Consider the following 60,948-nt stretch of genomic DNA (forward strand, 5'->3'; position numbering starts at 1 on the left):
TTCTCCTCTAATTTTGGGGTTATTCTGAGAAGCAATAGATGAGATAGGGCATGACACCCCTGGCACAGGGCCTGGGGCACAGCGATCTCTGAACAAATGTGGGTCCTTGTCGTTGTAAGGGATCACTTTAGGATCACTGTGAGATCTTGCAGAAAAGGGCCATCGGGGTTGAAGGGGCACCCTGAGCTTGACTGCAGTGTGGCACCTGGTCCCTGACCTTGAGGGGCCCCGCAGTGTGGAGGCGGGCAGGCCTAGAGCTGGAGAAATAGAGAGGGCCTCCAGGTGTGTTTGCCAGGGGTGGGGGTGCTGAAATGATCTTGAAATCGTGGTCACCCCAAATGGACCAACATGCAGACTCCCAAAGTCCAGAGTCTATCAGCCGGACCCACAAAGATCCAAGAGAGGGGGACATAGAGACATCCCTGAAGGTCAGGCACACAACTTTTCCCATTTCAGAGGGACAGAAGTCTCCACCGCCCCAAGCTCAGACACTGGATTGTTCCCCTCTACAGAGGGCCCAATGCTCTCAGAGGGACGGACACGTCCTCCACTGTGTCCCACCACCGACCCCCTCCCCTTTACCCCATCCTTCTGCCCCTAGGGAGGAAGCAAACAGGGCGGCTTGCAGGTCCCGCTCCCCTTGCTGAGTCAGGTTGTTCCAGATTAGCGGGCGGGTCCTGGGTGGAAGCAGTTGGGCTCTTGGGTGGAAGCAGTTTGGCGCTTGTCCAGCTCCAGGGTGGGGAGGAGGGTGAGTCACCCCGCTGGGCTGGAGCCGCCTGGAGGCCGTGGGAGCTCGGGGGGCCAGCCAATCGGCGGCTGCCACCCGGCCTGCCACTCTGGCCCCGCCCCTGCCGCCGGCCGCCGGCCTCCCGGTTCCCAGGGTCCCTCGCAGCTGGGTCGACCCCTGACCCAGCACCCAGCACACAGCCAGATGCCATAGTTGGTGTCTCCGGAGGGAGGCTGTAGCAGACAGAACACAGGGCTCACAGGGACGAGAGCTCCCAGCCAAGGAGTCAGTCAGCTCCTCTCCCAGGGCGCCCCTCCTTGCCCTCCCACCTGCCAGTTAGGGGCAGGGGTGGCCCTGCTGGTGACAGGGGGGATTGCCTCCCTCTTGCTGCCCTCTGAGCTCTTCCCAGATTCTCTCTCCTCTTTAGCCTCTGTCCCCTTTCTCTGTCCAGAGTTAGCCACACTACACTCTATTTTCTGCTTTAGAAAATAGTCGCTTTTTTGGGGGGGAGGGTCATTGTTTCCAAGGCTCTGGGGACCCCAGCTACTGAGCCTGGGCTGGCCAGGGCTTGGGCCTTGACACAGACACACAAGCAGATATGCACAGACTCCCCAGAGCAGGTAGAGACCTTGCTCACACACAGACACACACACAGGGGTGCAGAGATGAAGTCCAGATTCTCATGTCTATGAGAAGACACACACAAGCATTTTCAGCAAGTGCCCCAGCCCTGTCCCTTACTAGTCATCTGACTTTGGGTGGATTTTTGAATCTCTCTATTTCTCTGTCTAAAATGCAGAGAGCTAGAATACCTTCCTTATAGGGTTGGGGATTAAAGGAAACAACTGGGAAGTGCCTGTTAAATTGTAATAACTCAATAAACAGTGGCTATGACGATCTATGTCTCAGACCCACAGGGATGGCTAAACTCACACAAACACACTCATGGGCACACATCCGACCCGCACAGACACACACTGACACACACCAAACATCAGACATCAATACATATGCAAGGACCAGGTGTGTTTGCATGTGGATACACAGACACAAACAGCAACCCCCAAGGAAAACAGCAACCCCCGCAACTATCATAAAAGCGAGTTTTACTGCCCAGGGTGTGATGGGAACAGCTGGCCCAGTTGGGTGGGGGGGCGGAGGCCTCCGCGTCGGGCGGTGCCCGCTCTGCTCTGGCTCCCACTCAGCCCCAGGGAGAGGACGCTTTCATTCTTTCAACACGCCCCTCTGTTCCCCGAGAGCAGTCACCCCATGCTTTCTCCGCTGTCACCTAAAATCAGGCCCACCCTCTCCCCAAAAGCTGAGCCCCAGAAAATGTGGGCCCCATGTGGTTGGTGGGGGGGGGCATGATGGTCTGGCTTTCTGGGTAGGGTTTGGGGGTCAGCAGGGGTGGCCTTGTCCCCACCCCTTCTCTGGGCTGTTGGACTCTGGAGGTCAGTGTTGTAGGATTTGGCTGCTGGGCCCTGGAAGCAGCCACAGGAGGGCCACCTGCAGCTGGAGATGCGCCCCTGGGCTCAGATCCCAGTGGGCTCTGGGCAGGATTCAGATAGCTTCTCTCTGCTTTTTGTTTTGTTTTTACTGTGCTAAGAATACCTAGTATGAGATCTATCCTCCTAGCAAATGACGTGTACACTGCAGTATTTTTAACTAGGGAGAGTGTTGTGAAGCGGCTCTCTAGAACTCAGCTGGCTTACCTTGCCTGGCCCCTGCCCCTACCCGACCTGGGACATTTGAAAATGGTTCTCTAGTCTCAGGGAAAGCTGGACGGAATCCCTGCCCCCAGCTCTGGGCATGACAGTCCTTTCCTGTGCAACCATGGCCACACCAGCCTGGCCTTCCACTTAACACTCCCATTGCCTTGGATACTGGATCATTTTGGTAGAAGAGGCTGTCAGAGCTGGAAGGGGCTCCCAAGGTTACTGAGTCAAAACCCGAGATGGAGGTTCCGTGTCTGAGGTCACACAGTGATTTGGTGGAAGCAGCCATGGGATGGAACCTGGGGCTCCTGCCTCCTCATCCTGCAAAGCTCTGGGTCTCAGGGCCCCCACCCACCCCTTCTCCCATGTCCTTTTTCATAGTGAGCAGCCCACGCCCCTCCAGTGGCTCTCTGGGCCTAAGAGCTGGCATTGAAGACAAGCAAGGAGAGGACTCAGACCTGGTGCCCTGGAACTCCAGCCTGATGGGGGAGGAAGGGTCAGATCCAGACAACAGAGATGCGTGCTGTACGTGGGGCCTGAACACACCACACTGGAAGGGTCTCCTGGGCTCCCGGAGGCCTACTAGGCAGTTACCTGGAGAAGGGTTTTGAAGGAGAGGAAGAACATGGGCGAGACTAAGAAGTGGCCTCTGGACTGTGGGGGCGTACAGGTCTTGAGGGAAGAGGCCTGAAGGTTGCTCTGTTCCCGTCGTGGAGGAAGCTTATGGATTCCCACCATGGGGACTAGATTCCATGAAGTGACTCTTTGTTTGAATGCTGGTTACAACTGGAATGGCCAGAGGGAGAGGCTCACATGTCTTCCCCTGGCCCAGATCTAAGTGTAGTGTCCTATAGGGTATCCTCCAGGGCTGGACCACGGGACACTTTCAGGGGCTGGCCTTCCTGGGGCAACTGGGGGCGCCAGTGCCTTGTCCACCTTTATTCTCTTGCTCCAGAAAAAGCAAATCTGGGTTCCCCAGAGGCCAGCTGACCCTGTCATTGTGCCCTCTCAGGACTGGGAAAGCTGCTCCAATACCCAGGCCTTCAACAGACCCCGTCCTTCCCTGCTCTCAGTTTTCCTGCCCCCTTCAGCCCCAAGGGCCTGCATGAGCCAGAAGGGTGGGGTTCCCAGTTGGCAAGACCCACTTTTGCTGGCTGGGAGTTTTTTAGGGTGTTAATTAAAAGGAGCCACCCAGAGAGGATGACTTCACTTGTTCACACACACGCCCTTCTGCCCTGCCCTCTCCTCTGCCCCCATTCACACGCCCAACCAAGGCAGGGGCGGCGGGTGGAGGGAGCTCAACAGGGAAGATTGGGTTGTGAGCACCTGTAGACGTCAACAAGAAAACTGCAGGATCAGAGCATTTTTGACATTTTTCCTCCTAGTCAAACGTTGCCATTGCTGTATTTTCCCTGTTGTTTCCTTCTTAGCTAAACTGGACAGGCAGAACTAATGAATGGGAAGGGAGCTGGGGGTTTCTAAGGGGCCCCCAAATAGCTCCACTACTGTGGGGAAGTCCTACCCTGGCCTGACCTCAATCCAGCCAGCTGTAGCCCTGCCGGGAGAGGCCCCAGCTGGAGAGGCTGTCATTGGTTCACTTTCACTACAGGCTGTATGAGGTTCTCTCTGCTTTTTCACACTTCTCTCTGTCCCCCAAATTCTTTCAGAAGTAAAACTTTGACCCCTTCCATTGCGGGGCTGCGGGAGGGGGGGTGTGGTGCCAGACGTGGGCACGGGTGCAGATCTGACGGTGTCTAGGGGGGCGCTGCTCCACAGCCCAGAGCTCCCCGGTGCTGCAGCTTTGGTGTTTGCGACGACTCACGTTGACCCCCTTGGCTAATTGGTTTCTGGATTCTATCAGGATCTGCAGATGGGCTGCTTCCAGACTTCTTGCTGCAGTCAGCAGGGGGCATTGGAGGCAAAGGGGCTGGGCGGCTGGACCCACGTGGATGGGGAGGAGCCAGTGCTTGCCTGTCCCTCCCTGTCTGTTCTCGGAGTGCCCTGTAGGGGTCGCCCGAAGCCAGGCTGCCTGCCGGCGTCTGCAGGACAAGTCTTGGGCAGACGCTGGGTCCCATTTTAGAACCTCTGCCCCAACCCGGGCTCTCTTCTCTCTCGGGGCCCTCCAGCCCTCAGGGGTCCAGGAAGGGCCTTGGGGAAGGGACGGGGCAATGAGGGACCCAGAGGCTCTGAAGTGACAGGAGTGACAAGTGCCAGTGGCAAGACAGAACACATGCAAATGACATGCAAAAGAGCCCAGCTCTCCTTCCCTCACCAGAGCCAGAGGGTGTTTGGGCCCTTTGGTGGCTCTGGGGTGCCGAGAGACTTTGTCTGCCAGTTTTGTGTGTGTCCATGGTTGTTAGGATCCCATCTTTGCTGCTCCCTTGCTCCTAGTAACAAACTGCCAGGTGTGTGATAAATGCTTTCTGGGATGTTCAACCTCTGGGCATCTCTGGGCGTCTCTGGGCCACACTAGAAGAAGAAGACTTGTCTTGGGCCACACATTCAATACATTGCGACACATACTCACACACAAAAAAAACTCATAATGTTTTAAGTGAATTTACAGTTTTGTGTTGGGCCGCGTTCATAGCCATCCCGGGCTGCATGTGGCCCGTGGGCCACAGGTTGGACACCCCCGCATAGATCTCACGTAATTGTCCCAGTAGCCAACCGGCAGGGACCATCATCTTCATGTATAGATGGTTCCCCCCGGGTTGCATTAATGTTTTCCAGTCTCTCCCTTTTTTCCTCACAAATCAGTGTCCAATGGGTTTCAACAGAATGAGACAGGACCTCCTGCCCCATTCTCTGGGCAGAATCCTCTTGAGAGGATCCGGAGATGGGGGCTCAGATCTGCCCTGTGGTATCCTGGGGGTCCGGCGTAGGGGAGGCCTCTTAAGAAGCATTTTGAGCGTTTCCCCGCCTCTGTGCGGCAGCCTCTCTCTGTCTGGCTTGGGACTCCTGCACCCAGTCCCACTGCTCGTTTACTTTGTCCTTTCCTCAATAGTGTCCGGGGTCTGACTTCGGTCCCCTTTGCGCAGCACCGGCCCATTACCCTGATGGTGGGCCAGGCTCCCCAGGGAAGTTTAAAAGGGGCTTTGATGCAGTTTCTGTACCTTTCTCTTGCGAAGGGTCTTTAAGGAACCTGGGAACAGCAGTTGACACTTGTCACTTTCCTGGAGTTGAGTCCCAGAGAGAGAGGGCCGCATGGAAGTGATGCTCACCGTCTCCTGGGTTTTTGACACAGGTTCTCCCTGGCATTTGGCTGGGCCTGGGGAAGCTGGGGGGGGGGGGGGCTGGGCGTGGCACCAGGTGAGGTTTGCACATCCTCCTCCTCCAAGTGCTCTGCCCCAACCTCTGCAAAGACCACCCCCTGCCCCCACGGCGCCCTTAATCCCAGTGTCTCTCCCTACTGCTTTCTCCTTCATTCACCCTGCCCTGCTGTCTTTCCCACTTTCCGCACCCTCCCTGGCCCCTGTCTGTTTTCTCTCTCCTGAATCTTCAGCTGGGAGCCGCCTTCTCTGTGTCTGGCCCTTGGGGCACCTTGGCTGGTCACTTTGGAGTCCCACTGAGTTTCTCTTCCCCACAGGCCCAGGGATTTGAGTGCTCCTCCATGGTGCTGGGGATGAGGTAGCTGGAGGAATGAGGCCCTGGCACATTCCAGAGTTTGGAGGTGCTCAGCTGCCCAGCACCTGGGCTCCTTGAGGTCGGGGGCTCCTTGAGGTCGGAGTCTCCTGGCCCCGCAGGGACCATGAGGCAGATAGCCCAGGCCTCCTTAGGGCAGGGATGGCACAGCAGACAGGTATTTTGGGGACTCAGCCACCAGGCCTCAACTTCTATCATCTACACTCCTCGCTCTTCTGCCACACTGCATGCAACAAAGCACCTGCCCTTCCTGGCCAGGTGTCGCAGAGGCATGGGTCTCCTTCTTCACCACTTTCAATCCCTTCCACTCAGCAGTCTATCCCCCTTGCTTCCTGAGGCTTCTCCGTGCTCCTCTCCTCTGGACTGACAACCACCCCAGCCCATGATCCCCTTGGTTGTCCTGAGCATGTGTCTGTGGTTCTTCGGGTTCCCCCACCTCCTAGTGGAGGGGGAAGAGCAGAGGTGCCTGTGCCAGCTGGGAACAGACAGGCAGGTGCAGGCGCAGGTCTGAGAAAGGGTCCAGGCTTCATAGGCAGGCCAGGGTTCAAATCCTGGCTCTGCCACCACTCATTGTGTGACCTAAGACATGTTGTTTAACCTTCATGAGCCTCAGTTTCCCCATCTATAAATGGGTTAATTAGAGGTACGATATGTAAAGCACCTGGGATGCAGCAGTTATGCATTAAGTGATAATTATTCTTAGTGCATGTAATAGTATTAACAGTTGAGACAACTGCCTGGAAGAGAGGTCTTCTCCAGAGCCCCTAAATGAAAGGAAGGCCCCTTTTCGTGTCCAGTTCCTGCCTCCAGTGGCCTCTCTCTCTGAGACATCGTCCTCTATCAGGATTTTGCCTTCTTAGGGGATGCAGAGTGGGGTGGGGTGCCTGCCTCCTGAGAGGAGGTTGGCTGGGGGCCTTGAAGCTGGCCCTCACACCCCCGCCGCAGCCACAGTTCCTCTCTGACAGGGAGTTGCCGCTGCCCCGATAGGGCCTGCCTGAACAGGTAGGCAAAGTGCTCTCAAGCCTGGAGAGAGGCTTAAGCTTTCTGTTGGGGGCTGGAAGCTGCCCCGGAGCCCTCCAAGGGGCTGGGGAGAGCAGGGGGAGGGTGTGGGCTTCCGCAGGGCAGCGAGTGGGAGGTGGGGAGAGAGATGTGGGTGCGTTCCCAGGCGGGGGCAGGCGGAGGTGTAGGGCGGGGAAGTCTGGCCCTTGTTTCCTTTCCTGAGTTTCGATCCGTGGGGCGGGTTTAAGGCTGGGCTCTGTTGAGGCTTTTCTCCAGTAAACTCGAAAGCTTACTGGAGAGAAAAACATCGAGGCTCTTCCCTGTCAAGTCACAAACAGTGTCTCCTACAGGATGGGGAATTTTTGTCTCCGATGAATCCTCTTCTCCAAGAGATATGTGCCTGGGGTGAGGCTGGGGAATGTGGACATTCACGTGCAACCTTCATACACACATGTACCCTTACACGTTCATAACACACCAGCCCACTACACACTCACACCCTTATACCTTCTCTCTCTCACACACATTCACACTCCCACTCTTGTACTATACAACTAGTATACACAACTAGCTTGCACCTTCACATGCAAACTATACTTTCATAGCCACTACACTTTTACTGGTACGTGCACATATGGTCCTACGTGAGCCCCTATCATCCTGCATTGCACATTCACACTCATTCCCCCGCATTCATTTACAAGCTCCATTCAATAGACTCTTCACAAGCATTCACATACATGTTCACACACATGTCCTTACTCTCTCTTCGTCCCAGGAGGTCAGAAGGGATGATTGACCTCTGATGACAGTGATAGCAAGAAGAGTCCCAGCAAAGCCACCATTTAGAAGGCCAGGCCTGGTTGTCGAAGGTGGGCTCAGAAGATAATAATAATAAAAGCTATTTGTTGGTGGACACTACCCTGTGCTAAGCACTGTTCTGAGCACTCTACTTGTTTCATCTTGTTTGACATTCACAGCAATGCTATAAAACAGGAGTTATTATTTGCGAAATTATGTTCAGCAACGTGGAGGCACAGAGTGGTTGAAGCAGTTGCTGGAGGCCACACAGTAGTCAGTAGTAGAGACAGCATCTAAGCCCTGGCCAGTCTGACCCCTGTTCTCAACCACTGGCTCGATTTCAGCCTCACACTTGTGCTCTGCCCAAGGCACCTGCAGGATCCCAGGAACAAGCTCGCAGGATGTCCACTTACTGTGGATTTCCCAGCTAGGCCCTGGGCCAGCTGGGACTTCTTAAAGTCCAGAAAAACTCCCAGGGATCACTGGTGATTTAGGTCCCCACTTGGGGGCCTTATGCCTCCTCCAGGCACCATGGAGGCGCGGCCGAGAAGGTACTTCAGAGAGACCATGATCAGCCCCTGCTTCCCGTCCAAATGTTGCTAACAGGGCTGGCTCCCCCTGTGCAGCTCCCAGGCCCCATTCCAGTTGCGAGAGCCCTAGCCGCCTGCAGAGGGAGTCAAGAGTGGGAGAAGCCAGGCTCCTGCTCCTTCCTGCCTTGGAGGGAATGAAGGGAATGGGTCTGTGGCCTGGAAAATTCTGGAAAGATGTGTCGGACCAGGAATAGATTAGGCTGCACTAGCAGCGGCTGGCTCCCACAGGCTACAGTGTGTGCATGCACACCTGTGTGTGTGTGTACGTGTGTGTGTACGTGTGTGTGATATACATGCATATTCAGAGGGGGCTCCTGGAGCAAGTTTCATGTCTCCTATGGGAAAGAAATCAGACACTGGACTTGGCAAAAAGCCCTGAGAAACCACACAAAAGAATATTCTGAATCATTCACAATAATCTGAGAGTATGTTTACTGACACAGACCTAGAAAAACTGGCTATAAATCTGTATGTGTAATATGATTCCAGTTCTGGGAAATACACATTTGTATGAATAAATGGTGCTTACACTACTGTAGACTATACTAGGCATATGAATATACAGCTGCCTCTTGGTGTCTGCAGAGGGGATTGGTTCCAGGACGACCACCCTGCCCAAGATACCAAAACTCATGGATGCTCAAGCCCCTTATTTAAAATGGCATAGTATTTGCATGTAACCTGCACACATCCTTCCATAAACTTTGTTATCTCTAGATTACTTATAATACCTAATACAATGTAAATGCTATGTGAATAGTTGCCATATTGTATTGTTTAGGGAACAATGACAAGAAAAATGTCTACGTGTTCAGCACAGATGCAATCATCATAGGCCTGATTACATACATAATACACACCAGCAACAGTTTAACATTTTTTTCCCTTGAATATTTTCAGTTCGAGGTTGGTTTAATCTTTGGATGCAGAACCATGAATATGGAGGATTTGACTGCATATACACATAGATACACACATAGTCACGAAGTACAAACTTCATAAGGGCATGGATTTTTATCTGTTTTGTTTAGTGCTTTTTTTCTAGAATTAGAGATACCTGGCACATTGAAACTATCTTATGAATATGGGTTGAATGAATATTGAAAGATACAGGGTCTGGCACAAATAAAACCCCTTTTTATTACAAAATCTTAAGCATGTAATTCTGTAACATAGCAATATCACACTTAAGCACACCATATGACATTTTAGGTGAAATATTCAAATTAAAACTATAAATTATTACACCCATATTATTACCCTACCAGCCACACTGAAGCAGGGTTCTGCTGAGCCCTGTATTTACATACAAAAAAGTCTGTAAAATTATGCACCAAAATCTAAATAATTACCACTACTAAGTGGTAGTATTTTGAAGGAGTTTTATTTTTTCTAATTTTATTTTCTTACCTGTTGTTTTAAAATTTTCAACAGGGAATTTGTATTATTTGTATAAAAAAGGAAATGTCATGAACTTTAGGATGTTCTTCCTTCATATCTTTAAAACAGCAGCATAGGCTTTAAGAAGCTGGGCAGCCCTGACTGGTGTGGTTCAGTGGGTTGGGCATTGTCCTGTAAATCAAAAGGTCACCAGTTCGATTCCTGGTCAGGGCAAAAGGCTGGGCTGTGGGTCACGTTCCCGGTTGAAAGTGTAAGAGAGGCAACTGATCGATGTTTCTCTCATGCATTGATGTTTCTTTTCCTCTCTTTCTACCTCCCTTCCCCACTCTCTAAAAATGAATGAATAAAACCTTAAAAAAAAGAAGCTGGGCAGTGGGTAATTTTCTTCCCCCTTCGCTCCCATCTAACATCTCCCTGCAGGTCCCCTTCTCTCTCTCCCCCACCCCCGTTCCACCTACAAGCTCTGCTGCCACAGCTCTCAGGACTTTCGTGCCACCTGGGCAGGCAGTCGTCAGAGCAAGGGACAGGCTGACTCAGGAGCCAGAGAGAGCCCTGGGGAGCCTAGGCACCCTCCCTACCTGCCAGGCCAGGACCTCCTGCCTTGTCCTGCCTCTGGAGCCAAGAGAAACTGAGCTGATGTTGCAGCAAGAAGGAGTGAGGTTGGACCTGAGAACTTCCTGATAGTAATAAGTGTCTGGAGCAAGCCAGGGAGGTCATAGAGCTAGTCTCCTTTCCTGGGGGGCGGGGGCAGCAGGTACAGATGCACTCCATTCTTACCTGGAGGGGATTATGCGTTGTTTCTGAGGCACCCAACACAGTGTTTGGCACTGGGAAGTGTCTAGTAAATGTTATGGGTAGAGGATAGCATTCATGCACCTGTTGGGACTGTGAGGGTAGGTAGGTGGGTCTCCATCCTAGCCTCCTGGCTCTTTGGCTCGCAGTAGTGGAGGGTGAAATGAGTTCTGGCTTGGTGGATTTTTGTCCCATCCTTGCTGTGTGCTCTGCTTTCCCTCCCCGGGCCTCAGTTTCTGGTCCTGTGCAACAAGGGTGCTGAACAAGATGACCTCTTAGGTCTCTCTGCTCTGACATTCTACAACAACTGGCAGGCTCTGCGCATGTGGGGTGTTTTTGCTGTTGAGTCACTCTCTGGTTGTGTGTTTCTGTGGCCTGCTTTACTAAAATCTATATTCCCCAAGGGCAGGCACACTGTCTGACCTGGTCTCTGTCACCATGGCACACACAGGCTGGCCCACAGCAGGCCCACAGTCAGGACCCCCTGCCTTGTCTGAACTCAGCTTGATGCTGCTGCTTTCCCTGGCCCAGCTGACCTTAACGCTGCCTGGACTCAACCAGTGGTTCCTGTCCTAGTTGCTGTCATGACTGACTCAGTGGTGACATGGAGAAGGGGTCATGGTTTTCCCCGTGAGGGGGTGGGTGTGCTGCAGGGCAGAGCACACATCCATGGGTTTAGGGATTAGATTAGATATTAGGAGAATTTCCTAACTCTTGAGGTACATTGAGAGAGGTCCTCACTCTCTGCTTTCCCCCTTCACAACCTTACTTTCCTATCTTTTCTCTTCTGGAAAAGCTTCCCATCTCCAGCTGCTCCTGATTCTGGTCTTTTTGTCTTGGGTTTGTGCGTGTTCGGGTGTGGGACTACCTCCTCTATCAGAGAGTTTTTCAAACTTTTTTGGACAATGATATCTAGTAAGAAGTTCACTTTATATTATAGATCTGTACACACTTAGTGGATATGTACAAACAGGTGAAACAAAATTTCTTGGTGCCATATTATCCTTACTTGGGATGCACTCTGATATGCTGGTCGAGACCCATCATAGCCTACTACTGGGTCGTGACTTGCAGTTTTGGAAATGTCCTCTCAGACTGAAGTTTGTTGGGGATGGGGACAGAGGAGTAATTTCCAACCCCTTCCCATATGCCATGCCCAGGCCACAGCTCTGCAGAAGGCCATGGGCAGGACGATGGCGAGAGGGGCTGAGGAGCGAGACTGGTCCTGGCGATCCCTTACCCTATCACCCTGTCCAGGAGTTCCTGTTGGGGCCTTGTCCTCACTTTCCCAGGGTTGTAAGAATCTTCAGAACTTTGCCCTAGAACTTGCTCCATGAGCCTTCACCCTCTGGGGTGTTGGGAGGCTGTCCTTAGTAACATGCCTCATAAATATTTGTCAGACCAAGAGCAGTTACTAGCAGCAGGGCACCCAACTGGCTGAACCTGATCGGGGCAGAGTGGCAGTGGCTGTGTGTGCTGAGCCCTGGATGGGCAAGTCTGGACTCTCAACTCAAGCTTTCTGGTCTGAACACTTCCATCTTCCCTCTCAGTCCAGCCCCCTTCCCTCTCCCAGACACCACCAGTTTGCTCCCAGATGTGTGCTCCTGACTCCCCAGTCGGGGACAACTTCCTCCCTGACCCCCTCTCTGCCCCTCCAAACTCAGGATTGCTGACTGCCTTTGCCTCATCCCAACAGTGTAGTCTGTGACATCACTGTAGTCAATGACAGTCACTATAGTTGGTGACATCACACCGAGAGCTTGAAATTAGCTATGGCAGGGGTGTTTACACCCAAGAAAATGGCAAACACTCCAAAACAGAGATAAGTTCTCCCAACCCCTCAGAAAGCCAGTTGTTACATAATAGCATATCCTGCCCAGCCCCGAAAACCAGTGAGTCCCCTCCCTGCACCCAGCATGGAGGAAGCTTCCGGTTCTCTGTTGAATAAGGGAACATGGACATATACATGTTGCACAAAAGAGTCTCAGGGGTGCTGTGGAGTTCTCGTAGGACTACAGGGTGAGTTAGAAGATCTAGGTTCTCACCCTGACTTGTCCACTTTCTGTCTTTGAGATCTTGGACAATTGCTTTTGTTTCTGTGTCTGGAGCATGAAAATAATAATATTCACATCCCATCATGTTGTATCTGTAAATGGGTTATTACAGTCATGGGTCATGTAATAATATTGTAGTAAAAAAAAGACTATATATACAAATAGGTCCCATAATGTAATGGAGCTGAAAAATTCCTATAGCCTAGTGATGTAGCTTTCATAACGTTGTAGTGCAATGTTATGCCATTTAAAAAATAAACTTAATGTAGCCTAAGTATACAGTATTTATAAAGCATAAGTAGTATACACTAATGTCCTAGGCCCTCACATTTACTCACCACTCACTGACTCACCCAATCCTGCATGGTAAGTTCCCTATATGGGTCTACCATCTGTATTAAAAAAAAAATCTTCACCCAAGCTCCCTTCATGGTAAGTGCCCTATATGGGTCTACCATCTGTATTAAAAAAAAAAATCTTCACCCAAGGACATTTTTTCATTGATTTTAGAGGGAGAGAATGGGAGAGAGAGAGAGAAACGTCGGTGGGTTGCTTCCCGTATGTGCCTCGCCCGAGGGCTGTTCACTCCCGGACCTGGAACTGAACCCGAAACCTAGGCATGTGCCCTGACCCAGAATTGAACCCGAAACCTTTCAGACAATGCTCCAACCAACTGAGCTGCACTGGCCAGGGCCATTTGTATCATTTAAAAAAAAAAAAAAAGATTTTATTTATTTATTTATTTATTTTGAGAGAGGGGAATGGATGGAGAAAGAGAGGGAGAGAAACATCAATTGCTTGGTTGCCTCTTGTACGTGCTCTGACTGGGGACTAAACCTGCAACCCAGCCATGTGCCCAGACTGGGGATGGAACTGGCGACCTTGAGGTCCGCCGCCCAACCAGCTGAGCCACACCAGTTAGGGCCATTTGTGTCTTTTGTACAGTACTTTTAAGTACTTTTTATATGTTTAGATATATGTAGATACACAAATACTTACACTGTGTTACAATTGTCCACAGTACTTGGTAAAGCGATGTGCTGTACAAGCCTGAAGCCCAGGAGCAATAGGTTGCACCATATGGTCTGTGTGTGTAGTAGGCTAGACCATATAGGTTTGCATAAGCACACACTATGATGCTCACACAATGACAAAGCTGCCTAATGATGCATTTCTCAGAAAGAATCCCTGTTGTTAAGCAGGGTATGACTGTATTGCAAAGTTAGAGTTTGGCATTGTCCCTCTCTTCTGCCCTCAGAGTGTGAAGATACACATTTACATTCTGAACTCCCAGGTGGAACTTTGAAAACTCCTCTTCTCCAGGGCCTCTGTCTTGGGAATGTGCTCCCTGTGAGTGTTGGGGTCTCATTGCCTGGGCGTGGAGGGGCTGTGGAGGCAGCCGCTGGCTCACCTGCGGGCATCCCTTTCCTGTTCCGACAAGCCCGTTCTCTGGACTGTGTCACCAAACTCCATCGTCAGCGCAGTGAGGAGGGCGGGGCGACCCGCCCCCAGCCCAGCAGGCAGGAGGGTGCCAGGCAGAGGGTGCCCGGGTGAGTGTGCTCTCCTCACCTGGACGGAGTGGGGGGCTCTTCTCCCTCCTCCCTCCTGCCCCTGCAGGCCAAGAGAGATGTAATTGTGAAGAGGATAGAAATTGGCCCGGTTGGAAGGGGGTTGCTCTATTCTTGCTCTTTGAGCCTTCCAGCTTTGGGTTGGACTGAGCTGCGTTTCCTAGAGAGTGCTGCGTAAGCCATTGGCACAGGGGTGAACAGCTTACATTTTAATAGCTATGTTTTATTTGAATATGAATTAGAATTAGCACACAAATGTCACAATTCTTATTACTCAGAATAAGATTTGATTTAAAGAAAAATATTCAGTACATAATAGTTCTCATGGGATGATATATGGCACGATGGCGAAGGTTGAATGAGAATGACTGAATTTTGTGATATTTGAAATAGGCTGGGTTAGATCTGGCATGTATTTCTCAGCTGCAATGGCCAAACTGAGGGGAGGTTCCATGGCGCCCAGATTAGGGGGAGTCGTTGGGGTGGCTGCGGTCGGAGAGGGGAGGCTGGCCAAAGGCAGGCGGCACACACTCACACACATGCAGACGCGACCGTACTTCTTAAATGCATGCATCTCCCATGCTTGGGTGGTAGGTGCGTGGGGAGTTTGGGAGCGACTAATGCTTTGGAGAACAGAATTAACAGTCACAAGGGTCTCTTAGAGGTTGACAGGTGGGAGGCAAACAAGATGAAATTGGGAATTCATTCACGTAAGAAATGCCTGTTGAGCCCCCACTTGCCAGGCACCTTGCTAAGTGCAGGGGATACAGAAATGAGGAAAGAGACAAAATCCCTTCCTCATGGAGCTCACATTCTAGTGCTGGGAGACTGACAAACGAAACGCGTAAGTAAAACACATGGTATGTTAGGAAGCGATAGGTGCTTAAGTGGAAGCAAGCAAGCAAGCAGAGGAGGGGTTAAGTGTCCGAGCAGGGATGGCCTCGGTGTTGCAGTTCTGGTGTCGGGCAGCTGGGGAGGGTGACTTTTAGCAACGTGGGTCACCAGGGAGGAGCATTCCTGGAAGAGGGAACAACCAGTGCAAAGGCCCTGAGGCAGGAGTGTTCCTGGCATGTTTGAGAATAAATTAGGGGGTAAACTAGTTTAGGTGTCTTTCATGCCCTATAATATTTTTCATTATCATAATTGCAATTAAATACTTGTCCAATTACCTTTTCAATGTCTGTTTCTCTACTCGACTCTAAGCTTTCTTGGTGTTGGGGTGGGGCCTTGCTCTCTGCTAAATTCTTAACTCTCAGCACAAGCCCAGGCATACAGATGCTTCAACCACATTTTGTTGAATAAATAAGTAAATGTGAATAAATGGCTTTTGGGTCAAAAAATTCACTGCACAAACAGAACAGGCTTGAGAGTGATCAGAGAGAAAAGAGGCTGGGAAGTTGTAGCTACGCAGGGGGACGGAGGGGCACGCGGTGAGAGAAGGGGGCTCCGGGGAGCTACCAGGAGCTGGGCTGGTGAGGGGCTTTCTCGAAGGCAGGACCGGGGGGCCAGGAGCTGCAGAGCATGAGGTGTGGGTGAGGATGGTTAATCTGGAGCAAAAATATAACCGAATATGTATAACCCCTTAGAGCGCTTGCATTGCCAAGTGCAGTGTTAAGCTTAGCGTTCGAACCATTTACACCTTTGCTGCTGCACACATTGGGGCCGCTTTGTGGACTTTGGTGTGCAGGGACAAATTACTTAGGCTGTGAGGGACCGAGCATTCAAATCTCTAAATGATTTTGTTGTTCTCTCTCCATCATTGCATGATTTTTTTTTTCTTCTAGGGGAAAACATATGTGTTACAGCAGCATTTGAGAACCTGGGGATTCAAGAAAGCCCCTGCCATGAATGGGAATTCTTTAAAACAACTGCTCTTTGGTGCCCAGTGTAAGCCAGACCCTGAGCTGGGTAGAATGGTGGACAAGACAGACATGGTGGAGTACTGGGCAAAGGGTTAGTGGGCTGCTCCCTGGAGCGTGGTCTGAGCTCACTTGGGGGTCCTGGCTCCAGCCTGATCAGCCGTGTTGCGTGCCCTTGAGCCGATCACTCAGACCACAGAGCAATGGGTCAAAGCAGGCTTAGAGGTCATCTGGTGCAATCTCTTAGGTTACTCAAGGCTGCGCAGTTTCTGCACCCCGCCCTGCACCCTACAGGGCCTCAGAGTCTTTAAGAGTAAATTGAGGGCATTGGACCTTGAAGCTCACTTGGGCTATAATATTTGGTAACATTACAAATATGGGGAAGTTCCAAGGAGGTGAATTTGGCCCTGTCCAAACGTGAGTGGGGAGGTGTGGTAGAGTCCAGTCTATGCAGATCTTCCCCAAGCCTATTTGTGGGACCCAGAAGAAAAGCACCTGGCTCTCTTTGCCTCTTCAAAGCAGTTCCAGGGGTTAGGGTTTGGAGATGGGTCCTCAGTCAGGAGCGGTGGAGTATCTCTGGGGCTCGGCCAGGACTGATTTCCTCATGTTTTGGGCGTTTACTATGCTGAGTCTCTGCTTGTCCTTGCTTTGAGTTACATTGTGAGAGGCCCCAGTGTCATAGCTTCAAGGTGCCTCAGCTCTAGGAAAGGGGGCGGGTGCAGGAAAAAATAACTCTCTGGCCACGTAAAGAAGACATTTTGGAAATTTCTAAAAACCAGAGCTTCCCTATGCTGCTTGCCAGCTGCAGAGGCGCCTCAGTGGGGGTGACGAGATGCCTCCTTCCGGGGTCCTGCGCCAGGGGGAGGCTCCCTCAATGCTAGGCACACCTGGGGCTCCTCCGCCCAGCGGGCTCTTGGGGCAGAGACAGTATCTCTCTCTGGGGAACCCCAAAGCTCCTGTTTTTGCTCCAGCCCCACAAGGGAGTATGTTTCTAAATGGACATTTTATTTCATAGCCTAGGTGCCTCTGGTTTGTAACCTGACAGACAACGCAGTGCTTGACTCGAGGGGGTGGGCCTGGCAATGGGTGATTGTGGAGGGGCACAGGCTGGGCTCAGAAATGCTCCACTGGCCAGGATTCTGGATGGAAATGCCTGTTTTGAGTGGGGTGGCGCCTCATGGATGATTGCTGGGTTGGGCAAGAGGAGGGACTTGGACACCCTGTTTTTCTGTTTCATCACCAAATCCTGGACTATCTTTTAGCCAACCCTGACAGTAACGCCTTTATTAACCTCCTGGTTTCTCAGTGCTGCAAAGTGCCTTCCTTTGCCATCTCTTGTTGGTAGATTTTTCCTTGAGAAGCTTCGCTCACCTCTGTCCAGCACGTCCAAGGCACTCGGATCCTCTCTCTGACCCCCTTCCATCCTTTTTTCCCCTTGAATGCCTCTTTCTTCTCCTCTATCTTCTCCAGGAAGCCTTCCTTGAGTGACCCTCAGTGATGTCACTCAGGGCCATCACACCATCCACACCACTGAAGTGAGACCTCTGGCCACTTCCTTGTCTCAGACACGTGGCCAGCTCTCCCGCAGCCTGGGAGCTCTGAGGGCAGGGTCTGGGTCTCCTTCTTCCTTGGGCTCGGCATGTGCTGGGTGCCGCATGTGCTGGGTGCTTATTCTCCAGGTGTGTCAGAATAGGTCAGCTGGAGCGAGTGACAAACACAGTCAGGCCAAGAGCATCTTGCTCTCCAAGGCCCAGCCCAGGCAAGGGAGGGGATAAAAGTCTTGTGCCGGGGCCTCAGGGCAGGAACTCGCACACCTCTGTCTGTCTGCAGCTTGTGCCTTTGGGTTCCTGCCATGTCTCTTTCTCCCTGCCGGGCCCAGAGGGGCTTCAGTGCTCGCTCAGCCTGTTCTGCTCGCTCCAGGGGCAGAAGCAGGGGTAGCTTCAGCAGCAGGAGCCTCATCTCCTTCGGGAGATGCCGAGGAAGCTCTCGTGGGGTGGCCTGGGGGTCAGGAGGAAGTCTGGGCGTGTGGTTTGGGCAGGGGAGCGGTGGGCCTGGGCTTTCCCTGTGCCCTCCGGGGGGCATCCAGGAAGTGACCATCAACCAGGCTCTTCTGACCCCATTGAAGATTGAGATTGACCCCAAGTTCCAGGTGGTGAGGACTCAGGAGACCCAAGAGATCAGAACTCTTAACAACCAGTTTGCTTCCTTCATTGACAAGGTGAGGGTCAACTCAGCTAAACCCCTACCTCAGTGCATCCCTCGGAGGAACTGCTCTTGATGGACTTGGGAGTGGGGAAGTCTGGTCTATCACTTCTAATTTGCTTCTGCAGCAAAGAGGTCCTTCTTTGACCTAACTGGAGTCTCTCTTGTTATGCCGAGGCTCTGTGGTTCCATGGTTGGGGCTCAGGAGCAAAAAACTGTCAGCCAGCAGTGGGGAGGCATTGTTATTCTTTCTGATGATTTTGATGTGCTCAGAGTCTTGCGGAAGGCATGGGCCTGTGCCCAGGCTGGGTTGGGAGGCAGGGGAAAGGTGGACTTCCTACAGGGTCCCTGAGGCTTTACTTCCGAGAGGCTGTGCCCAGGGAGTTCCACAGGGGCCTCAGAGACCCTCTGCTCATGCTGCAGGTGCGGTTCCTAGAGCAGCAGAACAAGGTCCTGGAGACCAAGTGGCACCTGCTGCAGCAGCTGGGGGTGAGTGACAGCCCTCGGGGCCTGGAGTCTTGCTTTGAGGACTTCCTGGCCCAGCTCAGAAGGCAGCTGGAGGAGCTCCAGAGACAACGAGGGGCTCTGGAGGCTGAGCTGAAGTTCTGCCATGACCAGGAGGAGGAGTATAAGGCCAAGTAAGTAGACTGAAGCTCCCCATGGGGCCTGGGCGGGGTCCAGGAGGGCTGGACCGGGGCTGTCAGCTGAGATTCTCCCCTCCCCGTCAGACTGGGCTTCCTTTTAGCCCCTCTCCATCTCATTCTCTCTGACTCTCAGAATGCCCCACCTGCTGCAGATAAGGAGGCCCCACTGCCCCTGATGCCCAGATCTGGGGAGCCAACAGGCCCCAGCTCCCAGGTCTATGTTTCTGGTCAGTGGTGGGAGGGGCTCATTTAAACAATGTTTCAGTGGGTTTTTTTCTTGAGAAATTCCTGTTGAGCAGGCTGTGGACTAAAGTGACTCAGATGTTCTTTGGTCTCAGGGGTGGAAGGGAATTTATCTCTTGGGACCATCCCCAGGCCTGTGGCATGATTCACAGCTAGGCTGTGGTTCTCGGTACCCGACCTAAGTCACCTGGTGGTGTGGAGAGAGCCTTGGACTAACAGGAGGCTTGGGTTCAGTGACTGTGAGCAAAGCGTAGCTGTGTGGCCTTGAGCAAGGCATTTCCCAGCCTCAGTTTCTATATCTGAAAACTAGGAAGATGTCACCTGCTCTTCTTACCTCCAAGGGGTGTCGGGAGGGTGGGGTATGAGATGGAGTGGGCCCCAGGAGGCGCCGGGGATGGGGGCCAGGAGACATAGGCTTTAGGTCTGCTTGGCCACCTAATCACCTATGACTTGGGCAAGTTGTATAATCTTTCTGACAAAATCAAAACTGCGTACTTTACCTGATGATTGTGAGTCCTGACTTAGAAAAGGTGTTTGAATGTGACTTGCGAATGTGCAGTAAAATTGCCTTATGTCCATTAAGGGGACATGATCTGAAGGAGTAGAGAGGTACATAGCTAGGATGTGACAAAAGTTTCCTGACAGGAAATGTAGAGACACAGGCTGGTTGTGTGCCTGGCCTTGGAGCATCTAAAGCACGTGTGGCCTTTTCAGGAAGGCTGTGCTTGGAGGAGGGACATTGGCTCTGATCCCCGCACCTTAGACAGCGTCTCTCTGTTTTTACTTGGCAGGTATGAACAGGAGGCCCACAAGCGGGCCACCGTCGAGAATGACTTTGTGGTTCTCAAAAAGGTGAGGGTGGAGGTCAGCTGCTGCACTTGGACCCTGGGCAGCCCCAGTGCACAGAGCCTGGCTCTGGGTTGTGAGGGCAGGGGGTGCAAAGACCCTCATGAGGGATCTGCAGGGGTCCCCCAGGGAAATGGGACATCTACCTCGACACAGGGACCCCAGGACAAGATCCAGTTGAGGGACCATGTGATAAGTTTTGGGTGTCATTGCAGAAGAGGGTGGGGAGGGAGTAGAAGAAGCAGAACAGGTTGGGATTAATCAGGGAAGACTTCCTGAAGGCAGTGTGGGTCAATGTTAGGCAAAAGTGAGAGCAGAGCAGGGTGGGTCTGGAGGAGAAGGAAGCGGGTCTCTGGAGATGACTGTGGGTGGGTGTTGGGCAGTGTGTGAACAGAATTCCTGAGCCAGAGTGGGGCCCACAAGAGGAAGTGGGAGATACATGGTTTCTGTCTCCCTGCCCCCAGGATGTGGATGAGGTGTTCCTGAGCAAGATGGAGTTGGACGGCAAGCTGGAGTCTCTGAGACAGTACATCTGCTTCTTGAGACATCTGTATGAAGAAGTGAGGACTTGCCAAGGGCAGAAGTGGTGGTCTCCAAGGGCAGGTGGTAGTGAGGGGAAGGGACAGGGTGGGCAGGCTCCCTGTGGCTACTGTGGGAGTGGCCAGGAGGCGAGGCCTGGTTAGGGTGACTTAGAGTCTGGTCATTCGGTCATTTGACAAACAATTACTGAGAATTTACTATGTGGATTGTTAGGTTCTGGGGACATACCAGTGAATAACCTGATGAAAGTCACAAAGCTTTCTACTGGGTGATGAACAGCAAATAACAAACTTAGGATATAAGTGAATTATATAGTAGGTTAGGGGGTGATAAATGCTATGAAAAAAAGAGAATTAAAACGGGGGAAGGAGGGTTAGGAATATGGGCTACTAGTAGGGCAGATGGCAATTTCAAGTAGGGTGGTCAACATAGCCTTATTTAGAAGATAAAATTTGAGCAAAGGTTTGAAAGAAGTGAGGGAATTAGCCACGCAGGTGGGAATCAGGGATTCCAGGCCATGGGAGTGGTCCACTGCCCTGTGCACTGGTTTCTGAGGAAATGCAAGGAGGCCAGGGGGCTGGAGCAGCAGGAGCCAGAGGGAGGGCAGGGTGATAAGAGGTCAGAGCAGTGACAGGACTGGGTAATTCCAGGCTTTGCAGGATGTTTTCCTTTACATTCCAAGCTGCAAAAGTCATTGGAGACCACCTCCTACGGAGGCAGCTCCACAGAAGGCAGGGAGCATTCAGTGCCCCCCAGCGTGAATGGGGGCTGCACCCTGATAGAGTGCGGACAGAGAGCCAGGCCTCCCGCCCCCCTGCCCTGGGGCTCCAAGGGGAAAAGGAGCTGCAGGGCGGTGGACACTGAGCCAGTCTTCCCTGTAGGAGCTGGGTCAGCTCCAGACCCAGGCCGGCGACATGTCCGTGGTGCTGTCCATGGATAACAACCGCTGTCTGGACTTCAGTGACATCATTGCCGAGGTCCGTGCCCGGTATGAGGAGATCACCCAGACCAGCAAAGCCGAGGCCGAGATGCTGTACCAGACCAAGGTGCCAGGGCCACGGGGCAGCGCCAGACTGGAAAGATTGGGTCTTTGTGCTCACACCCAAGGGTAGTTGTCCACCTTGGTCCCATTTGGTAGTTCTGATAACCTTCCTAAAGCTCCAGGGCTGGGTGGGCACAGCTATTCCCCTTCTCCAGGAGGGAGGCCATGCAGGAAAACCGTGGGCCATGAGCTTGGACACCTGCAAGCACATTCCACTGTGTCCTGGTCTCAGTGTTTAACCCACATTCCAAATGAGGATGCGAGGAGGCAAAGAATGGGGGACATGGATCTTGGCGTCAACTGTGAGGGTCTGCTTAGCTAATGGTGTCACCTCTGTCCCCCGTCAGTACCAGGAACTTCAGGCGACTGCCCAGCTGCATGGGGACAGCATTCAGGAAACCAAAGTCCAGATCTCTCAACTGCAGCAGAGCATTCAGAGACTGCGAAGTCAGGTTGAGAACCTCAAGGAGCAGGTGAGGGTCCCAGAGCTCCCCGAGCCCTGCCTCTTACTGCCTTTGCGCCGGGGCTGTCCCTGAGTTTGTGTGAACCTTGACAACTGGCTGGACTTTGGATAATTTGGGGTAGAGAGAACCTCAAGCCCCATCTGAGAGGACTTCAGCCTTCCTCCTGTGAATTCTCGCTGCATGGGCTCTGCTCGTGCTGCGCTCCATGTCCAGCTGCACACGTTGCTTTTGGCTACTTGGGGGGGGAGGTTAATTTGTCTCTTTTCTTACCTCTTCTTTTGACTTGGACTCCTCAAGCCCAGCAGGCACTCTAAGGCCAGGCACTGAATTTCCTGGTCGCCTGCTGGGGAGGGCGAGAGCCAGGACCTCAGGGAGCAGGTGACTCGGACAGTGGAGTCGGGGGCTGAGCCCTCCTTAGGAGGTGGTGCTGTTGGTGCCTGGCCTGGGAAGGAGCAGGAGAGACGGAGGGAGTGGATGGCAGGGGCAGGGAGGTGGTTTCCTGTTCCTCCTGGAGTCGTCATGTCTAGGTGTGAAGGATTTCAGATTCCTAAATTTTAAAGTGTCCTTGTGTTCACTTTCTCCAAGTCTGAAGAATCGGTTTTAGAATACACAGAGAGCGTGGAGAGCTGACATCCCAGAGTCAGGCATTTTCCTCAAGTCCTCCTGCTTGACCTCCACATCCCACACGACCCCTCCACTGCCAGCAGGGCCCTTCTGGGAACGTTCTTAGAGCGCAGACCGTTCAGAGCCCAGATGCAGACTCCTGCTGTCCTTACTTGTTCTTCTGTGGAGTGTGAAGCAGTATCCATTATTAATTTGCTGCTAGTGTTTTGCCCATAAGTTTGGACTCCTTGCTTTGGAATTCTCTGGGTTTTCTATTAAGATAGATTCCCAGGCCTCCTGCCAGACTGAGGGAATCAGGGTCTGTAAGCGTGGAGCCCAGAAACCCGCTTTCTAAACTAAGTTCACCCAGGTGACTTGAACGCCTGGAGTCTCAAAGCCCAGCTGCCAGGACTGAGGAGTGGTACTATGTCCCCGGGTCTGGGAACCACAGCTTCGCCCATAAAGGCCTCCTGTGAGAACCCCTCTTGGGGATACAACCCCCCATTAATCCTCCTCTTCATGTACAAGCCTGATGAACTGGGCTCCCCTGCACCTGGCCCCGGGCTGAGCCCTGTGGATTACAGTTAGAGTGGCAGACTGGGCCTCAGCTGTCGTGGGTTAGTTAGGATCCCCGTTCTGCCTTTCTGAGACTCAGTTTCCTCATCTGTAGAATGGAGATGATGTTTCCCATCCACGGGGTGCTTGTATGGGAATAGGATAAGGAGAACTTTTAGGGAATGCTTTCTTTTCCAAACCAAACATGAGGGTCCAGCACCTAGATGGCCAGTTAGACAGGGATCTCATCCTTCATCTATGAGTTTTCTGTAGGGTCGGAGAGGTAAGGGCGGAGAGTAGATTTTTCAAACCAAAGATGGAGGCACATGCTGAAAACAGGACAAAATATTTGAAATGGGGCTGTTCCAAAAAAAAAAAAAAAAAAAAAAAAAAAATTGAGGGCCGTGGTGGCCCTTACGGTGAGACTCATAGACAATGAACTGAACAGGACAGGCAGAGCTTTAAGTAACCTAGGAGAGATTCCAGGGTGGTGCTGAGGGTTGGGGTGGGAAGAAATAGGAGAGATCACTTGAAGACGTGGCAAAGGGGTGGGTTAGTTTCTTGTGGTTGCTGTGGCAAGGTGCCATGAGCTTGGTGGCTTGAAACAACAGAAATTTACTCTCTCAGACTGGAGGTTAGATGTCTGAAATCAGGTGTCAGTGGGGCCATACTTCCTCTGAAGGAGCGAGCAAGGAATTCTTCCTCTTCCTGTCTTCTGGTGGCTTCAGCAGTTCCTTGGTGTTCCTTGTTTTGTTGCTGCGTCACTCCAGTCTGACTGCATGTGGCGTCTTCTCTCTGCCTCTGTGTCCTCTCGTTTCTTTCTAGGGACACCAGTCATTACATTTAGGGTTCACCTTAAATACAATATGATATCATCTTGAGATCCTTAATTAATTACAACTGCCTAACCCTCCCATTTCCAAATAAGAGAACATTCTGAAGTTCTAGGTGGACATGACATTTTTGGGGATATTATTCAACTCCTTATGGGAGTTACAGAAGCAGAAGAGGCAATACTCTCTCTGAGACTGAGAGACGCTGGGAGTGGTCAAGAGTAATTTGGAGCTCATGTGATTATGGTGCACCCCAGCCTTCAGGTTTTATCCACAGTAGGTGCTTTGGGGGGCTATGTTGTGCTCGCAGCTACTTTCGCCCTCATTTCTGCACCTCTTCCTAGAATGCCAGCCTGGAGGCCAAAGTGGCAGGTGCTGAGCAGCGTGGGGAGCTGGCTCTCCAGGATGCTCAGACCAAGCTGGCCGAGCTGGAAGCTGCTCTGAGAACCGCCAAGCAGAACATGGCCCGGCTGCTGCGCGAGTACCAGGAGCTGATGAGCACAAAGCTGGCCCTGGACGTGGAGATCGCCACCTACCGCAGGCTGTTGGAGGGCGAGGAGTGCAGGTGAGCCAGTCAGAGGATCTGGGAATATGTGCCTGGGGGGTGGGGTGGTGGAGGATGGAATGCCAATAAGGAGCTTTCCTTGTTAAGGGGAATTCTAAGAGATTTCCTGACATTCTAAGTCCCTGAGGGGCAACCCATTCTGCTGGGAGGGGTTTTAAATTGCAGGCTGTTGATTTTATCTGCTGGGAGGGTAGGTAAGCTGCTCCAAGAGGCACCAGGGTGCACTCTTGCAGTCTTTCTCAGCAGTCCCTCCTCGTGTCCTTTCTCCCCTAGGATGTCTGGGGCATGCACCAGCCAGGTTACTATCTGTGAGTATCAGGGGATGTTCGGAGAGAGGTCCCCATGGGGAGCTGAGGACCCTGCTGTGACCCTGGTGCATTTCTTGGCAGCCATGGGGGGAGGCAGCACCATCCTGCCTGGAAGACCTTGTGAAAACACTTGTGGACTTGGCGGCGGAAAAGGCACTTTTGGGTCCAGCTGCTCCAGCGTCGTGACCGGAGGCTCCAATGTCATCCTGGGCTCAGGGCAGGGCCCTGTTATGGGTTCCTGCTCTGTGTCCGGCTCCGGCTCGGGCTCCAGCTGCCACACCATCTTGAAGAAAACAGTCGAGTCAAGTCTCAAGACATCTGTCATATACTGAGTCCCTGGCAGCAACTCGCTCCCCTGCCTTCCTGAACTTTCTCAGTTCCGTTCCCACCCCATCATCCCCATCCCTGCATGTCCATTTCTGTGTCCACTGCCCACAGGGGATGCTGTAAAAATCAATAAAGTCATGCCTACCTGCTCTTCTGAGTGCTTGCCCAGTCTGGCCGTGCCCGTCGTAGTGATTTGTCTAATTTGGGAGGCTGCTGCTTGCCCCAAGCCAAGGTGTCACAGTGCCCCGTCCTCCAGCTAGCCAGCCTCTTCTTCTTCTCCCTCCACAGCCTATGAGCTGAGCTGGGAAAACTCTGGGTTGGACTCCATCAGACTGCTTCCCATGCCAAGTGTTTTCCTTTGGGAGTAGGGGAGAGGTCTGAGTCCCACTGACCAGAGCCTGGAGGCAAGCACCAAGGGACCTTGTCCTTGCCCTATTTGCCTGCCTCTGGGCCTCCATTTCTCTAGCTTTCCTGTGAAATGAAGTAGCCCTCAGTTCTCCCTGGGGATGAGTCTTCCTTCCTCTCTTTCTCTCCCTATTCCCTCCCTCCCGCAAATTATATTGAGTGCAGACAGCACTAGAGGCACTGTTACAGGACGGGGCTACTCTGGCAAGCAAGACGAAACCCTTCCTGTCCTGCTAATGGGTTTAATGCTTCTGGTTTCTCCAGCATAACCCCTCCCACTCATGAGGACGAGATCTTCCTCCTCAGAGCTCTTGGCCTCCGGGGCCGGAGGCCAGCCTCCTATGGCTAATTTAGACACTATGAGTTGAGAGGTGAGGACCCTTTGTGTCCTGGCCTTTCTTCTAGTCCCCTCTTCCTGGTGCCCCAGCTGCAGCTCTAGCCAGGGTGGCAAGGCTGGGTCTAGTCACCTCACCCCCACCTTTCATCTCTGAGCTTTAATCTGGCTCTTCTCTTAGACAGGGGTGCTCCAGGCAGGTTAATAATTCAGCACTAATGCTGAGCAATAGCCTCAAATATGTGTTCCAAAGGCATTTTGAAGAGATGCTGCAGGGCCGGGGACAAATGTTCCCTGTGACAACATGCAGCATCTCTGCCACTCCTTCCAGCAACTCAGTTTGGCCCCCAGGCTTGCACACCTCACCCAGCAAAACAGAAGATGTGCTACTGCCCAGCCCACTCTCCACAGAAGGCCATCTGTCGAACAGTTAGGGTTGTTTGGGCTATATCTCACGGGCGTTTCACATCTCACCATGATCAGTTTATCAAGAGCTTTCTCCCAGCCCCCGAGAATACTCCCCGGGGTGCCTTGCATCTCCTCCATTTCCACTGATATTTTAGTATTCCTTGTAGCTTGTTCCCTGGTTGATCACCCAGAACAGGCTCTAGTTCTGACTCAGGACAGCTCCCACCATCCTTGCTCCTCCTTCTTCCTAAGTCTGCACCAGATTTTGCACACCCTGGAAACCTTCCCAATTCCCCATGTCTGTCCCCAGCACAGCCTGGCTGCACCCATTGCTGTCCTGGGCTCTGTTTCTGTCTGTTCTAGTCTAAGACCCAGTTTCTCTTAATCTGGGACCCCTGGGCAGGTTCATCTCCTGCTCCCAGGATAAGGATCAGCAGCTCAGCCTGTGCTGGTGGCTCTGATGGGGACTTGGGACTGGAACTATGTCCCATCCCCCTTACCCCTTCGCTCAATTCCACCCATGGCCCTACCTGAACATGAGACTGGATGTTTCTCCTCCTTCCCTCTTTTGCAGGAAGCCAGGAGAGTGGGCATCAGGGCCAGGTGCTAGCCCTGCAGTGGCATTGCTCTCACATTGCTTCTCCCATCTTCCCCCTCTCCGTCCGGGTTACCTCCAGACTCCATGGCCCAGGCCGTGGGAGGTCACATCAGTCCCCTGATTTAGAGGGAGGCCAGCTTTTTTCTCAGATCCATGGGTCTCTTCATCACAAGTATCCAAGAAGGAGGTCTGTCAGCCCTCTCTGAGAGAGACATGATTAGGTGAGCACGAGGCCCCGGAGCTAGAATTCCTGGGCTTGAATCTTAGCCCTGACATTTACTGGTGGTGTGACTTTGACCAAGTTACTTAACCTCTCTCTGTGCTTCAGTTTCCCCACATGTGAAAATACATTAATAATAATATTAACAGGGCCATGGTATCATTATACCATGGTATCATTATACCAGGGCCAATAATATTAACAGGGTGGGGATGGTATCATTCAGGATCCCAGAAAGAAACAAATTCACACAAGGTAGTTCAGTAAAATGGACTTTAACGAAAGGATTATTTATAGAGGTGTGGGCGTGGCTAAAGGAACAAACACAGGATGCAGAGGCCAGAGCCTGGCAGCACTGGGAAACCATTGCCACCCGGAGCTGGGGAAGCTGCCATCTCGTTTGTCCAGGCCGAGGGTTTTCTGAGATGTGGGACTTTCAGTGCCAAACTGGGACTCCTGGGAAAATCAGGACTGGGAGGACACCCTGTGTAGAGCTGGAGACACCGGAGGAAGAAGTGGAGTGACCAGGGGATAGAGGGGGGCAACCGGGGAGGGGATGGTCTGGAAGGAGGAGGCAGCCAGCGCTGAAGCAGGGAGGGAGTGGGAAGGAATACCGGCCTCTCCCTGCCAGATCTCCTGCCGGGGTCTCCCTTTGCCAACCCAGCTGGAAGCCAAAGAACAAGGGAGCAGTGTGCCAGGGACAAGAAGGTTGGTGAATGATCTGGGGTGGGAAGGAGGCAAAGGGAGCATGCCCAGGGTGGAGGCTAAAGGTGTTATTACAGAGAAAATGTGTAGGCCCCAGTCTACCCTGTAGTAAGGGCTCAATAAGCCCTGGCTCTGATAATCATGACTATTAGGTTAGAAAGCCCTACCCTGTACAGGGGCTTCTCAAGGGCAGTGACTGTGTTCTCTTCACCCCTATCTTTTTTCTATTGCTCAGCACCCAGCCTTGTCCATGTTGGGTGTTCAGTTGTCTCACTTTATCTGTCATTCCATCGCCTCGCCTCTCATCCTGCTGCAGGAAGGGACCGTGGGCAGGTGATAGTTTACAGAGATGGAGGCTCTTAGACTGAGAAACAGCAGGGGACAGGAAACTGTTCCTTTTAGGGCTGCAGAAGGAAGGCCTGAGTTTGAGAGTCCTGTAAGAAAGTCGAGTGGAGGGTCAGGATAGGAGGAGCACAGTGGCTCCCACGTCTGTCTGGGCTGGGACTGGTGCGATGTCCTGCCTGGGTAGGAGGGAGGCTGTCTCTAGGAAGTAATTGTGGGAGCGGGCCCAGGTTGCCTGTGTGTCTGTCGTCAGCTCCCAGCCACAAAGGCTGGCACAGAGAGCCAGGTAAATATGTGTGGCTGTCAGTCTCCGGGAGGGGTGGAATGTGTTTGCAGCCCACTCTACTCCTACCACCTTGGCTGTTCCTGACTCAGACAGCTGACATCACTCCTTTCCCCAGGGAGGGGACCCCACTCACAACTGTCTTTCCCTCCCACACCCCCATTTGGGGAGAGATAAGGGAGGCTGAGAAAGTGGTAACAGCTTGGGGGCAGGAGACCAAGGTTACGGAAGTGGCTCAGTCCTGCAATCACAGGCAGGCAGGTGCTTTGGGAAAGGATTTCTCTGGCAGGCCCTGCCTGCAGGTGGAGGCAAGGAGGACCAGAGAGGTTGAGAGTCGCCAGAAAACACACAGCTCAGTGGGGATTCATCCCCCAAACCCCCCAGATGCCTGGTATCTAGCTCCAAGCAGGCAGGAAAATCTCCTCTTGGACATTAGGGGACAAGTTCTGCAAGCGTCCCTCACCCTATGCCTCATGGGAATATGTTCAACATCTTCAAACTGGGAGCTACTTACAGCCTCCCAGAGGCCTTAGGAAGGAATCCCACAGCCTCCTCTAGGCCTGAAGGGGGACTGTTCTCTGCCTGCTTTCCTTGGGCTGTGCGTAGCCCCATGTCCTCTGCTTTGGGATCATGAGAACACTAGCAGGTGACAGTCCCAGCTCTAGCCTTGGTGGCTGTGTGAGGAGCACAGCCGGTGTTATCTCCATGCCGTCCTTCAGGCAAGTCTCTCTCCTCTCTGGGCCCATTTTTTCTCCCCTGGAGCTGACGTGGGTGAGGAGGGACAATCTCTTAAGTTACCTCCTCAGCACTCCCTTGGTTCTAACATTTAACTAACATTTCCAAATCTTCCCTTGTTTAGTCCCAGTAGTCTGAGGTGGTTGGGGTGAGAGGGGAACTGTGTGAAGTGATTTGAAGACCCTCGTCCAGCTCTTTCTGAATCAAGCAGAGGTCCCCTTATGGGAGGATGGGAATGTTGGGGTGCTCCATGGGCCTTGTGGGGCTTTCGTTGAACACATGCTTCTTGGATTTGTACCTACATCCAGCCAGGATGGGAGGTGTCCTCCACCCACCTCCGACCCCCTCCAAAGTGGCTGGGCCCTCCTGGGGAGGCTCCGCTCTGATGCAGAGGGTCGGGTGGGGGTGTCTCCGGTGATGGTCGAAGCCCCCTGTTTCTCTTTAGCTCCCAGAAGAGTGTGCTTTGCCTCCCCTCTCCGTGTCACCGCCTGGCCCCTGGGCACTGCCTGAGGAGCCCAGGCCTTTCTGTTTCCTCATCCAGGGCTCAGGCACCTTCTTTCTGTCCTTGCACCCACTTTGCCCAGCAGAGAATCTCCACCCAGTGGACAACCTGCCAGCGTAGGACAAAAAGATTGCCCCCACCTTCACTCTGTCACCTGTGTCCCCCACCCAGACCTGCTAGGGGGCAATGAGGTTGTGGGCTGGTAGCTGGGACCACAGCAGGCCTGGGCACTCTCTCTACACACATTGCCCAATGCTCCCTCCCTCACCACCTGCACAGCTCAGGCCCTGGGGCCTTGGCTTACAACAGGGGCCTGGGATGAACCTCGCAGAACAGAGCCCCCATTGATGGCGGCCACCAGGGCTGGGTGGGAGGAGACCAGTGGTGGTGGTGGAGGTGGCTGTGGGAGCTCCTATCATCCTGTTCCAAGGCAGGAAAGCCCCAGGGGGGAGAAGGTGGCACCCTGCCCTAGACAGGCTCAGCCCCATGTCCGGAGCACAGGTGATAACTGGGAACAGCCTCTCCCTCCTGCTGGGAGAGAGGTACCTCTCCACGCCCCCTGGCCCACGGGGCCCCTCCCTTCTTCTCCTCCCTCCCTCTCCTCCGGGCGATGGGGCAGGAGTGTCTGTGGAGGTGGGGAGCCAGCCCAGCTGGGAAAAGATAAAAAGCGCATTAGAGGCCCAGAAGCATACTGTGCTCCCTTTCAGCTCTTGGCCTGTGTGCTAGTCCCTCTGACAGCCATGAGGTCCTCTGTGTCTCGGCGGATGTACTCCACCAAAGGGGGCTTCAGCTCCAACTCCGCCACCGGAGGGGGTGGGTCCAGGGCCCACACCAGCTTCAGCTCTGTGATGATGTCCCGGAGCAGTGGCAGTGGTGGTGGGGCACGCTCTGGTCCTAGCATGGGCGGCTTTGGCAGCCGGAGCCTCTATAACTTGGGGGGCAGCAAGAGCATCTCTGTCAGCGTGGCTGGAGGGGCCTCCTCCGGGCGGACCCTAGGAGGCTTCGGCCATGGCGGCGGGGCCTACATGGGCCTGGGCGCTGGAAGGCAGACATTCGGGCCTGTCTGTCCCCCTGGAGGCATCCAGGAGGTCACTGTCAACCAGAGTCTGCTGACCCCTCTCAACGTGGAGATCGACCCAGAGATCCAGCGGGTGCGCACCCAGGAGCGGGAGCAGATCAAGACCCTCAACAACAAGTTTGCTTCATTCATTGACAAGGTGGGCCAAGAGGGAAGAAGGCAGGGAGGGCCCCTGGAGTAGAAGCAGGGCCTATAAGAGGGGGTGGACTGGGTAGAGGCTGCTGCAGCCCATGCACCCTTGGGTGAGGGTTGATGGGATGACTTTGGAGCTCTTCTGGCCTGAGCCTGTGATGCCCGGATGTGCATGGCTGGAGACAATCTTCAAGTCTTTACTGTAACTGCTCAGGCAAATCCAGGGTCTATTCATGGGGCCTGCTGGCCAAGCCCACCCTGACCACGCTGCAGCCTTTCCTGTGGTCGCCACTAATGCCATGACACAGCAGCCTTAGCTCACAATCACTTAACAGATTGCTCCTCTTAGCAGGGTGACCCTTATTGCCTTTTGTCACTTGACAGCTGGGAAATGGGCTCAAGTGCTACATTACTCAAGGTAGCTCTGCCTGATCCCTATTCTCTCAGTCTTGGTGGAGGCCTAAGGACAAAGCTGTGATCAGACACAATGGGGAAGGGGTTGTCCTGGAGGAAGTCTCCTTTTTGCTTCTCATTTCTTCTTGCTGTTCCAGCCAAGAGGCTTCGTTTGGGGTGGACAAAGAGGAGGATGGTCACCATGACCTGGGGTCTGTAGTTTGATCTTGTTCCAGGAGTGTCTTGACTCCCTCCCTGGCATGCAGGCGCACTGGGGAGGCTCTTGCACTGTTCCCTGGCAGCTCCAGGTCCTTGTACTGTTCTCTGTTGTTGGCCTTGTCTATCTCCACCTTGAGCCTCCAGGACCAAGATGGGGAAAACCCTGGTGGATGACTGTACCTTGGTTCAGTGATTTGTGGGTTCCCAAAGGACATTCATGTCCCCCTTCTCATGTGTTACTCACAGCATCCCATGAGGAGTGACAATAGGTAACACTGTGCCCATTTTTAAGAAGAGAAAATTGAGGTTCAGAGAAGTCACGTGGTTTGCCCAGGATCATACAGGTACTTGGAGGCAGAGGTGGGCCTGGACCCAGGGTCATGGACCTCATGGTTGTTGGCATTAAGAGGGTTCATTACTGTTCATGGCAGGTGCAGCTGCTGTGTGGTGTCCCTGGGCCACATGACTGTGGGCCTGGGGTGCTGTGGGGGTGGAACCTGGAGAGACTGGCTAGCAAAGGGTGAAGCAAGCTGTCCCACCCACCTTCCTCACCTTCTCCTCTAGTGACTTTTGTTCTTCTGCGGGACTGTCCCAGAGGTTAAACAAGCAAAATCCTCTCTCAGGTTCTCAGAATCATGATCTGGGAACTGGGGGTCTGAAAGCTTGTCTGTGTCTGGGGAATCCCAAGTAGGCGGAGAACCCCCAAGGGGCCTGTTAAACCCTTGCCATGGGCCCCCTTGTGAGTCTGTAGAGATAGGGCTGGGCATTAGTCTCTAAAAAAAAACAACTTAAGAAAGTCAGATTTACAGAAAAGTTGCAAGAATAGTACAGTACACTTCCACAAACTCTCACCTAGATTCACCAATTTAAAATATTATGTCACATTTGTCTTCTCTCTTTTTGTGTGTCTACCATATTTTGCTGTGTATAATGCACACCCACATTTTTGGCCCAAACTTTCAGGAAAAAAAATCTTTTTAATTTTTTAATTCAATTTTTTATTAATTTATATTTAGATACTTGTTTTTTTAAATTATAAAGGAATTTTAGCATTTATTTTTGAACATACTAAGGTACAAGAAATTTTATGTAACAAATAACTATAAAACACAAGAACAGATACAGGGTATTTCAGGTACTACCCGTGAATAATGCATACCCTTATTCTTCCCTAAAAAATTTGGACAAAAAAGTGCACATAATACATGGCACATAATCACGAATATAAATGTATGTAGTTGTATATATATTATACACACACACACACACACATATACATTTGCATTTTTAACAGTTGATTTTGACGTAGAATTAGGGTTCGGAAACACTGATCCAGTCCAGTTCACTCAGGACAAATGAGAAAAGGAAAACCAGAGAGAGGTGACATGATTTTCACTAACTAGTAAATGACTAAACTGAGGCTTTTATGTTTATTAACACTTTAGAGTCCTTGTCAACAGAGTAGACTGTCTTTTCCCCCAAAGATTGTTCCCACCCGAACTCCTCCCTTCAGCAAGGCGTAGGCCCACACTGCCCCTGTGATGTCCTGGTTGGGGACAGATGGGGTCCCATTCTCGGTCCCTCCTGGGGAAGGGGATAGTGCCAGCCCACCACCCTTCTTGCTCTGGCTCAGGTGCGGTTCCTGGAGCAGCAGAATAAGGTGTTGGAGACCAAGTGGGCGCTGCTGCAGGAGCAGGGCCAGAACTCAGGCACCACCAGCAACAACCTGGAGCCCCTGTTTGAGACCTACATGAGCAGCCTGCGCAGGCAGCTGGACAACCTCCAGGGCGAACGCGGGAGGCTGGACTCAGAGCTGAGGAACATGCAAGATCTTGTCGAGGACTTCAAGAACAAGTGAGGAGGGCTGGGGAGGCTGGGGCTGTATGGGAATGCAGAGAGGACATTGTGGAAATCTCCCCAGAGAGGGCCATCTCATTTGCAGGGTCCTGGGACCCACCTGGGGGATGCACAGGCAGAGCTGCTTCCCTCCTGTGCTCAGGCACTGGACCCATCACACTTGTCAATAATTTTGAAAACTCTTTATTATAAGGTGGGGAGAATAGTATCGGGAACTCACACATTCCCATTACCCAGCTTTAATAATGATCAGCATAGCCAGTGTTGTTTCATCTGTATTCCTGCTCACTTTCTCTCCTTCCTTATTGTCTTGAAGCAAACCCCAGCCGTCATGTAATTTAAGTCACAGGAATTTTACTGGATATGTTCATATAATTCATCTATATAATTTGACTTAGCAAACATAGACATAATGTCATAATCACACCTTTTTAAAATAATAATTCCTCAGTATCATCAAATAGCCAGTCACTTTTGAGTTTCCAATTGTCCCATTGATGTAATAAATAAATAAAAAAATACAGTTTGTTGACTCAAGATCCAAATAAGTTTCATATATTATGATTGGTTGATAAGTGTATTTATAATTTTAAGGCATAATTGTTCATAACTTTTCCAACATTTTGACGTGAACAATTTCTAAACCTTAAAGTCTCAGCAGAAGAAGTTGGTGAGAAAGTTAGTTGTTTGAAATGCCATCCTGTTGCTGAAAGTGGAGACAAAGGTTAACTGCTGTTGACACATCTCCACATGTTCCTATAAAGCCTAAGGGCTCTGATCCAAAGAGATGGCTCCTCCCGACTGCCATAGTATTGCACAACTCTGTGTCCATTTCCTCAAAAAAGGCAGGGAAGAATATGTAAAGACTGCACCCCAAGTTTCTTCACTGGTTGGATGCATTACAGCACTGCTTCCCCAAGGTGTTCTTGGTCAATAGAGGACCCATCAGAGCTTCCTTAAAGCCAGGAAGGTCCAGTGCCTTAAAAGGCAGAAATTGACTGAGCCTGGCCTGAATCATCTCTGTGTGACAGGTACGAGGATGAAATCAACAAGCGCACTGCCGCCGAGAACGAGTTTGTGGTGCTCAAGAAGGTGAGCGGGGTGACAAGGAGTGAGGGCAGGTGGTCCTTTGGCTGCCAGAGTGCTGGGCTGGCTCTGAGAGAGGCAAGAGCCCTGGGGGCTGAGCATCTGTCCTGCTCTCTCCCTTGCCTCAGGATGTGGATGCTGCATACATGGGCCGAACGGATCTGCATGGCAAAGTGGGCACCTTGACAGAGGAGCTGGACTTCCTGAATCATCTCTATGAAATGGTGAGATGGCCAGTGGACAGGGACCATGACATACAGCATTGGGGATTCCCACAGAGGTCTGATTTGAATTCATCAGTGCAATTATTTGAGAGAAGACAAACCTGGACCTTTAATTAATACTAGCTCCCATTTATTAAGTGCTTAAGTGGGCCAGGCACTGGGCTAAGCTCTCAAGAACTCCATAACATAAGCACTATTTATTGTCTCCATTGTATAGTCAAGGGCACTGAGGCTCAGTGCAATTTGCTCATGGTCGCATAGCTAGTTAATGGCAATGTTGGAGTTAAAAATCTCATTCTTGAACTTCAAACTCTGACTCTTACCACTGTGTTATACTGTGTTCCCCTTTTTGCTCAGTTTGTAAGGGATGGAGGAGCAAAGATGGGCAGGGGTGAGATGGGGACTGAGGTTCCAGGTTGGAGCAGGAGGTGAGGTGTGGGTAGTGGGCAGATCAAAGAATCCAGGAGGGGTCTCAGGAAACAAGGGGGCTCTGAAGACTAGGGTGAGATGGTTGAACTTAACATGAGTTGATCCTAGAATCTTAGACTCTATGTATAGGTAAGGACCTTGGGAAAAGCCTTCCACTCAGTTCAAAACCCTTTCTCTAGTCTCCATGATAGGCAAATCATGTAGCATCTACTTGAGTACTTCTATTTTTTTTGCAAGGGGGCAGGTGTTTCCATTGTTGGACAAATTTATTAGAAAGCTTGACTTGACTCTTTTTCGTATGGCTTCTGCTCTTGATTGATTCTGATTCTGCCCTCTGGGCTGCACATACTCAATTATCTTCCATGTGACATATGTCTTTCATGTGACAACCCTTTGAGGTCAGGATGATTAGTGTATTGAAATTTGTGGTATGTGAAGAGGTTTAGGAAACAGTGTTGTGAGTCCAGAATTCAGAAAATAGAGGGATGGAGAGAGGGGTTACAGGTACAGACTTTTCTTCATGCAGCCTAATATTGCACTAGTTTGTGTGTTGTTTTTAGAAACTATTTCACCAATTTGTTCCTTAAAATCCCCTTGGATTTTTCACATGAATGCTTTCAAGTGAGAGAGGTATCCATCCACTGTCCTCCAACTTCCTGTATTTAAGAAGTTGAATTTTTGAAACTGATATTACCAATTGTCCTCCTTCCCCATCTCCTCTGGTCACTTTCAGGCTGCTCCATGTTTCCGTGTCTGTGGTTTATTTTGTTAGTTTATTTTATTGAATAGATTCCACTTATAGGTGAGATCATATGGTATTTGTCTTTCACCGACTAGCTTATTTCACTTAGCATAATATTCTCCAGTTCTATCTATGTTGTCACAAAAGGTAGGAGTTCCTTCTTTCTTTCTTTTTTTTTTAAAAAATGCATATTGATTTTATTTATTTTTTTAAGTGCCAAAATCCATTATAAAATCTTAAAAAATTTAAATCCATTATAAAGTCTCAGCAATTAAAACAACATGACACCAGTGCAGAAATAATTAAGTAGATCAATGGAATAAAATGAGCATTTTAGAAACAAATGTATATATATACCTAACAATGTATTATGATTAAATTGATATTTCAAATCAATGGGGAAAATAAGGCTTATTCAACAAATAAGGTGCATGGACCACTGTTACTTGAAATAAAACAAATAGAGAACCCTATTTCACACAAAAAATATTTTGTGCAAAAAAATATTTATACAAAAAATATACGTATAAAAAATGTTAAAGGACAAGGAATAGTAAAGTATTTGCAACACATCTAAAAAGGGGTTAATAGTTTTTTTTAGGGAAAAAATTCTACAAACATTTAATCAAAAAATGGATAAAGAATACCAAAGAGTCATTTAAAGCTTTTTAAAAAATAATAGAAATAGGCAAGAAATATACAAAAACAGGTTTAGTTTCAACAAATAATAAAGTAACAAAATAACATCATTGTCACAGATTAATAAGTATTATAAATATTGGTAATATCAAGTATTGGTGACTGTGAAAGGAACTGGGTATTCATAGACTCTTTATCTTCTTAAAGCAGTCCCTTTAGCATATTTTGTAATGCTGGTTTGGTGGAGATGCATTCTTTTAGCCTTTTTTTTGTCTGGGAAACTCTTTATTTCTCCTTCCATTTTGACTGAGAACCTTGCTGGGTAGAGCAGTCTTGATTTCAGGCCTTTGCTTTTCATGACTTGGAATATTTCTTGCTATTCCCTTCTGGCTTGTAGTGTTTCTGTTGAGAAGTCAGCTGCTAGCCCCATGCCAGGGCTCCCTTATATGTTACTACTACCTCTTTCTCCCTTGCTGCCTTTAGGATTCTCTGTCTTTGATATTTGCCGTTTTAATGATGATGTGTTCAGGAGTGAACCTCATTGGGTTCCTCTTGAATGGGACCCTCTGTGTTTCCTGGACTTGTGTGACTTTTTCTCTCCTCCAATTCGGGAAGTTTTCCATCATTACTTTTTCAAACAGGTTCTCTATCCCTTCCTCATCCTCTTCTCCTTCTGGTATCCCTATTATATGGATATTATTACATTTCAGATTGTCCTGCATTTCCCTAAATGCCTCTTCATTCTTTTTCAGTCTTTTTTCATTTTCTTGTTCTTTCTGGGAGCTTTTTTCTACCTTATCCTCCAGCTTGCTGATTCATTCCTCTGCTTCATCTAGCCTGCTTTTGATTCCTTTTACTGTGTTCTTCAACTAAGAAATCGTATTCTTCATTTCCTCTTGTCTCTTATCGATAGTTTCTATGTCATTTTTCACTGAGCTCATCGAGCTTCCTTAGAACTGTTGTTTGGAACTCAATATCTGATAGTTTACTTGCCTCTATTTCATTTAGTTCTCTTTCTGGGGATTTCTCCTTTCCCTTCAACTGGGGGGTCCTTCTTTGTCTTCCCATTTTTTGTGAAACTCTTTTTTTTTGCTTTTGTTTCTTAAATTGATCTGTCTTGATTTCCTGACTTTGTGGTGTGAACTTCTATGGTAGAAGACTGCTGCTTTTTCTTTCTGGATCCGCCTCTGATGATGTTAGATGTTGACCCTGTCTGACCTTAGGCAGTCTGTTTGAGACTTCCAGGAATCTACTGTCTGTGGCTCTCTCCTTTAGCTGTTAATCTAGTCACTCTGCACTCAGCAGGCCGGCTTAGGCACCACAGGGCAGGGCAGACCCTCCTGGGGGCAGAGTTATTGGGTCCTCTCACGTTGCTACCACTTAGGGGAGTGGTCTGCCTGAGTCAGATGGCTGCTGCTGTATGAGGGAGGAATCAGCACCAGGATCCTGCTAGCTACTCTCTCTGTTCTATCCCTAAAGCCTCCATCTCCAGTCTCTCCTCAAGTGTCTCTAGACCACTCTGTGCCCCTTTAGCCATGGATCTACTATCTATGGCTGCTACTCTGTACTCAGCAGTCAGGCTTTAGCACTACCTGGCCAGGGCCAAGTCCCTCCTGGGGCGGGGCTATTGTGTCCTCTCATGCTGTTGCCACTCAGGGGAGTGGTCTGCCTGAGCAAGATGGCTGCTGCCCCATGTGGGATGAGTCAGCACCGAGATCCCACCAGCTACTCTCTCAGTTCTCTCCCCAAAGCCTCCTTCCCCAGTCTCTCCTCAGGTGTCTCTAGCCCACTCTGCCCTTAGCCTTTGCTGGAGCCCAGGGTAAGTGGCCACAAGTAAAAATTTATGTGTTGGCCCTTTAAACGGCTCTTTGCGTCTCCAGCTGCCTGTCTCTGGCAGAGAGCAACCCTGCCGCTTTTCCCAGCTGGCTGTTATCTGTGTACTTTTTGGGTCCTGGTGCTGTAGGCTGGAGATCCCTGCTTATGGTTTAGACCCTGCTAATCTCAGGGGGATCGAACTGGCCATTTCAATATCCTTCCAGTGCTGCCTCCTGTGGGCACCCTGCCTGCCTTCTCGAGTCTCTCCTGCACTCCTTATCAGTTATCTTGTGCTAAAGCTGATTCTTCTGTCTGTCTGAAGTTATAAGGCTCCTGTCTTGCTATTGTTCAGTTGTTTGTTCCAGGTGGTTTCTCCACAATTTAGTTGTAATTCCAGGTTGGTGCTGGGAGGAGGCCAGTGTGACTTACATTCATTCCTCTGCCATCTTGATTCTTCTCTCTTATTTCTAAGAATGCAAAAAAAAAAAAAAAAAAAAAAAAATCCAAAGAGAGGGAAACGGCTTGGTCAAACAATATCCATGACAGTCATTTAGTAACTTAATGAATCAACCATGGAGAAAAAATCCATTTGATTTGACTTTTCCTGTTGCTGGCTCCAAGCCTCTCACACATTTTATAATTCTCGTTATAGGTTCACAAGAGATTGACATCAAGTTTAACTTGGAGAAGTCAAAATTTCTCCCCTTTGAATATGAGGACATTTGCTGTGTCTGTGGTTCTGGATTCTGGAATCTGTCCTACTCTCCATAGTTCTCAAGGACACTGGCATACTCATCCTCTTAGCAGCCCCTAGCCCTCCTAGGATATGCTCTTTTGGCCTGGACCCCTGTGATCCCTAGCAAGTCCAAGGCATCTCGTACTCTCTGCATCTGTCTTGGGTTTCTATTTCTTCTATAGCACACTGCCTTTTCCAGTTTGATGACTGTTCCTTTTTATGGAAAAAGACAAAAAAGTTGAGTTGTTGGCTTTGTCTGGATTTTCTGACTCCCTTGTTTTTCTTGCCTAGAGCTTATCTAACATCCCCATCCACTGGTTGTAACAGTTTCCTGGCTCATCTTTGGCTGTGCTGCTTTTTCTCCTTTCAACATTTCTATGTGACTGGTCTAGACGGAGCTTGCTGGGGAGTGTTCTGTGCCCTCAGGCTGGTTTCTTAGGTGCCTCCCCAGTTTCTTCCTTACTGGGTTATTGATGGTCATTTGTTGTTTGGGGTTTCCTCATTTCTTTTCTTAGGTTCTTATCTCTTCAGGTCAATGTTTCCTATGTTCCTCTTCTCTGATGTGTAATTGAGCAATTGGCTTTCCTACACTCTAAGGCACACATCTGGCATACCTAGCATCCTTTCCTTTGCTATTCCTTGTCCATTGACACATATTTACTGAGTATCTCCCAGAGGACAACAGAAGGACAAAATTCCTGTCTTTGAGGGGCCTGGGTTACCATGTGATGAGAGCCATCACAGTGACAGGGTCAAGGTGCATGGAGCAAGCTGTGGCTGACACTTCCAGGGGAAGGGGGGTTAGGGGAGTTTCAGAGGAGATGGCATTTGAATTGGATTTTGAAGGAAAGGTGGGACTTCTAAAGGAGGAGCAGGGAGAACTACCAGCCAGGATGCCAGCCAAAGATCACAGTGTGTTTGAGGAGAAGCAGGTGGGCTGGGCATGGAGTGTGTTGGAGGTTAAGGTGAAGAGATGAATAGGGAAGGTGAGCTAGGGACCAAGCTAGGAACCAGGCCAGGGTCACTTCCTGTCAAATTTCCTCATTTTTTTTTTTAAAGATTTTATTTATTTTTAGAGAGAGGGAAAAGGAAGGAGAAAGAAAGGAAGAGAAACATCAATGTGTGGTTGCCTCTCACAGAGCCCCTATTGGGAACCTGGCTGGCAATCCAGGCATGTGCCCTGACTGGAAATCAAACCAGCAACACTTTGGTTTGCACCTGGGGCTCAGTCCACCGAGCTACTCCAGCCAGGGCTCTTAACTGTTTTTCTGTAGTGCCCTGAGGGAAAGAATGAAGGCCAGACCAGTCATTCCCTTTTTCCCACATGAGTGAGTCCACTGAGATTGTCACTGTGGCACTTGACAATGGATTTCACAATCTGACTTTGGTTAAGCCAGATCTTAAGGAAATCTGGAGGTCCATCCAGCAATTCCTGGCATGTTTTACAGGGCAGGAAAGGAGCTTCATGGACTCCCTCGGCCTGGAGGGTCCCTGTGGATCCAGTGCCAGCTCCAGTGCAATCAGTTTGACCTCATCTTGCTCAGATCCTTCTCACCCATTCTTCCCTTCAGCATCCCTGGTGCCTAAGGAGGCACTGGCCTTTTAATCCACAAAGCCCTTTCCTCTCCGCTTACATTGGCTCTGTTTCTTTGGAAAACCTAGACTTTCTGTCCCCTGGTTCTAACAAAACCACCCTTATCCTCTCTTGGTGGTGTCTGGTAGACAATTTTTGCCTCCATGTCTTAAAAATTCTAAGTTGATTATCCTCAGGACCACGCTCTGGCATGGGACTGCAGAGGGTCCCTGAGGTGGGGGGGTGAGGGGGTGATCCTGCAAATGATGCCAACATGTCATCATGGGGAGAAAGAAAACTGTGACAAGGTGATGCCATCTGTGATAAAAAGGCCTTGTGGGCATCTTGACTGATCTTCAGAGAAATCTGGACAAATAAAGCATTTACTGAGCACTCACCACGGGCCATATGGGTCTGAATCCTCACAGTGATTGCACGAGGAAGGCGTTATATCGTGTCCATTTTATAGAAAAGGGGACTGAGGCTTTGTGAGGCTTAGTGACAACCCTGGTCACACAGCAGGTGAATGTTAGGCTGGGGACTTGACTTGACTTTGTCTCTCTGCAGAGCTCATGTCTTTTCACTAAACCATGAATATTTCAGTGACTGGATTTCTGTCCCCTTCCCCGCAACCCATTCCATCTTTTAAAAGGTAATTTTAATTTTCTAAATCTATGTTAGTATGGATAATAGTTTTAGCTTGTGTAGTTCTCTCTTTATTTCTGTCTCTACTTTATAGTGTAGGTTATCTCAGTTCTGTGGCAGACTCCCTTGGTTTGAGACTGGGCTCCTCACGTACTAGTTTGTGATTTTGGGCAAGTTGCTCTTTGTGCTATTGGAAATGAACTAGTGCCTGTCAAGTACCTAACACTGGCCTGACAACAGGAATTGTTTACTAAATGAGAGCTGTTATTATTTTATCTTTGTCTATTACAATCCCATTGGCTGCAATGAAGGGCCAATGTATGAGAAAAGACGGAGACAATACCAGAATATGTTGGAAGGTGTTGACCTTTAGAGGGAAGATGCTCTCCTTGTTGGGAGTCACTCAGGAGCACTGAGTGGATGAGTGATTTGATCAGCTGGAGTCTGGGGGCAGGAAGGAGCATGGGAAAGATAGAGGCATAACCCAACTGGGAACCAACACCATGATGACCTAGAGATAGAGCTGATCTCAAAGCCAGAACACGGGAACCAAACCTGCCCTTTGTGTCATCTTTAAATGCTGTTTATGCGTGAAAGCTATTGGTCCTAGAAATACAGGGAGGGTCCAAGAGCATCACTCTGGTCTATAAATGAATGACAGTGTATTCTAGAGGAAATCACTCGGGCTTTGTCACTCAAATGACTCATTTCAGTTTGGGCCCCACTCAGACTGGATGACTTTGGATCTGGTGAACTTGGATATGTCACTTCTTTTCTCCAAGCCTCTTTCCTTACTATCAGGACCACCAATGGTGGTGCAGGTTGTTAACTGGCTGAATGGATAGTGGGGTTCAAATCATGCTCATGCTCAGCGCCCCAGGTACTGGTATGGGAGAACCTGCCCGGAGGGGAAGCTTTTCCTAATTTGCACAAATGCCCCCTGAGGGCCAGTTGTGGCCCTACCTGTCTCAGAAGGGGTTCTGCGATGAAAGGGGAGAGTGAATATGCTGGCTTGGGGCCTGGCACCAACTTGAGTGCAGTAAGTACGCATTCCCTTTCCCCTTCTTTAATCTTCTGGAAGACTGCAAATCCATAAAAATAAATACTGTTTATTAAAATGGGAGCCCATTTCACAGCTGAAGATACTGAGGCCTTTCTTGTAGGGTGTAGCCTGGAGAAGAGCACAGACCTCCTGATGCCACCTGAACCCCATCCTTCATCCTTTGGCTGCTTCCTGGGGGCCTGATGGCATCTATTTCTGTTTCTGCAGGAGCTGAGCCAAGTGCAGACACACGTGTCTGACACCAATGTTATCCTCTCTATGGACAATAACCGCAACCTCGATTTGGACAGCATCATTGCTGAGGTGAAGGCCCAGTATGAGCTGATTGCACAGAGGAGCAGGGCTGAGGCTGAGGCCTGGTACCAGACCAAGGTGAGAAGAATGGCTGGCTTAGGTATATGAGCTGGGACTGGATCTTCCCCACCTGTGAGAGGCCTGGTCCACTGGACTCCTTGCAGGCCCAGGGCCAGATACACCGAGCTTACATAGGGACCTCCAGCTGTGAGAGTGGACTTGGGGACCAGTGGTTACCCATGTGGGCCAGGAACTATTTGACAGCTCACTGCCACTTCTTTGACTTCTAGTATGAGGAGCTGCAGGTGACCGCTGGGAAGCATGGGGACAACCTGCGGGACACCAAGAATGAGATTGCTGAACTCACCCGCACTGTCCAGAGGCTGCAGGGTGAGGTGGATGCAGCCAAGAAGCAGGTGAACCTCTGGTTGGAGGCCCAGGTGTTGGTGGAGATGGGGGGAGGGCCTTCTAATTGTCATTCTCAGGGGTCATAGCTGCTCTTCCCCTGGTGGACAGGACACACTCAAACACTGGACCATCAAGATCAACATGCTCCTTTTACAGGAGAGGAAACTGAGGCCCAGAGAAAGAAAGGGATTGCCCAAGGTCATACAGCATATTAGTGATAGAGCAGGTGGGATGACCTCCTCTAAGGAGATTGATCCCTTCTCTAGAAGATCAGAGAAGAGGATAAGGGTTCAAGGGTCCAGGTCATAGCTGCTGACTCCATTTAGGGTATGGCTGAAAAGTGGGGACTCATCCTCAGATCAGAATGAAGCACTGGTTATTGGTAAGGTTGTATTACTTTTTCTTTTTTAATCTCTTTTGAGGCACTAGGCTGAGTTGCAGCAAGAGAGACCAAGGTTAGATGTCAGTAAGGACTTCCCTATCAGTGTTACATGATCTTCCCTGTGTAATAGCATCTCCTCCTTCAGATGAATATTTCTGATTTCCTTCTCTCCTAGTTGGTTGTGGTGGGGGCAGATGGGGGATGGTGATGCCTGGCTTAAGAACAGAGAGATGGGTGTGATGACCTTGGAGGGTGTTCATAACACCTCTTATCCCCTGGGCAGTGCCAGCAGCTACAGGCTGCCATCGCAGATGCAGAACAGCGTGGGGATTTGGCATTAAAGGATGCTCAGAAGAAGCTTGGGGACCTGGATGCAGCCCTGCTCCAGGCCAAGGAGGACTTGGCCCGACTGCTGCGTGACTACCAGGCCCTAATGAATGTCAAACTGGCACTGGACGTGGAGATCGCCACCTACAGGAAGCTGCTGGAGAGCGAGGAGAGCAGGTGAGGGGCCCTCCTGCCTGATTTTGAGGGCTTCCTACCATTACCCAGTGGGAGAGCCTGTGTAGTTGGCTCTGGTGTCAGGGACAGGGTAGTAAGGGAGGAACCAGGGAGCTGGGCCCCTAACTCCTCACCTGAGGGAGATGCCCCACTTGTGTTTATTGCATCTGCTGCACATCTCCTTGGTTGGCACAACCCTCGGTAATCCTGATGGTCGTTGGTAGACCAAGAGGAGTGAGGCTGCTTCTTCCAACACCAGATTCATCATCTCTGTCCTTGGGGAAAGCATGAGATGTAGAGAAAGTCACCTTAGCCAGAAACTGGGCAGCTCTCTTTTGGCATGGGCTTTGTTTCCCTCCCTCAGCAGGGATGCTGCTTATGGCCTGCATGAGGATGGAAAGGTGGGCGCGGTGGTGGCCTGCTGGGGCTCTTCTCTGCTGCTCTGGCTTTAGGGCTTGCTGGAAGGGGACCCAGGCCCAGCATGACCACAAGTGCATTCTTCTCGTGTCTCCTGGTCTTGGTTCTCAAGAGATGACCAACTGAATTGATCCACTGTAAAGGCAGAGAGAGGGAGGGAGAGACTTTTTGCTCAGGTTCTTGGAACCACTGACCCTTGTCCTGGCCTTTCTGTTTTCCCCAGGATGTCTGGAGAATGCCCCAGTGCTGTCAGCATTTGTGAGTATTTTGCTGCCCTGCCCCAGACCGGGCCCCTGTCTTCTGCTCAGTCCACTCAATTTGTCCTTGGCCAAAAGCATACATTCCCTACATTTGAGCCCCTGGAGACAGGTTCAGGGGGTCCCAAAAGAATGAGCTTTCTGTCCCGACCTCTCCATCCATTTCCTATGACCCCACTGCCTGACTATGTTCCTGCCCCTCCCTGATTTCTGAAAGTCCCCGGCCCTCTCTCAGCATGGCTTCCCCATCATACCTACATCCTTTTTTTCTTTTTTGCAGCGGTGACTGGCAACTCTACCACTGTGTGCGGAGGCGGCGCAGCTGGCTTTGGGGGTGGCGTCTCCCTGGGTGGGAGTGGGGGTGCCAGTAAGGGCAGCTTCAGCACCAATGTGGGCTACAGCAATGTCAAGGGTGGACCCGTTTCTGGGGGCACCTCCATCCTGCGGAAGACCACCACAGTCAAGACGTCCAGCCGGAGGTATTAGCTGCTGATCCTAGCAAGCTGGGGCCCTTGTAGTCCTCTCCCCACCCCACCACCCACCTCTGTTGCCTTCCCTACCCACCTTCTCAGGAGCAGGAATTGCTCCAAGACCACAGATATGGTGTATTTGCATGCCAGACTCTTTGCATGTAATCTGCATTTTGGGAAGAGCTCACTTCTACCCAGCTTTCTCCTTGGTTCTGTGATGGGGATGGGTGGAGAAGTTAAGGCCACCAGCTTGAGTGATGTGTTTAGGGGATTTGGGATGACCATGTGTCCACTGAGAGGAGGCTGGATTTCTCAGACCATCTTGGTTTTCCACACCTCTGGTTTGAACTCAGGGAAGGCTAGGGGAGGAGGAAGGGAAGCCAAGAGTGGTCCCCAAATGCCCTTCAACCTCTCCAGTTCCCAACCATGCCACCAGCTCCCTGAATCTATACACAGCCCCCTCTGCTGTCTGTGCCTGTGATGTGTCTCAATAAATGGCAACTGCAGCTAGCTGTCCGTCTGTGGCTCCAGTCTGTCTTGCCTGGGAAATTGCCAATTGATTAACTCCCTGATGGTTGAGGAAGCAACAACCACCTACTCACTATGCCCCAATTATCATGCTGAAAGCACATTAGCTCAATATTATCACTACTCTTGGCACAACTCATACTCCCTCTTGCAGAGCTCATAGAAGGCTGGGTGGGAATATGTAAGTTACTCAAAGCAGAACCCAGGTACTGAACGGCTGTCTTATCACCCAGCTCATCACCTGATACTACTGAACCCTCCACTAACTCTGCGGGGCAGACAGCATGATTGTTCAGGATAGATCTTGGGCTTCAGAACTAGCAGACTTGGGTTTAAATCCCAGGTTTTCCACTTACTAACAGTGTGACCTTGGGCTAGATACTTTACCTCTCTGAGTGCCAGTTTCTCCTTTGCAAAAGCAGGATGTGATGAGAATATGTGTGAAGCATCTGACTTACGAGGGCCTTGATAAGAATTGCTTCCCTTTGATTTCCTTCTCCCTGGATTCTGGTTTCCCAGCTCATCATCCTGGAGTCAGATTTCTCTCTCAGCCTTCTCACCCAGTCATCAATAAAAATTCACATTTTTCTGTCAACAGCAGAATACACATTCTTCTCAAGGGCACAGGGAACATTTTCTAGGATAGATCATATATTATGCCACAAAACAAGTCTTAGCAAATTTAAGAAGATTGAAATCATACCATATATTTTTGCTGACCAGAGCAGTACAAAATTAGAAATCAATAATACGAGGGTAACCAGAAAATTCTTGAATGCATTTAAATGAAACAATGCTCTATTGAACAACAAATGCACCAGAAAAAAATTAAAAGGAAAGTAAGTTTCTTGGGACAAATTAAAATGAAAATACACACACCAAAACTTATGGGATGCAGCAAAAGTAATTCTAAGAGGGAAATTTATAGCAATAAAAACATACATCAAAAGAACAGAAAGATCTGAACTTCCAGCAAAGATGGAGGCGTAGGTAGGTATGCTTTGCTTCCTTGCACAACTAAAGGAAGGACAACAACATATTTACAAACAAAAAACACTCAGGAATGCCAGAAAATTGAACTGTATGGAAGCCCAACAAGCAAGGAGTTAAAGAAGAAACATTCATCCAGACAGATAAAAGGGGTGGAGACAGGTAGCCAGGGTGGAGAGGATGTGTGGCAAGGTAGTGGACAGGGCAGGCAAAGCAGTGGCTGGAGGACCGGGTGGGCGAGGTGGCAACTGATGGTCCGAGTGGTCCCACATTTGCACATGGATAAGCCAGGAGGAACAACTGAGGAGCCAGACAGTCTGTGCAATGGAGGGTTCCTATGCAGGAAACTAAAGCCCCAACACCTCTGGCTATAAAAACCTGTAGGAGTTGCAGCAGCAGGAGAAATTCCCAGTATCACAGGAGAGTTTGTTGGAGCCGAGGAGTCCTAGAATGTACACAAACCCACTCACCTGGGAATCAGCACCATAAGAGCCTAATTTGGTTGTGGGAACAGGGGAAATGACCGAAAGCAAGGCAAGAGCCAAGCAAGTGGCATTGTTCCCTCTTTGGTCCCTCCCCTACATGCAGCGCCACAACACAGTGACATGAGTTGCTCCACCCTGGTGAATACCTAAGGCTCCACCCCTTAAAACATAACAGGTATGCCAAGACAAAGAAATATGCCCCAAATGAAAGAACAGATCAAAACTCCAGGAAAAAACTAAGCAATGAGGAGATAACCAACCTACTAGATGCAGAGTTCAAAAACACTAGTAATCAGGATGCTCACAGAAATGACTGAGTATGGATGCAAAATAGAGGAAAAAGTGAAGGCTATGCAAAATGAAATAAAGAAAAATATACAGGGAACCAAGAGGGAAGAGGAGGAAGCTGGAACTCAAATCAATGATTTGGAACAGAAGGAAGAAATAAACGTTTAACTGGAACAACATGAAGAAAAAACAATTTAAAAAATAATGCAGGGAGGCTTATGAACCTCTGGGAGAACTATAAATGTTCCAACATCCAAATCATAGGAATGACAGAAGGAGAAGAGGAAGAGCAAGAAATTGAAAACATTTGAAAAAATAATGAAGGAAAACTTCCCCAACCTGGTGAAGGAAAGAGACTTCTGGGAAGTCCAGGAAGCCCACAGAGTCCCAAAGAAGTTAGGCCCAAAGAGGAACACAGCAAGACACATCATAATTAAATTATCCAAGGTTCAAGATAAGGAGAGAATCTTAAAAGCAGCAAGAGAAAGGCAGTGACTTACCTACAAAGGAGTTCCCACAGGACTATCAGCTGATTTCTCAAAAGAAACCTTGCAGGCAAGAAGAGGCTGGAAAGAAGTATTCAAAGTCATGAAGGGCAAGGACCTACAGACAAGATTACTCTATCCAGCAAAGCTATGATTTAGAATGGAAGGGCAGATAAAGTGCTTCCCCCATAGGGTAAATTTAAAGGGGTTTATCATCACCAAGCCATTATTATGAAGTGTCAGAGGGACTCACTTATCTAAGAAAAAGAAGAAGATTAAAACTAGGAACAGGAAAATGAAAGCAAACTCACAGCAAAAACAAACTAAGCAAACAACTGGAAGAGGAACGTAATAACAGAAATGGAGATCACATGGAGGGTTATCATTGGGGAGGGGAGGGGGAGAATGACAGAAAAGGTACCGGGAATAAGTAGCATAATTGGTAGGTATAAAATAGACAGGGGGAGGTTAAGAATAGTATAGGAAATGAAATAGTCAAAGAACTTATATGTATGATCCATGTACATGAAATAAGGTGGGGAGAATGCTGGTGGGGGTGCGGGTGCAGGGTAGAGGGGGATACAGGTGAGAAAAAAATGGAACAACTATAATAGCATAATCAATAAAATATATTTAAAAATTAAAAAAAAAAACAGACTAGAAAGATCTCAAATAAACAACCTAAATTTACACCTCAAGGAACTACACAAAGAAGAACAAACTAATCCCAAAGTTAGTGGAAGGAAGGAAATGATAAAAATTAGAACAGAAATAAATTAAATAGAGAATAGAAAAATGATAGACGAGATGAACAAAACTAAGAGTTGGTTCTTTGAAAAGATAAACAAAATTGACAATCTTTAGCTAGACTAACCAAGAAAAAAGAGAGAGGACCTAAATCAACAATACTATATGGGAAAGAGGAGATCTTACGTCCGATAGCACAGAAATACAAAGGATCATAAGAGGCTACTATGAAAAACTGTTTGCCAACAAACTGGACAGCCTAGAAGAAATAGATAGAGTCCTAGTAACACACAACCTACCAAGACTGAATCAGGGAGAAACAGAAAATCCGAACAGGCCTATTACTAACAAGGAGATTAAATCAGTAATAAAAAAATATCCCAACAAAGAAAAGCCCAGGACCAGGTGGCTTCACTGGTGAATTTTACTGAACATTTAAAGAATCAACACCAATCCTTCTCATATTTCCAGAAAAATCAAAGAGGAGGGAAAACTCCCAAACTTATTTTATGAAGTTAACATTACCCTGCTATCAAAACCAGGTAAGGACGGTATAGGAAAACACTATAGAGCAGTATCCTTAATGAATATAGATGCAAAAATTCTCAAAAAATACTAGAAAACCAAATTCAGAAAAATGTTAAAAGGATCATACATCACAATCAAGGGGTATTTATCCCTGGGATGCAAAGTTGATTCAGCAATTACAAATCAATAAACATGATATATTACATTAGTAAAATGAAAGATAAAAATTATATGACCCTCTAATAAATGCAGAAAAAACATTTGACAAAATTCAAAATCCATTCATGATAAAAACTATTAACAAATTAGATATAGAAGGAACTATACCTCAACATAATAAGGACCCCAGAGGGTAACTTTCAGGGCCTCATGGAGGGGCCAGCAGGTGAGAAGGCTCCCGGACCCCTCCTGTGCACCCGTCAGAGCACCTGTCCATTGATTTGTTTTTACAAGTGGGGCTGGGCATGTGTTTCTGAGGACAAGAATGGTTTTGCTGAAAAACGTTGGGTAACCTCTGCGTCCACATGCCCCGGGTGGATGACTACGAGGGGCTGCTCTCTGCCCTTGGGAAGGAGAGGACCCTGTGCACAGACCCGCTCACCCCCTGATTCTAAGGAGTCCCTGCCCTTTCATTGCCCTTGCTGGTTCCTTCCCAAAATGCTGAGTAGGTCTTCTCTGCAGTCTCTGATCTGCAAGTTGGCTCTGGCTCCCCAGAGAGTGACTCAGGCACAGTGGCATTGCTGAAGCCAGTGACCGAACTGGCCAGGTTTGGGGCTGAGAGTGAAAGACCTCGGGATTCCTGTAATCCCAGGGCTGAATGTGAGGCTTGCCTTTCTCACCCAGGAAGTCCTGAGCAAACATACCCGCCTGCCCCTGCTCCACAACCCTGTCAGCTGCTCATCCCTCTTGATGAGGTGTGGAATGGTGGCCAGGTGAGGAAGGGGCATGGAGGACAATGGCAGGAGTGGTGGGGGTGGGGCAGGGATCAGCTTCTAGCTGTTGCTGCCAGGTTGAGTCGTCCTGCCCCAACCCTTGGCCACTGGCCCATGGAGGCCAGAGGCATCTTTCTACTTTTCAGGGAAATAAACTCTTTTCTTTACCTCTCTCACTGTAGGGTAAAAGCTCTCTCATGTAAGAAGCTTTTCCTTATATCTGCCTTAGGCTTTTCATGCTACAGTTTGAGGATTTGGGAGAACTTCCAGCAATTCTGACAATAACAAAGCCATAATATGGCTCTAGACTAGAACTTTCTTCCTGTTTGGTTTGGGTTTATTATAGGATTTGTAATTAAGTTAATTTGGATTTATTATTTGGAGGACACAGATCTGGCCCTTTGAGACAGTGTCATACCTTATTGGATACTCCTAAATTCAGAGGCACATAAACCAAACAATCAATCACGTGATAAGGGCAAGGACGGAAGGAGCAGAGATACCTCTGCGGAAAATGCAGCGAGCTGTCCAAGGCCCTGTTGCTGCTCTGGTGGACCATGAACGACCGGTCTGTATGAGTTGCCATATGCTTTTTCCCCTGCACTTTCTGTGTGAGACAGAGTCACTGATATAAAGCGCTGTGGTGTAGAGGTTAAGGTCACAAGCTTGAAGTCAGACAAGACTGGCCTCCCACCTCCCCTGCTCCCTAGCTGTGCGATCTCGGGGAAGACATATAGCCCCTCTGAGCCTCATTGCCTGCAGCTCTGAAGTGAGCGTAACAACACGTCTTTTGCAGGGTTGTGAGGATCGGAAGTGTTATAAGAAAAGCATCCAGTGTCCAGTCTACCGTGGCAGCTCTAAATGAGAGTCACTTTCACCTGAAAACCACTGTGGCTTTTTCCTCATCTTACTTTTTGTCTCAGGGAGGTGTATACCTCAATTTAGAATTAACCTTCACAGGAAGCACCTCAATATTTGCTCCATGGTTTGGGTGCCTGACAAGCACAAAATCAGATTGGTTGTATATTATATATTATTTCCCTGAAAATCCCTTCCAGACCACTGGGTTTTTGTTTTGGGCGCTGGACACAAGCGGATGCAGCTCTAGGTACAGCACGCCACGTCATTTTCTCCTAGCACTGGAGTGTCACAGCCACAGACTACGAGACACAAAGGACTCATCCTGGGGCTTCACCTCGGCAGATGCAATCTCTCCTCCTAGCCTGTGAATGTCCTCATCAGTCCCTCAGGGACAGCCCGGAGAATGGAGCCGTGAGTGCAAGGGGCCGAGATCCAGGTGTCCGTCCAGGGGTCTGAGCTCCCGGGCTCTCGCTCAGGTTATGCTCCTGGTGTCATTCCTACCTCCTCTTGGGGCAGGAAATCAGACAATCAGACCTCGGTTCCTGCAGCAGCAGCAGCCCCAGAGACCTGAAGTAGCTCTACCTTTCTTATTAGCCAGGCCCACCCTTGGAGTCAGGGTGGAAATCAGCAGACACTTGGATGCTGGGACCCTCAGAGGCCCCTTGATCTGATCTGTCAGTTCAGTCAGGTTTATTCAGTTGCCCAGTTCTGGATTGGAAGCTGCACAAATGAGACTAACTGACTTCCTAACAGGCAGGACGGTACGGGTGAGAGGTCAGGGAATGCAGAGCCTTTGGGACCAGACTAATGTGGGTTCAAGTCTTGGCTCCGCCACGACTTGACCAGACGCTACTTTACTTCCCTGAACTTCCAGGTCCTCATATGCATACAGGGCTGATGATACCAGCTAGGTATAGCTTGGGGAAGATTAAATAATCACATGTACATAAAGCTTCCCACACAGTGGCCTGGCACAAAGTTGACACTCACTAAATACGCATAAAAAGGATGAGTGAACAACCCTGGCCCTTATAGGAAATGGTCCTGGCTCTAGAGTGCCCGCTTAGTGCAGGTGGACAGGCCACCCCTTGGGCTTTCTCCCATGGACCTCGTGGGGGCGGGGAGCCCGGGGCCTCCTGCCGCCACTGTCAAGGGTCTTCCACTCACTCTGCATTTACTCAGAGGCTACCCGGGCACAGCAGGGGGATCTCAACAAAGGCCGAGGTAGATGGGACGGAGCCTTTGGGACCAGTGGTAGAGGCAAGAGGCGAGCGGGGAGAGGAGGATGGAGGTGGGGAGAGAAGGAGCTGGCCAAGGACAGAGACCCCCCCCAGCCAGTCCAGCCTTCCCTGTAGCACTGTCCTCAAGGCCTGGATCTACTGACCACCCTCTTCTTGCCCCTTGGCCTTGCTCTCGCTCTGCATGGAGGGAGCAGTTCGTTTTCTCTGCGGTCCTCTTTCCTTCGGTCAGGGCCAGCTCAGGCCTTTGGGAATGATCCAGGCTCTGGTTGCTGCTGCTCCCCAGATTGGAGATGGCAGCCTCATGAGGAGGTGAGAAGTGGAGAGGGGTACAGATTTATCTAATTTCTCCTCATGAGGGACAATGGCAAAGCCCGGGCAGGAAAACAATGAATGCTTACTGACCTACTAAGTGCCAGGCACCGTAGGTATGTTGTCTCATTACTTATGAGGCAGGCGTCCCATTTTATGGATGAGCAGATGGGTTGAATGTGTTCTGAGGGGTTAGCTGACCTGCCCAAGACTGCACTGCTACCCAGTGGCAATAGGTAGGATTTGAACACAGATCTGTTGCACTCAGTGGGAAAGCATTAAAGTTGGGGCTTAAAACTAGAATTTTGTATTTGGAAACATTTTTCTGAGAAGGGGCTCCTAGGGGTCTCCAGCACCAAAAATATTACAAATGTTTTTGAATGCCGAGACCAATCATGAGAAGGCAGAACAGGATCTGTCCTAGTGGAGACAAGCACATGGCTGGGCAGCAAATGGAGCAGAGGTGAATCTTGATCGAGGTTTGGAAAGCTATAGGCTGTAACATGGAGTTACCCTTTGGTATGTGCACATGGGGCCAAGTGCACATTGGGGAATGATAATGACAATAATAACAAACATATGTGCAGCTTCTGATAATTTACAAAATAACATTTCCAATTTACGGGTGAAGTAACCAAGCCTCAGAAAGTGATTTGCTCCAGGTTTGCAGAGCAGGTAAGAGCAGGTTGTGTACTTGAACCCAGGCCCTCAGCGTCCAAATTCTGCCCAGTGGGAGAAAAGTGATGGATTGTCTTATCTGGAGCAAGGAGGCCACAAGCAGGCAGGTGGGATGGAAGGGTAGTGGGTGGGGGACCTGGAAGGTGGGGCCAGGCAGGGCCTGTGATACAGGAGGCCCTGGAGCACCAGTTCAGGTTCTCCTGAAGGGGAGGGAGTGTGTTGGAATTCAGTTTCCTGTGCCCTCCAAATGACTTCTGTAGGTGTGTTTAGTGACGTGCTCGGCAAGTGTGAGAAGAATGGCCTGTTGCCAAAAGCCAAGCCCAGAGATGTTTCAGATTTTTCCCTTTATGCCCCTGCAACCAAGCCCTGCTGCTCTAGCACATATAAGAGAACCAGGCTAGGGCTGCAGCATGCATTGGCCTGAGCCCTCTTGCTTCTCTCTGACAACTCAGAGCTCACTCTCTTCTCTCCAGCCATGATCTCCAGACAGCAGGGCGTTCGAGGCCTGTCCCAGGGCTTTAGCGTTGGCTCAGCTGTTGTAGGTGGCGTCAAGAAGGTTGCTTTCAGCTCAGCCTCCATGTCTGGGGGTGCGTGCCGCAGCTCCTCTGGGGGCTTTGGCAGCAGGAGCCTCTTCAACCTCCGAGGGAACAAGAACATCTCCATGGCTGGATGCCGGCAAGGTGCCAGCTTTGGGGCTGCTGGAGGTTTCGGGGCTGGCAGCTTTGGTGCTGGTTTCGGCGCTGGCAGCTTTGGTGGTGGATTCGGGGGCTCCTTTGGTGGACGGGGTGGTCCTGGCATGTCCGTCTGCCCTGCTGGAGGGATTCAGGAGGTCACCATCAACCAGAGCCTGCTGACCCCACTCCATGTGGAGATCGACCCCGAGATCCAGAAGGTTCGGACTGAGGAGCGAGAGCAGATCAAGACCCTCAACAACAAGTTTGCCTCCTTCATAGACAAGGTGAGCCCTCTCCTTGGCCAGGCAAGGTGGCAGAGCCAAGGTTCCTGAGTCCTGGCACCTCAGACCCAGGCCTGCCACAGGAAAACCACTGAGCTACTGTGGGCCTCTCTTTTCGAACTGTTAAAGGGAAATCAGTGTTCTGAGTCTCTTTTGTTTCATGGCTGGTAGGCTGTCAAAGTAGTTCAATATTTGGAGTTTTCCAGATGTGCTGTGTGATACTTGGAAAATCATTCAGCTTTTTCAAGTCCAATCACCCCAGCTATAAAGTGGGTTCATTATTTCCCTGCTTTTTTTCAGATTTTGGTTTTAAATATAACAGTTAATAATTTAATAATTTACTAAAAAATTAATTGTAGTTAATATGGTAATTTAACTATTGACACTTCTGTTGAAACAGAAGAAAACCAGGCTGGTTTCTCAAATGAATAATGGACTGGCTCCAATGGCAGAATCAAAGTTCTAGCAGGACCTTGGAAGGTCAATGCTATCATCCTTCTGACTCTGGGCAAAGTTGCTTTTTTGGGTCTGTTTGAAGAAATGAGAGGATGGGTCTCTCTTTCTCTTCTTGTAGTCCAACTTTTCCATGCAAGGTTAGAGCTCCATTATAGCCAAGTATAATGGATGGTAGGAAGCAGATTAGCCTCAGAGAGCTGAGGCATCCCACGATTAATGACTGAGTGGATAGGTGTAGCACACTTGGTCAAGGATGCCCTAGGTCTCTGTGTGTTGAAGTCTTAGTCCACTTAGATGTAGGAGGCAAGAATGAACAAACTTGAAGTAGATTTGAGTGGGATTGTTTGCTCTTCTTGCTAGTTTGAATAGACCAATAGTAGCTTAAAGAGGCTTATTGCGACTTTAGGACATACAGATATAAAAGCAAGACCAAAGTTTTGGTGTTTTCTTGTGCCATCTCATCTTTTGGGTTCAAGTTGTGATCAGTGGCCTTTACCAGCTTTCATCTCAATTCTGAAGCACATAAAGTGGAAATGCCATGTTAACCTGATACCTTGATTTATCTAGCTAACTCTTCTCAAAGAAAAAGGGAAAGTCCTGGCAAGCCCACTTGCAGAACTGAGTCTACCTGAGACTCAAAGTATGTCTTCGGCTGTGATCTTAATTCTTTGTATTCAGCTGTGCACATGTTCACAGGGACACACCAGGCCCATTTATGAGTAACTGTATTTAAAAAATCAGCAGTGGATTTGTCATTCCTTTGCCATGGGTCCAAGTCATTTTAAATGCAAACCCTCAGATTGTGGTTGTATCCCCTAATTTTGTCTTATTTTATTATTTCATAGAAATTCAGTGTTCTTAGCAACTCTTCCCAGAGCCTCTGGATCCCTTTAGGGGAAAGTGTTCTTGCTGCCCTGGCTGTGCTCTCTTCTCCCAACCTACACAGCCCATTTGCTCACAATGAGACCACCGTGTTGACCTCAATGGATAATTCCTGGAGTTGCAACATGATGGCTCTCCTTGGATGGCTTTTGAGTTCCCTGTTTGGCTTGTATTGATGGGGCTAGTGTTGGCCATGTTCAACCCTCCTGTCAAACCTGCAGGCCTTCACCAGTTGGCCCGTACTTATTTTAAACACAGGTACGATTCTTAGAGCAACAGAACAAGGTTCTGGAGACAAAATGGAACCTCCTCCAGCAACAGACAACCACCACATCTAGCAAAAACCTGGACCCCTTCTTTGAGGCATATCTTAGTGCACTAAGGAAGCAGCTGGATACCTTGGTCAATGACAAAGGGCGCTTGCAGTCTGAGCTGAAGACCACGCAGGACAGTGTGGAGGACTTCAAGACCAAGTATGTGGGGAAGAAAGAGGGGATGCCATCTCACAAATCTGCCTGCCCCTTCCCCAGGCTCCCTGGGATCCTCTTCAGTCATTTACAGCCCCAGACTCTGAAGATATCTCTAGAGTATCAGGAAGGTCTTCTAGTCTATTCCCCTGTATCTCCATGGTCACAGTTTAGTGGGGTGAAGTCTAGTAATCCTAAGTTGTTCCAAACATAAAATGAATGATACATTTAGAGATCTGGACTTGTCATATACAAACAAGATTAGAAATCAAACAAATGAAAAGTACTATACTATGGTCAGAAGACTACAGGTTATAGAGACAGATGGACCTGGTTTGAATACCGATTCTTTCAATTACTTGCCATGTGATCTTGGATAAGATGCTTAATCTCTTTGAACCTCAGTTTTCCTCATATTTAAAATGGGAATATTGTTCCTACCTTATAGGTTGGCAATTAAATGAAATTAAACAAAGTAATGAAAGTAGGTAGCACAGTGCTTAACATACAATGAACATTCAATCCATAGTAGCTCTTAGTATTATGCTCATTCATTACGGGGTGGAGCTTAGAAGTGACCAGCCCTCTCTCTCTCCATTCACTCTCACATGAAACAGAGAGAGTTTAATTTACCAAATGGCCAAAAGGAGAGCCCTTCAATGGAAATAAAATCAACCAGATCATTGTGGGTTTCTTTCCTCATATCTTATCTCTGGAGAATGGTCTTTTTAAAGTTTGGTTTTCACTTCTCTGAATAAACCAGGGTTTAGATTGGTACCTCATACATGTATATTATTCAATACATGTAGGTTGAATGAATATTTGTGTGAAGATGGGGAAATGTAACCAATTAGCTGGATATTTCCAAATAGATGTTTGAAAAGGAGTAGCGGATTGCTGAGAAACATTAGCTCACTGTGGGGTTTTCTTTTCTGTCTCTACCCCCAGGTATGAAGAGGAAATTAACAAACGCACAACTGCTGAGAATGACTTTGTGGTGCTCAAGAAGGTAAAGGAGGCTGGGGAGGTGCAGTGAGAACACCCTTCTCCTTGGTGTGGTCTTTGGCTGGAATCATGGGGTTGATCCATCTCTGCCTCATCTCCACCCCATTTGGTACTATCCAGATCTAAGTGAACCAGGTGCTAAGGAAGTAAGGCTGGGAAAAAAAAAAAGCCCATTTAGATCATTAATGTCCATGTCAGTAAGAGGCTTTAAGGGCAGAATATGTCAGATACTTAGTCCCTCACCATCTCACGTGATACTGAGAAGCCTTTTCTAAACACTGCTGAAAACACCTTTGTGTGTCACTTAATACCCACTGCCCCCTGTTGTAATTACTGTAGCTTGACTCTTATCCCCATCCCCACTCTTGTTCTGCAGGATGTAGATGCTGCCTACATGAACAAGGTGGAATTGGAGGCCAAGGTGGAAGCCCTTAACGACGAGATCAACTTCCTGAGGGTCCTCTATGCTGCGGTGAGAGCTCCATGGCCCCTTCCACTTAGGGGAGGGAATCCTCCATCTATGAGGCTGCTGGTTGCAGTTCACGGTTCTTTGAAAAGACTCCAGATCCTTTGCTTCAGGGCAGGGGGCTCTCAGCAAGGTCATAGATAGACAAGGTTGATGTGAGAGTTTCTCGTATCAGATGTTGTCTTAGAAGAGGGGATTTGATCTAAACTGTGTTAGAAGTTATTACCATTTAGCATTTCTTTAGTGAGACGGATCTACTCCATTTTCTTCCATCCAATGAACTGGATACCCACCTATATGAAGTGGCATAGTTCCCAGGGAGCAGAAAAGACTACACATATTGCTTTTGGTCTTGAGACCACCCACCACTTGATTTCTACATAGGAATTTACACTGGGAACGCTAATTCAGCTTCCACTGGGGCCTGGGGCATGGTTGTTTCCATGACAATAGTAGATTTCTGGTGTCAGAGATTAGAGAAGACTCTCCAGGAGGCCTGATGAGAGACATTTCCCCCTCAGGAGCTGTCCCAGATGCAGAGCCACGTCAGTGATACATCTGTGGTCCTGTCCATGGACAACAATCGCTGCCTGGACCTGGACAGCATCATTGCTGAGGTCCGTGCCCAGTATGAGGAGATCGCCCAGAAGAGCAAGGCTGAGGCTGAGGCCCTGTACCAGACCAAGGTGGGTTCTGGAGATTTCTCAGGATTTGGGAATGGCTTTTGGGACTCTGCTTTCATATCTGTGAGCAGGTGAATATCAGATAAAGCCCAAGAGAAGTCAGGCATGAACTGATTCTTTGAGGTCTGATTTGAAGTTATATGATGTTTTGTATTATCCCTATCACCTGTGGCTATTCTTGCTGAGTTGACTTGAGAAGAGACCCTACCCAGACACCTCTGACTCCTGTTTCCCTGGGTCTCCTGGGCCTTAGTACCAGCAGCTCCAGACCTCAGTTGACCAATATGGTGACAACCTGAAGAACACCAAGAGTGAGATTGCGGAGCTCAACAGGATGATCCAGAGGCTGCGGGCAGAGATTGAAAATGTCAAGAAGCAGGTAGGTGTCACTTCCTTCCAGCTGCAGAACAGGGCCAGGGCCCAAAGGCAGACTGTCTCCACACTAGATGAACAGATAAGGCATCAGGCCAGAAGATCCTGAGCTTGTCTACAGGGAATTTGTAGCTCTTTTCATAAGCCATACCAAGATCTTTTCAGTAATATCCTAGTTAACATAACATGCCACCCCAGTAAATGAGGTTTCTTGGCTCTCTGTCATTGGTTTTGACTCTTCATCTAATCAGTCAGGTGGGGACATTGGCAGGCTCTGGCCGGAGTAGATGAAATGCTTAAGAATCAGGGAAGATAGGGAGAAAGGCAGACAGAACCCTGACATCTTAACCCAAGCAAACAAGAGAGGGGACAAATATAGAGGTCTTGACAGCAAGACACTGATGGTTGTCTGTCTCATACCCTTGTCTACAGTGCCAGACTCTGCAGGCTTCTGTGGCTGATGCTGAGCAGCGTGGGGAACTGGCCCTGAAAGATGCCGACAGCAAGCGCACAGAGCTGGAGGCTGCTCTGAAGAAGGCCAAGGAGGAGCTAACCCGGATGCTGCGGGAGTACCAGGAGCTCATGAGCGTGAAGCTGGCCCTGGACATCGAGATTGCCACATACCGCAAGCTGCTGGAGGGCGAGGAGTGCCGGTGAGTGGAAGAAGGCAAGATGGGAACATGAGGAACAGAGAGGTCAGGGGCTATGGCAGGTCCAGAGCCATTCTTCAGGGCTACTTGTTTCAATGCTATTCTGGTGCATTACAAAAAAGCAGTGTTAGATAATAGGTTCATATTCAGGCCTTAAATTTGTCTGCTTAAAGATGGGAAAGATGCTTGACACCTGTTTATTGAATGAAGTATGGTTCTGGGCTCTGCCATGGCTCACTGTTCTTTGTCTCCCCCACAGAATGTCTGGAGAATGCCAGAATGCCGTGAGCATCTGTAAGTACCTTCTGTCCCTGCATGGTCATTTATTTGTCCACTCTGGTTTGAGCTATGACTCCTGGTTGCAGGCACTGTTGGAATAACCATATTTTTTTCCTTCTCTCCCACAGCCGTGGTTGGTGGCGCCGCTGGTGCAGGAGGCATCATGGGAGGATTAGGAAGCTGCTCTGGGTTTGGCCTGGGAGGTGGCTTTGGCTCTGGCTCTGGAAGTGGCTATGGCTTTGGTGCTTCCAGCAGCAAGATTGTCTCTACCACCACCCTGACCAAGAGATCTCACCGATAGAGGAGATGAGGTCCCTGCAACCCCCTGAGCCCAGCTGGGCCCAGTCTTGGTGTCTCTGTGCTTCCTTCACCTCTGCCTCCACCCTACCTTTCTGGAGCTTATCTTACCAGTGTCACCTCAATACCAGGGTGTGGACTCTGCCATTTAAGAGTTTGGTAGCTTTTTCCCGGTTTGGGCTTGGTGACTCATCTGGAATGGGAGGGTTGTCAGCTGACTCTTCACCCCACAAGGACAGAGGAGAGCGCAGCAAGAAGCTTCATCTCCAGAGTCTTCAGGGTCACATATGTCCCCTCCCAGCCCAATGCCATCTCCTACTGGATCCTGGATCAGGATCGACTCTTTCTCTGTCATTTGGCAGCAACTGGCCCTGCAAGGTCAGGACAAGAACCACTCAGTGTCCCATCCAACTTTTCTCCTTCTTTCTATCTGTCTTTGGGTGAATTTTCAATAAAAACACTTTTGTCATTCACTCTGAGCAATTGTCCTTGTTCTTTGGGAATAAGTCTCCCAAATTCAGGTGAAAGCAAGGGAGGTTGGGGTCTGAGGGCTCTGTCTGTATAGATCAAGGCCATCAGCTAATTTCTCCGGTGTCTCCTTCTGAGATGCCCATATTAGTGAGGGAGAGGTGTGGAGCCTGAAGGCTGCCTCTAGGACAGAGGCCCAGCCTCAAAACAACCAACAATTTTATAAAGATCAACCATTGTAGACAGTCAGGGCCAGGTCATCTTAATGCTGAACCTGGAGGGAAAGGGTCCAAATCTGGAAGTGTGGGCGTAGGATGAGTATGAATAGAGATAGTCAGGAGTCTCCACTGAATACAGAATAAGTGGTTAAGGAGCTTATGGAGTGTCTATACTCAGAGTCTAGCAAGGCCTTCCTAGTTATGAAACTTCATGATTGCGGCTAAATCCCACCAGAGCAGCAAGACTTTCAGGAACTTGTCTAAGAATCAACAAAGTCATGATTGTTGGACAGAAGAGTGAAAGCTTGTGTTCTTCATAGAGCCTTTGTGCTGTGCCCATTCCCCCAGCTGTGCAGGTGGCTGTATCTGGGGGAGTAGCAGGAGTGCCTGGGTGATGCAAGAGTCGGGGAGGTGAGGAAAGTCTTCCAGAGCAGTAGAGGGTGAAACTCTGTGATGGGGGCTG

General features: G+C 49.6%; 3 protein-coding genes across 3 annotated transcripts; all 3 read left to right on the forward strand.

Moving 5' to 3' along the window:
- Nucleotides 1-18,003: 18,003 nt before the first annotated feature.
- On the forward strand, nucleotides 18,004-25,328 carry KRT78 (keratin 78). The gene is made up of 9 exons (XM_054590760.1): nucleotides 18,004-18,369; nucleotides 18,777-18,991; nucleotides 20,032-20,092; nucleotides 20,551-20,646; nucleotides 21,508-21,672; nucleotides 22,016-22,141; nucleotides 24,468-24,688; nucleotides 24,962-24,996; nucleotides 25,078-25,328. Exons 1-9 carry the CDS (start codon nucleotides 18,004-18,006, stop codon nucleotides 25,326-25,328), a joined length of 1,536 nt encoding a protein of 511 aa, XP_054446735.1.
- A 5,267-nt stretch (nucleotides 25,329-30,595) lies between these two features.
- On the forward strand, nucleotides 30,596-45,231 carry KRT79 (keratin 79). Its single transcript, XM_054590761.1, has 9 exons — nucleotides 30,596-31,072; nucleotides 33,311-33,531; nucleotides 34,566-34,626; nucleotides 34,749-34,844; nucleotides 42,694-42,858; nucleotides 43,071-43,196; nucleotides 43,854-44,074; nucleotides 44,712-44,746; nucleotides 45,026-45,231. Exons 1-9 carry the CDS (start codon nucleotides 30,596-30,598, stop codon nucleotides 45,229-45,231), a joined length of 1,608 nt encoding a protein of 535 aa, XP_054446736.1.
- An 8,531-nt stretch (nucleotides 45,232-53,762) lies between these two features.
- Nucleotides 53,763-59,803, forward strand: KRT4 (keratin 4). Its single transcript, XM_054591072.1, has 9 exons — nucleotides 53,763-54,245; nucleotides 55,839-56,053; nucleotides 56,996-57,056; nucleotides 57,429-57,524; nucleotides 58,040-58,204; nucleotides 58,455-58,580; nucleotides 59,006-59,226; nucleotides 59,483-59,517; nucleotides 59,631-59,803. Exons 1-9 carry the CDS (start codon nucleotides 53,763-53,765, stop codon nucleotides 59,801-59,803), a joined length of 1,575 nt encoding a protein of 524 aa, XP_054447047.1.
- The last annotated feature ends 1,145 nt before the right edge of the window (nucleotides 59,804-60,948 follow it).

This window comes from Pteronotus mesoamericanus, unplaced genomic scaffold (assembly GCF_021234165.1).
Source record: "Pteronotus mesoamericanus isolate MK-2021 breed Mesoamerican mustached bat unplaced genomic scaffold, CSHL_Meso_final scaffold_21, whole genome shotgun sequence".
Taxonomy (NCBI): domain Eukaryota; kingdom Metazoa; phylum Chordata; class Mammalia; order Chiroptera; family Mormoopidae; genus Pteronotus; species Pteronotus mesoamericanus.

What these genes read in the sequence shown, in the direction of transcription:
- KRT78 (XM_054590760.1), top strand. Translation starts at nt 18,004, where the DNA reads ATGTCTCTTTCTCCCTGCCGGGCCCAGAGGGGCTTCAGTGCTCGCTCA. An exon ending in ACTTTGTGGTTCTCAAAAAG is followed by an intron (nt 20,093 to 20,550) that starts GTGAGGGTGGAG and finishes CCCTGCCCCCAG; the next exon opens with GATGTGGATGAGGTGTTCCT. An exon ending in CACCAGCCAGGTTACTATCT is followed by an intron (nt 24,997 to 25,077) that starts GTGAGTATCAGG and finishes ATTTCTTGGCAG; the next exon opens with CCATGGGGGGAGGCAGCACC.
- KRT79 (XM_054590761.1), top strand. Translation starts at nt 30,596, where the DNA reads ATGAGGTCCTCTGTGTCTCGGCGGATGTACTCCACCAAAGGGGGCTTC. An exon ending in TTGCTTCATTCATTGACAAG is followed by an intron (nt 31,073 to 33,310) that starts GTGGGCCAAGAG and finishes GCTCTGGCTCAG; the next exon opens with GTGCGGTTCCTGGAGCAGCA. An exon ending in AGGCCTGGTACCAGACCAAG is followed by an intron (nt 42,859 to 43,070) that starts GTGAGAAGAATG and finishes TTTGACTTCTAG; the next exon opens with TATGAGGAGCTGCAGGTGAC.
- KRT4 (XM_054591072.1), top strand. Translation starts at nt 53,763, where the DNA reads ATGATCTCCAGACAGCAGGGCGTTCGAGGCCTGTCCCAGGGCTTTAGC. An exon ending in TGAGGGTCCTCTATGCTGCG is followed by an intron (nt 57,525 to 58,039) that starts GTGAGAGCTCCA and finishes TTTCCCCCTCAG; the next exon opens with GAGCTGTCCCAGATGCAGAG. An exon ending in TTGAAAATGTCAAGAAGCAG is followed by an intron (nt 58,581 to 59,005) that starts GTAGGTGTCACT and finishes CCTTGTCTACAG; the next exon opens with TGCCAGACTCTGCAGGCTTC.